This window comes from Zingiber officinale, chromosome 2B (assembly GCF_018446385.1).
Source record: "Zingiber officinale cultivar Zhangliang chromosome 2B, Zo_v1.1, whole genome shotgun sequence".
NCBI lineage: Eukaryota > Viridiplantae > Streptophyta > Magnoliopsida > Zingiberales > Zingiberaceae > Zingiber > Zingiber officinale.
In genome coordinates this window covers 72,285,559-72,357,647 of record NC_055989.1, presented here as the reverse complement: position 1 = coordinate 72,357,647, position 72,089 = coordinate 72,285,559, and the positions used below count along the sequence as shown (strand labels likewise).

The window sequence follows — 72,089 nt, the reverse complement described above, 5'->3', positions numbered from 1 at the left end:
CAGTCGAAGGGGCCCTGCTCGATGAGGGGCCGCAAGGAGTCGATGCGGACGAGATCAATGCCGCGGTCACGAGCTGTGGTCACGAGAGAGGGCCGGATGAAGCTCTGCTCCTTCTCGGGCAAGAGCGCGTAGCCCACCAAGAACCGACGATCGGAAGGCTCCGCCATGGCTAGATCGAGATCCAAAGAAACAGGGAGGCAAACCCCCACCTCGATCCCCGATCGCAAGCGAAGCAATTAATTAGCTGCATTATCGAATTACAAAGAAGAATCAACCACCGCTCGATCCAATGTTGCTCGACGGAAATCACAGATGAAAACTCTTGAAAGCAAGAATCAACCACCGCTCGATCCAATGTTGCTCGACGGAAATCACAGATGAAAACTCTTGAAAGCAAGAAAAGATTCGGGGATTCATACATTTTCCGATTGCTATGCAAACGCAGAGAAGATTCGGACTTCCTCCGTGAACCCTTGGCGCTGTTCTCGTCCGCGGGCGGAGGGATGGGGGGGGGGGAATGCAGGACGGCGGGGGCGGCGGTCGCAGGGGAGGTGGAGGTGGAGGCGGAGGGCAGGCGGTGATCGGGAGGAAGGAGACGGCGGCGGGGGCTGCGGAGGAGATTGCTATGCAAACGCAGAGAAGATGACTGAAAGCGAAGCAAGCTGCATTATCGAAGAATCAACCAACGATCGATCCAATGTTGCTCGACGAAAATCGCAGATGAAAACTCTTGAAAACAAGAAAAGATTCGAGGGTTTATACCTTTTCCGATCGCTATGCAAACGTAGAGAAGACGACTGACACAATCGACGGAGCGTTCGCGAACGGCGACACGAGAGAAGCAATTTATAGCCGAAGCGGAAGGGTGTCGGGAGTGACATCACTTGCGGTCGTCGTTTCACGCGGTGGTAAACACGGCGATCAGTGAAACGAAACCACATGGAGCATGGAGCGGTGACTGGAATAGGAGTTTTTGTGTCCGTTGATCGAGATTCGACAGATATGATCGAGCCACGTTTCCGTGAGAGGGAAAAAAAGCAAAATAATAAAATATTATTTTCTCTTATTTATTTGAAAGAGTAGTTTGTGATTTAATGGAATATGCTAATATTTTTTGCAATTTTCTTAATAAATAAATAGGGGGGGAAAATAATTTTGGACGACAAATAAATTACAAAAAATAAATACAAATTCAACTTTTTAAACGACCATGTTCACTTTTGTGATTAAAGGAAATAATGGAAGAATAATTTAAATAAAATAAGCTCTAAAGCTATACTTACATGGAAAAGTTAAGATGATTTACCAAACCACGTATCTGATCTTGAATATTATCCAAAAGATATCCATTTTGAAATTGATCAAATTAAGTACTCTTCCCAATTTTTTTTCCTCTAATACCCTTCTTACTTTTTATTTTATTTTTTTTTCAAAAAAATCTAATTTCCCAATCCTCCTCTTTCATCTCCGTTTCCTTTATAGTCGGAGCACCAACGGCAGTTGTCGGTCATCGTTGCTTGGCCTTCGCCCAGCAGCATAAATAGACATGGCAAGTCGACGATGATAGTCAACACCGTCGATTTTAAAAGGGGCACTGGAGATGATATTTTCTCATCATTTCATCCCAACTTCATTCACTCTCTTTTCATGATCTCCACGCCGTTGCATAACGTTTTTTATATTTTCAACATTTGGTCTCTTTTTTAAGTTTCTTGTTATTATTAGAGATAAAGCCCAATGAGTTGGAGAAGTTGATCATGAGAGGAGGAAAATTAGCACTTTCGAAAGATGAGACTGACTTTATCGATTCTTCGTTGGAGGGTGACTCTCATCACAAGAGTGTTGGTGCATCCCCGGTGGCGAAGTAAGTTTTTGATTTCGAATTAAAGATCTGAACTTTGTGTGTTTTAAGGTGGTTTTATTTTTTTTATCGGTATTTGTTTGATGAAATGTCAAGGCAGATGACGATGGAAGAAACTCTTCGAATCGGAGATGGAGGAGGATGGATGGGAGATTAGATTTCTTTAGAGAAAAAAATAAGACTATGTATAATGTATATATTTGATCAAGCTTACTTAATATTATGCATACTAAATTTACACTATTAGGTCCATGTCACTAGTTCTTCCTGAGTATGAAATATCGGTAATTTAAGCGATAAAATAATAAATTCCACTTATCTTAAATTTATGTAACTTTACAAAAGTTTATCTATTATGATATTTATAACAAGGAAAACAATTAATTTCTCATAAGCAAATTAACATCTAGCAATAATATGTTGATGATCTTCAGAAGATTAGAAACTCTTCATGTTGTTAATCATAAGAAACCAACAACACATTGTAGTAGCTATGAAATTGTAACTACTACAACTACGAGTTATAATTTTGAGAAGTCATAACTTTTGAATAGGGTTGAACTACAGAACACATAATATATCAAATCAAAGTTCATTCAAAGATCTTCGATTTGATATATTGTGCATCCAATGGTTTAATCTTAATTAAAAGTTATGACCTCTTAAAGTTAAACTTGTAATTGTAAAAACTACAATTTTATAGCTGCAATGTGTATGTTGAATAAATTTTGAAATGTCATAACTTTTGATTTGAATAATCATAGGACGCATAATATATCAAATCGAAGATCTACAAATGAGTTTCGATTTGATATATTGTGCGTCCTGTGGTTCAATCTCAGTTAAAAGTTATGGACTATCAAAATTTAAGTCAATGATATTGTATTACTGATCTTCAGAAGACCATAAACTCTTCGTGTTGCTGATCTTAAGAAACCAGCAATACATAGTAGTATCTACGAAATCATAGCTACTATAATTACAAGTTATAACTTTGAGAGGTCATAACTTTTGATTCAAGTTGAACTACCGGACGCATCAACACATTGTAACAACTACGAAATTGTAGCTACTACAATTACAAGTTATCAGTGTTAAAAAATGTGCTAGGCGGTAGGCGAGCGATTGCCCGCCGCCTAGCGCCTGGGCGCCTAGATGAATTTTTTTTTCGAGAAAACCTTTTCAGATCAATCAGCTGATCGATCAGGTTGGGTTTTCCCGACAAACAGAATCGTGTCGAATAGATCAGCTGATCGATTCAACACTCCGAATCGATCAACTGATCGATTCGGAAGGGTTATGTTTGTTGCAGAATCGCAGAATCCTTCCGAATCAATCGGTTAATCGATTCAACATAACGAATCGATCAACTGATCAATTTGGCAAGGTTTTGTTAGTCGCAGAATCTTGCTGAATCGATTAGTTGATCATTCAGTAGGATTCTGTGACAATGCATATAATCCTGAAACTGATACATAATAATCCCAATAGATAAATGGAAATAGAAATATCAAAATAACAAAGTACAAACTACAAGACCAAAGTATAAACTGAAAGTCTGAAACTATAAGACATACAAAATAGAGAAAGTTTTCTCACAATCCACAAAATAACTTATATCCCTAATTCTTCTTCTAGTTCATCTCCATATTTCTCCAACACTTCCTCTGTATCGGATTCAAACTCAAAATCCATGGCATCATCTTCATCTTCTTCATCCGATACAAATTCTTCTTCGTGAAGTTCTCTGACATTTTTAATATTTGTCTCAACATCTTCATCTCCACCATCAACAATCCATCCTTGTGTCATAGTTGCTTCACTAGCAAGTAGCACATCTACTCTTTTTTCTTCTTGTCTTCCCTTTTTGTTTATAATCTTGGTTTTAAATTGAATATAGACTAAATTGTTCAACCTTTTGGTATCTAGTCTATTTCTTTTCTTTGTATGGATCTACATTAAATAAATATATTAATTATTAAGTCAATAAGCAATTACCAATTAAGTGCTTACCACCTCAAAAGTACTCCAATTTCTCTCATAATCGAAAAAACTTGTAGTTAAAGAAAGGATCTTTTTAGCCATCTTTTGCAATTTAGGTGCACCATATCCAAAAAGTTGCCACATCCAACTAAATAAAAGAAAATCAAATAATAATAATAAGCAAAATCAAGAAACAACAAACAAGTAATAAAATAATGTAAGCACTTAGTTCTTACCCGAATCGTATTTCTCATCATTTTTTGTGCATCCAATTATAGCCAATGGTATTCCAAATCCCCCCGTTTTGTTGATATACTTCAACAACTCCACATTTACTACCTCACTTTGGCTATCAATATCATTGGGAAAGAATGTTTCAATACAAGTGAATAAGTCATTCCTGACCACTTCTTCACTTCCTATGCTCCGGTCATTGAAGGAGTAATAAGGATTCAAGAGGTAGGTCGTCAAATGTAATGGACTATCAACCCGATTATGACTTTTCTCATGAATAATATCAATAACCGGACGATAGTGAAACTCTTGATTTTTGAATGTCACTTTAATCTCCTCTCTCGCTCTAAGAATTCTCCATATACAAAATCCATAGATGGCTTCTTATTCCCATCAACAAGACGAAGCAACTTAACGGAAGGGTCAAACACCTTCAAGCAAAAACTTTTCTTACTCCATTCCAAAAAGAGGCACTCATAATGGTATTATGTGTTGCCTTCCCCTTTACACTTTTTGAATGTTTGCATGCATTCCATTCTTCACTAGCAACCATAGATCTTAGTTCAATTTTCTTCTCTATCAAGCCTTATAAAGTTAGAAAAGCAGTTGCAAATTGTATTACTCCCGACCTCACTATGTCCCTTTTTTGGTAAACTTTCTCATCATTGACAATGTCTTGTGATGTGCATAAATAAAGATTGTCAAGTTCTTTGCCTTCTCAATCACCCCTTTGAATTTTGGTTGACTCCCAATTCCTTGAAGCATAAGATTCATGGTGTGAGTTGCACATGAAGTCCAAAATATATGTGACCTCCTCTCCTTCAATAAATCTTTTGTCGTCATATTATTTGAAACATTGTCCGTTACCACTTGAACTACACTTTGGGGCACAACTTCTTCAATGCACTTGTCCATATATTCAAATATATAATTCCTAGTGTGTGCTTCATCTGATGCCCTAGAAGAAGGAAAATTGTGCCTTCTTTACAATTGACACACAAATTCATGATACTTCTTCTTTTTCGATCAGTCCAAGCATCAGTCAAAATTGAGCAATCATTCAAAGTTCATTATTCTTCTTACTTCTTTAATAGACTTTTAGTTCTATCTACCTCTTCCTTCAATAAGACCTCTCTTAATAGGTATTGAGTTGGAGGATGATAACGCGGGTCAAATTAACCAACCGCTTCCACAAACCTCTTGAAGTTATCATTGTCAATGGAATGAAAAGGAATACCAGACTCGTACACCCATCGAGCTAAATATTGGTGAACACTGTGTGCCCTTTGCTTCACATAGTGCATCAATAATATTTTGTTGTTGTTTTGTCTTCTTACTTCCACTCAATAAAGATTTGGGATCAATGCCAGATGCAAATCGATCTATAGGGCTAAGAGTAAGTGAGTTTCTCGTTATCCCTAGACTCCCTTCCTCATATTCTTCAAAAACAACTTCTTCTCTCACCTCCATTTTATTCATATTCTTTTGTTTCTTTTTTATTCTTTCTTCTACAATGACATTCTTACACTTCACTTTATCCTCATCCGAAGACTTCTTACACGGGGCAACATTTCCCTTAATATGGGCAACATGTTTTTTAATCCTATAAATTCCACCACTAGTAATTTTTCCACACAACTTACATTTCAACTTATCCAAATTATTAGGATTCACCAACTCCGCAAATTCCCATCCAACATCATTTGAATTATGCTTCAAAGGGATATCATTAATCTCCGACATTGAATTAGATGCTTCATGAAGGATCGAGACACGCTAGAGGGGGTGAATAGCGCTCGTGTCTTTCACGGTCGTTTTTCGGAAAACATAGAATAGATGCAGTGGAAAAGAAACAAAACAACAAGCAATCACAAACACACCATGATTTACTTGGTTTGGAGTATGTGGCGACTCCAACTCCAAGGCCTGCACATGAGAGTGCTTTCGCTGGGCAATCACTATAGTTTCATAAATTCGAGTATAGAGATGAAGTACAATGACAATGTAATTAAAGTACTATGAACAATTATACCTACGACGTTGGAGAGTTGGAAATGTGAGCTTTTGGTCGTCGGAGCAGCGTTATGGCTTTATAGACTTATCTTTATAACAGCACGCACATGAGAAGATAGTTCTGAACGATTGTTTTGAAGTGCTGGTCGAGGGCTCCTTTTATAGACGAGTTGAGCCTAATCCAAATCCACTAATCTCGGGATCAAGTTTGAATCGACGCTGACCGGTCAACCGATCCCCTTGATTGGTCGACTTATCCTGCCTGTATCTCCCCAACTTTTCATCCAGATGATGCTGCTCAGATAAGAGTCTTCGTTCGGTCGACCGATCCCAACGTTCGATCGATCGATCCGTCGATGATCCTCGACTTATTTAATCCAATCAACCCGATGTTTATCCATCGTTCGGTCGACTGAACCTCCTTGTTTGATCGACCAATCCCTCGGTCAAAAACCTTGTCACGAGCTGAAACCTGATCCTTTTGTTTGGGGGTTCGGTCGACCGATCAAGGCCGAAAGCTTCAACCTGCAAAATGTTAGTTTCCTACAAAATAAAGTTATAATAATAGGAAGATAACATATGAAGTGAAATCAATTTTGACAGCGTTCAAACTATCCAGTTCTAATTTTCGGATTTCCTGAAAACCCTAGGTCGAACCGACGCCTACTGTTCCCTCTTCGGGGAACGCGTCTCACCTACTCCTCTCAGGAGAAATTATCTTTTGCCAAACTGGTCCTCCAAACTGTCTGGACTTTTGCTCAGCGTCCGAGACTTCAAGACTTCCTACTGAACGTCCGCTCCACGACCCATTCAGTCTTCCACTTGGTGTCCACGACTCCCAGGATTTTCACCTAGAGTTCTCGACTCTAGGATTTTGCCTAAAGTGCTCGACCCACCAAGACTTCGCCCAATCCCCCGGACCAGGACTTCGTTATCTAACCGCAGCTAAAACTTTCCATTACCTAGAGTTACCTCCCACTAGGACTTAGGGTTACCTCCCCTAGGGTTTTTTATCTGCGTAGAATCTACTAGGACTTTTGCCTAAGAATACTTAGGACTTTCCTGCAAGCTCAATCATAAGTAACCTTAACTTTGAACCCCTTTACCATAATCAAAACACAGGTTCAATCATTTGATGCTCCCTGCACCAACACTTCAAAAGATATAGTACTCGATATTTTACTACACAAGTCAAAAATTATCAATATCAAACGATCAATTTTTTTAAAAAAACATTTGAGCAACTTATCAAGCATGAAAAAATTGAGTTAAGGTTGTTAACTGTTAACTGTTAAGCAATGGTTACCACTTATCAAGCTTTCAAAAAATAAAAAATCAATTATCAATTCAAGCTAAGTAATAACATACAAGATTTTATCTAATAACATACAAATAAATATACAATTAAATTTTATTAACCAACTTAAACCCAAGATATTGGTACTAACCTGGAAGAAGAAAAAGCGCTTCGGCCGTGCAGTTAGGGTTGTTTTCCCTTCGTCGTTGGTAGCCTTGGCTAGCTTCAACAAGGTGCTGATAGCTATTAGCTGAGATAAAGGCAATAGCTAGGCCTAGGGCAACAGCTAGGGTTGAATGAGTGAATGGCCAGCCATTGGAGAAGACAATGGTAGTAAAAATGCTACTATTTGACGAAGAACAAGAAGAAGGGGGGAGGGAAAACTGAAAAGAGGAAGCGGTGATGGCTGCTCAAAGAGGAAGAGATGGCTGGAGGAAGAGGCGATTGCTGCTAGGCGAACGAAAACCTAAAATTTAAAGTTTAAAATAGTTCAGAAATCGAAATATACAGTCGATTGATATGAACTCATCAATTAATTCACAATGTTAAATTGATTGACCAATCGATTCGACAGTCTTTTGTTTCTCGCAAAACTCATGTGAATCGATTAGCCAATTGATTGGAGATGTTTAATCAATCGACCAATCAATTCAGAAGGCTTTTGTTTCTCGCGAAATTCATGTGAATCGATTAGAAGTGTTTAATCGATTAGTCAATCGATTCGGCAGACTTTTTTTTTATAAAAAAAAAATCCGATGCTCCGCGCCTAGGCGGCGGTGCCTACTGGCGTCATCTTGGCAAAAGGCGAGGTGGTGGAAGCCGCCCACCGCCTAGGCGGTCCCAAGCAACGCCTTTTAGAACATTGCAAGTTATAACTTTGAGAGGTTATAACTTTTGATTTAGATTAAACTACGTGACGAACAATATATCAAATCGAAGCTCTTCAAAAATTTAACTTGATATAGTGTGTCCAATGGTTTAGTCTAAATCAAAAGTTGTGCTCTCTTAAAGTTAAATTTATAGTTGTAAGAGCTACGGTTTCGTAGCTGATACAACGTATATGCTGGATAAATTTTGAGAGACCATAACTTTTAACTCAGATTAAATCATGGGACGCACAATATAGAAGATCTCTGAATGAGTTTCGATTTAATATATTGTGCGTCTCGTGGTTCAAAATCACATGGAGTCGTGATTGGAATTGGAGTTGGTTGTGTTCGTTGGATCGGGATTTGACGGAGATGATCTAGCCATGTTTACGCGAGTAGGCCAAACAAGTAAAATAATAAAATATTATTTTCTCGGAGGAGTTTGTGATTTAACGGAATATGCTAATATGTTTTGCAATTTTCTTAAACAATAAATAAAAAAAGAAAAGGAAATTTTGAACGACAAATTAATAAATTACAAAAAAAAAAACAAATTCAACTTTTTAAACTATCATTTTCACTTTTGTGATTAGTAGAAGGAAATAATGGTAGAATAAATTAACTAAAATAGACCCTTAAACTATATTTACATGCAAAAATTAATGTTTATAACCCATTCGATTAGTAAGAAGAAAATAATGAAAGAATAATCCATTTATGGCTCTCTATTTTTCTATTTAAGAAAAGTAATTGTATTTTTCTATTTAAGAAAAGTAATTGAAGTACTTTGGATCATGTGCACTATGTGCACTTATTGACTTGATAGACAATATAATCGACCGTTATATGAATTCTTATAGTTTAAAAGGGGTGAATGAAAGTAAATTATTATTATTATTTTTCGAAAAGTAAATTTAAAAAAATAATTCTAAGGGAGTCCCCAATTTTACCATTTTAATCAATTTTTTATTAAAAAAAAAAGAAAATAGAATTATTTTTTTTCTTTAGTCAGTAAAATATATAAGTAAAATGAGTACGAATAAGATTAGTTTAGTTCTAAATTAGAAATTGGTCCAAAATCATAATCGAAACGAAGTATATCTGATTCTTCGAAACTAAATATATTAGTTTAGCAATCTAGCTATAGCAACATCAACCGACAATTTCTTAGGCACTCAAACTCTCATATGCGTGAGAGTTATTCAAAGGAATTTTCTTTAAATAAGTACGTGCCGCCACGAATAGAAACGGTTGATGATCATGCGACTCCAGACTTACTAGTTCTCCACAACCGAAGCTCTCTTCTTCTCTCTATTAGTTCTCCACAACGGTAAATGTAACCTCCAAGCTGACATGTTTTACGACTCAAATATGTCCACTCTCGAGTAGCAATGACCATCCCTTTCCATTGGTCCTCCACTAAGGTAAACAAATTAGGATAAAACTAAACCACTACTTCTCCATTGATTCTCAGATACATTTTATGACAAATCCTTTGGCACTCTGAAAGGAAAGGGTGTCGGCTCTACATCGAAGTACACAAGTTCATGTTATATCACACTCAATATCATGATGTGCTTTCAAAAAGGTTTAGCTGTCTAGCTATAGCAACATCAATCGACAATTTCTTAGGCACTCAAATTAACTCTCATCGTGAGAGGAATTCAAAGAAATTTTCTTCAAATTATTATGTTTCGTTATGAATAGAGACTGTTGATGATCGCGCAGCTCCAGACTCGTTAGTTGCTCAGTTACTAGCACATCTTATGGAATCTTTTCTGATTCTTAATTTTTCACCTTCAGCACAAGAAGTTACAATGCGAACAACAAAGGATCATTCTTTTCTGTAAACCACAGTCGGATAGGCAGGATCCCACATGTTCTTCTTTACGTATGCCATGGTTTCTTCCTAGAGTTTAAATAGCAATAATCAATGGAGATAAGTTCGTGAGTAAGATATAACAAATGACAAAATTGAAGATTGATTCACACCGGTGTGAGCTTTTGAAGTTCCCGAGGGTCCATTTCGCGGTACCCTTCAGCCCGATCTTCTGCTACAGCTTCCCTGACTACAGCAGCTGCTGCTACTTGGTTATGTCCCTTATGCTGCAACCATCATACACGAGCGAAGAGATGAATGCTTGGAGAGAAGAATGGAGAAGAAAGAAAAACTAAAAAAGAAAGTGGGGGAGAAAGATTTATAAATTGTTGTGTGCGTGGAAAGAAAGTGACAGAGGATAGGACGTTCGGAAAATGGAAATGCTTCTTTTCAGAATTGGAAAGAAACTTTCTTCCTCGAAATTATCTACCATTTCTCCTCCTTCAATTACCACTTGTTCATCCTGCCTTCCCTTCCATGAACACACTCAACACAAGCTCATGATGCCAGAGTAGCACCCGAAGGAAATGCTCGCACCAAAGCAGCTTGCAAAGGAGCTGCTCACAGCTCTGCCAGAGTAGCCTGATGTCGAGGGCAACAGGGAGGACTGGGAGCTCGTAGGGTTAAAATATTCTTTCACCAATCTCCCTCTCTCATCCCAAGTAAACAACTTTTTATCTATCCTTCTTCCCTATCTACTTTCAATCTGCCCTAGTAAGCAAGCCAAAGAGTTCGAAATACTAGTCAATATTTGGTACAAACCTGGATATGAAAGGATATATTATTCCGTTCAGAACTTCATCGTCTTTCATGTATCCAGCCAAACTGATCAATGTGTTAGGTAATGGTAAAAAAAACATAATCGATAGAAAGACTGAAATCTCGGGTTATGAAGACTACCGTTCAGCTGCAGCCTGAATCATGCCATCTGAAATAACCCTCGCTCCAGACAAAAGAGTGCCAAGGCCAATCCTGTAAGATAATGTGTTGTGTTAGAAACAGAAAACTAATATAAGATGTTATTTTTCTTTTAAGTAAAAAAGTCAAAACTCAACTGACCCAGGAAAAAGATACATATTGTTTCCCTGGTTACAGTGACCAATACCATTTCCTGCAGAAATAAACAAGTCAAATCTTATGATCATGAGAAGGTATACCAATTAAACAAAATTATAATCTTGTTGAAGAATCTGTCGGTCCCTAGGTACTTAAGCTATTAAACTATGATGAATAAGGGGCATATTTAAGTATAATATGAACATTACAATCAATGAATGAAAACTTTATGAAATTATGACAATGGCATGATGATCCTTGTTGAAAACCCTAAGAATGAACTGATCATGCTTATCGGAGAAGGTATACCAATTGGCCCTTTATTGGTGATATGAGATCTAGGAAACATGAGTTGTCCATGACTGAAACCATAAATTCATCTCCTATCCTGCTCATAAACTAGTGAATCATAAATTACCTGTCACCAGAAACGGCAGTTCCGGGACAAAATCAAGCCTATTTATACTTGTCCCTTTGTCTTTTGATTTCATTTACTTCTCAAGCTATTCACAAAATCAAGCCTATCTTATAAACAGTGAAGGGAATAGAAATATCAACAAGAGTGTGTAAATGCCTATTGGCATATTATCTACTATGCTGTAGCTGACTTTTGTGTTGTCTATACAGTCAGCAACTCGATCATTTGCACATAATGCTTGAAAGAAAACACTAAATGAAAGTTCAAGCAGTTAAAAGAGAAAAATTATAGTCAACTGGTCAAAATTTTCTTCATTTGTCTCAACGCAAGATTCCTTGAACACTTGAATAACAAAATATACAAAATCAGATTGCCTTGGTGCTTTTAGATCTGGAGACTGAAGACAGCAGTGTTAAATGTGAGACTTTCTGAGGAAAACTGGACAACGATCAACCACACTAGAAAAAGATGACTTTAGAGCATGTCCAATTCCCAGTCAGCTGTATCAATTATTTCTCAAAGCAAGGAACAGAACTTAGTTCAGCTATAACTCTAGAAGTGTGAAGCCCCATTTTGCATCTAAATGCACAACCTCAGCTCGAGCTGGATCTAATGCACATTCATGTTTGATTAGAATCAAATTGTTTAAAGCTTGCGCACTTAATTCATAACTTAAACATCAGCCAACATAAAGCACTTAATTCATAACTGATGCGCCTAGGCAGAACATATACGCACCAGGATCAATTGTCCAGTCAACTTAACAGATTGGTTGTTTAGATTGGCTATATATATATATGATAGTTTTTAGTTTAGAAAGTAAACCAAATTGCAATCAAACCCAAATGAAATTTTTGGATTTGACATTGGTTTATAGCACAAATTGGCCATCAGTGAGAAATGATTTCCCTCTAAATATAACCAAAAAAGAAACCAATATCTTCCAACAAATTCAATCTGAAAGACATTCCAGTTCTAGAAATTTAGGTTCAAGTGTGCACCAGAACAGTCTATAGTATACATATTAAAAGAATGAGAAAGAAGTTGTTCCTATTTACTTTTTGTAGGCATGAGTAAAACAGAATGCATATCCACTATTCAAACTTTTTAGCTGTTGAGGTAATAAGCTTGTATCAATTGTATCCATATGCATATCTTTTCTTTTATAAAAAATAAAATAAGTACATATCTAATGAAGGTCACAGGAAGAACTTGAAAACAAGGCATACCAAGATTGATGTCAGGGAACGGGCTTCCACTAGCAAAAACAATATGATCACCGACTATTGAAAAGGCTTCTTCCGGAGTGCATTCAGCTATTGAATTAAACACAATGAAGTCAGATATAAAGTGCTTGCACAAAGAATATACAATATGAACTAATCAACCATTTTTTGTTGGATTGGACATAGCAAAGATTGCAGGCCTAGTGGAGGATGACTCCTTGAAGGATTCTAAAACCTGCGTACAATGTATTATATTAAAATGGGCTTGATAATCTTATACAGATTAGTACTAGTAGAATACTGAAAAATGCATCTGAGCAGAGAACACAAATTTATGCTAAATTATGCTTTGCTATAACAGAACAGAAAAGGCAACATAGATAAGCGCATAGATTTTCCTCCATTCCTCAGGCATCTTCTGAATCATCAAAACGTTGCTAATTACTTAATTAATTTAACCCTTGATCTCCTAGACTTACATAAATAGGAAATACTAATCAAATCTCCATTTCTACAAATATTCATTCTTTAAAACTTTTTAAATTTTCTAAAAAAAAAAATCCACCTTTCATTAACAGCTTTATCATCAAAAAGAATCTTTTTTGTCTACACTTTTATGCTACTCAATATAGGATTTTTTTCTAGTAACATGTATTAGTTTAAAGAATGGACAATGTTAAATGTTGATATCTTATTTAAGTTGTATAACATTACTGTCAAATATATAATGTGTTGTGCCATATATGATCTGCATCTTCAACTAGTTAATAGAGCAATGCGAATTAGGGAATCAGAAAATGTTGGGGCATATTACCGGTTGCTATATAATGACAAAACTTTATTCTTTTACCAAATCTTGTTGTGTTTATTGTAGTGCCATAAACTCATGGGGTTTTATCCATATTGGAGACCAGAGAATTATATATATAGCTAAGGATCTTTGCTTTCAGACAGTGTTCTAAATGGCGCTTGAGGCGGCCGCCTAGGCGGGAGGCGGGCATCAACCGCACCGCCTCAGGCTGAGGCAATGCTTTAGGCGGTAACTCACCTTCTTCCGTCACCGCTGCGCCTGGAGTTGTCGTTGCTGTTGTTTCGCCAATGTGGCATGTTCGGATGCATGGCTTGGGTACGACGAAGAGTTCGGATGTGTCATGCGAGCCCGGATGCATCGTCCGGGCCCTGCGACGCATCCGGAAGAGTCACCCGAGCTCGACGACGTGTCCAGAGGCGTCGCCTGGACCCGGCGATAGGCCTCGACACGTTGCTTAGGCCCAGTGACGCGTCCAAACTCGTCGCGACGCCCAAACTCATCGCACGGTCTCGGCAATGTGTCAAACTCGTTGTCCGACTGAAACGAGGTATGCGGGTAAGTTATAAGTTATGATTTAATTAAATTACTTTGTGTTAATAATTTTAATAAACTCCTAACTATGATTGGGATAATTTAAATAAACTTAATTAAAACCTAATAAAATTATCCTATATATATATATATATATATAATTTTTAATTAATATATTTGATTAAAAGTAAATATTATAAAGAATAATGATTATTTATAATATTATGTATAAAAAAATAAAAAATATTCAACCGCCTAGACACTACCTAGGCAACGCCTAGGCGGCCGAGGCGGTAGGCGATCACTGACGCCCCGCCACCGCCTACCGCCATTTACAACACTGCTTTCAGAAGAAGAAAAAAATCTTTGCTTTCAGAAGAAAAAAAACATCTTTAGTCTTGTTGACAAATAATAAAGCTCTTTATTTGCTAAAAAAGGTTAAACAGATTTCTTATAGAAAGAAGTCACTTAAAATTGAGTTTACAAGAAGCCAGCCAGGGGTTTCTTCATTGAGTTCTAGACAACACTGGTGCAACTCACAGGAGCAGCATATGTAACATGATAAAGGAAAAGAGGGTACATCTGGTTAAAAGCAATGGAAGAAGGTGAGTATCTTCTACTTCCGTTGATGCCATCTTGTTTTCTACTTTTTCATCTGTCACTTTCATCTGTCATCTCCTTTCATTAATTACTAGAATGCCAATAGCGTTGGAGTTCATCTGGCTTTTTTATGATCAAAACAAAAGCCAGATGAGGGTGACACATGATTGGTGTTGGGTGGAATGAATGAAACAAGCATTTTTCATCTGTGGTAGCCTGTATCTGTTTGGTGCTAGCTTGGGAGAGCAGTTAATGTCCCCCTTTCATTCACATTATAATCGAGGATATTCCTTCTTAACTTAGATCACTAGGATACTCATTCGAGTCAACATCAAGAAATGATGAAGGAGACAAAGGAGGAGGAGGTATTGGAGGGGTAGATGCATTGTTTGAAATAGATTCATGTCGCATATTCTTAAAATACCTTAACATTATTATTTTACCTAATTAATCATTAGGATAATATTTTAGAAATATAATTATTTAATTTAATGACTATTTTTTTCTAACAATTTAAAAATAATTAATAAACAAATTGATAGCTAACAAATAACATAACTAACAAATAAAAATATGAATATATAAAAAATTAAAATTATATATTTTTCAACACTTAAATACATAATCAAAAGAGATCAAGTAAAAAATTTTTACCTCAATAAAAGATGTTTGCTATGGAGCGTAAGCAAAGTGATGACGGTGTCGTTGCCAGCAAACTACATTAATAGTGGCATTGGTAGCAATAGCGTGCGGTGATAATGATGTGGGTCGTAGTGATGTGTGGAGAAGGATTTTGAGGATAAATTAGAGTTGAAGAAAAAATAAGGAGGGGATTAAAAGGAAAAAAAAATCTGAGGAAAAAAAAGGGAAGAGAAAGGAAAAAGGAGCGAGAGAGGTGGAAAAGAAAAACGCAAGAGAGAGAAAAAAAATAAAACACGGTGGCGGAGAAAAATAAAACAGGGAGAGGGGGCATGAGAGGGAGAGAAGGGAAAAAAAAGATGAGACGGGAGAGAAAATATAAAGGGGGGGGGGGGGTTTAATGGGATTTTATGAAAAAGTGTAGAAAGTTTAAATTTTATAATTAGATTTTTTTTCTGTGTATGGATTTTTTTCCTCAAATTTTTGGGGGGACGATCACAGCCCTAACCTCATGTAGCTATGCCCCTGGACCTAACTCACCTGGTCTCATGTGCTCATCCCCAAAAAAACTCAGGCTTGATTGAATATTGTTTTTGAATATCATTCTAATACACTCAGTCCCAGATTTCCGCATTCTTGCTCGGCCTCAACTGCCAACATTCTCCATGATTTTATCTCAATCTCATATCCAAATATCCTCCATGATTTAATATCAGTCCCAGATCTCGACATCCTAGTTTGGCATCAGTTGCTGACATGCATCCTTCGTGATTTATCTCAGTTTTAGATCCCGACATTTTGGATCGGTCTCAGCTGTCGATATCTTCCATAATTCTATCTTAGCCTCATATCCCAACATTCTGGCTCGGCTTCAGGTCCCGACTTCATCTACTTTTAAGGCCACTTTGAAATAGCTTCATCTCCTCATCTCCACATCCTCAAATCCAATCTACACCTGGCATGGTTTGCTTAAATCATGTGAAGAGTAGTGCAACACCCTCATCGTTAGGATTATTTCTCTGTGAATATTCCAAGGTACGTGGTGCCGGTTGAATGGAAATGTAATTATTAGGTCATCAAAATTGGTTTTCTAGATGCTCTCCTATGATTACGTATCATTTTGTTAAAGGAAAGACAACTAACATCTGTTAGATCCGATTCCCTCATCGGCTTGTACGAGGACAATTGCAACAGAATATGCAACGTGGAGAGGCTCTCCTAACAACTAAATAGACATTCACAAAAGAAAAAAAACAAGGGATTCTCGATTTTGAAAACCCTAGACTAGGTTCTTTCTTTTCCATCTTTTTCTTGCATATCACCTCAAACAAATCCTAACTTAATGTTGAGTGACCTTGGGATCTATCCTTGAGCTAGTCTAACTCTCTCTTCGAGTGTCTGTCATATTCGTCCTTCCTCTTCATCAAAGGCGTCAGAGGAGATTGGTTTGATTGGTTTGACCATCCACGGTATTTGGCCGAAACACCGACAATGGCTCCAAATGCAATGCAAGCTCAGCTCTCCGATCCAGAGCAGCAGGGTCAACAGGGTCAGCAGGGTTAGGCTATCCCCATAGGAACTCAATCGGTGCAGCACAACTCAAGGGAGATGGTGGAAGTTGGAGGTGGGCTGATTAATTGGCTGTTCTCACAAGACCATGCCTTGCAATTTATCTTGTTAGACTCTGACCATGTTGCATTAGAAGCGGACGATGTGGATTTGATAGTGGATGCCATGAGTAATTGCTTGGTCGGACGATTATATTCGTTGGGCGGTTCCTTGGATGGCCTGCAATCAAAGCAACAGCCAACAAGGTTATGAAAGGAGGAATTTCCAGTAGATCAGCACTGCAACGCCGAGGAGATTGGGCATCAATTTGTCCGTGCTTTTGATCTAAATCTCGAGATCTCCTTCCTCTTGGCGTGTTCAAAGTTCTTCAATCTCCAGTGAGCCTTCTTCTTCATCTTCTCGTCGCTGGATTCCTTGGAAGAACAAATCGCGGAGAAACAGTTTCAGAATGCAGAATCCAGTGGAGTTTGATTGTGATTTACCTTTATTGCAAAGGGAGAGAAATTGGATTGATCTTGAGATTGTTTGATGATCATGGTTCTCTTTCTTCGTTTGATAGAATTAATAGCAGAGCAGAGACACGAAATGACGCCTGATTAAAAAATAAAATAAAATAAAATAAAAATGAATTAATTCTTTTTGGACAATAAATGAAATGGGGCCTATTGAGAAATTAAAAAAGGGCGTCAAAATTAATAATTTTAAATTTAAAAATAATTGATTTTAGGCCGGAGATCCCTCCCGCCTATTACAAAATTAATAATTCTTTTTAAACGGGAAAGGGGGCGGCGGATCCCCGTTCAGTCCAGCGTTAGCCCCCGCCGCCGTCTCCTTCCTCCCGATCACCGCCTGCCCTCCGCCTCCACCTCCCCTGCCATCGCCGCCGCTGCGGTACTGCATTCCTCCCGCCTGCTTGTCTGCCTGCGCTTCTCGAGAGATCTCTCGAATGACCGGCGCAAGCTAAACACAGTTATTGCATACAAAGAGGACAGTGGGATCTCCTCCAACATATCTTTTAATATTGGACGCTCGCCTCAGATTCGCATAAACGCCAGGTGGCGGTACATCAGTAAGCATTTAGTTGCATCTTACTGATTAACGTCTCATTGGAGAGGATCGCTCTTTTATGTTAGCTACTTTTACTAACATTTTTAAATAACAAACATAAAAATATTGAAGAAGAAAATTAAAAAACTCAACGGAAAAGGGCGGTAAAAAGAATGGAATTCTGACTGAAAAATTCAAGTCCAACAATCTGAAACGAAGAATTAGCTAAAAGAAAGAATGTGCATTCTGAAAGGAAGAACATTATTAGAGTTTACGAGAAAAGAAGATTGGAGAAACAAACCACCGTGGATCCATCCCATCAGTCCGTGGCGGAGAAAGAAGAACTGCCAGCATCAGATTCCCCTTTCTCATGAACCATGTCCCATAAAAAGTTGGTTACAAATTCTTCATAACCAGGCATCTTGGAGTAGCCGGGGAAGTAATTGATGTCGATGATGAAGTAATGGTCGCGGGCATCCGCATCCCTTATCATGTCGAAGTTGAAGAGGCGCAAGCCCGTAGCCTGCCGCAAGCCCCTTGCTATCTTCTCGAGAAAGCTCAGTGGAGGCAGCTCTGTTGCTTCTACATCTTCGTCATCGACGTCTTCAGGGTTCTGACAGCTCGATGAAGGAAGCTCTGCCGCTTCAAGATTTTCAGCATATTCGACGTCTTCAGGGTTCTGATAGGGTCCAGGGGGTACACGAGAGTAAGTAAAGGGAAAGAGATCATCGCTGCGTATATCCTTGAGGGACTTTCTTTTCACGCACTGCACGTAATTTCCTGCGACGTAGACTTTGAAAACGACCCCACGGGCTGGATCAACCGGTTATGACATGGTATTCTTGCAACATGGGTCGGGAGGTCGAAGGTCTGCGGCAGCAATTGCGATAACATCAATATCTGTCCGTGCTAAACACCTTCGACCGCCATGTCATCGCCGGGCCCGTATTCACCGTGATTTACTCCCTCTCATACTCGTGGGACAGGGGTGAGGGGGCCGCTGGGCGGCGGGACCCGCCTTTGCAACTTGAGGGACTTTCTTTTCACGCACTGCACGTAATTTCCTGCGACGTAGACTTTGAAAACGACCCCGCCGTGATTGACGAACTGCTGTAGAACCATGGGAAATTGGAGCCATGGCATGGAAAGGATAGTACCAAGGCGAGAGGTCATCCTGTGTGACTTATTGCTTGTGTTGCAGCGGACGGGCTTGACGATGATGGGGAACCCGAGGCAGGACTCGATCTTCTCATAGTAATTGTGCAAGACATTGTTCTGGTGGTAGATCACCATCTGCTTTGGGACCCCGAAGGTCTCTGTTCCAGGATGTATATTGATCTTGGAGACGAACTCCCGCATGGTAATGCGGTTGAGGAGGAGATTGATATTGTGGAGGGTTTGGTCGACGATGGGTACGCTGGGGTTCTTGGCTCTGAAATCGATGAGCTGGAGCCTCCATTTTTCGTCTTGGCGCTTGTGGATCACGCAGTCGAAGGGGCCCTGCTCGATGAGGGGCCGCAAGGAGTCGATGCGGACGAGATCAATGCCGCGGTCACGAGCTGTGGTCACGAGAGAGGGCCGGATGAAGCTCTGCTCCTTCTCGGGCAAGAGCGCGTAGCCCACCAAGAACCGACGATCGGAAGGCTCCGCCATGGCCAGATCGAGATCCAAAGAAACAGGGCCGCAAACCCCCACCTCGATCCCCGATCGCAAGCGAAGCAATTAATTAGCTGCATTATCGAATTACAAAGAAGAATCAACCACCGCTCGATCCAATGTTGCTCGACGGAAATCACAGATGAAAACTCTTGAAAGCAAGAACACCGATCGATCCAATGTTGCTCGACGGAAAACACAGATGAAAACTCTTGAAAGCAAGAAAAGATTCGGGGGTTCATACCTTTTCCGATCGCTATGCAAACGCAAGAAAAGATTCGGACTTCCTCCGTGAACCCTAGACGCTGTTCTCGTCCTCGGACGGAGTGATGGTGGGGGAGGAATGCAGGACGGCAGCGGCGGCGGTCGCAGGGGAGGTGGAGGTGGAGGCGGAGGGCAGGCGGTGATCGGGAGGAAGGAGACGGCGGCGGGGGCTAACGCTGGAGGAGATCGCTATGCAAACGACAGAGAAGATGACTGCTGCATTATCGAACAAAAAGAGGAATACCAATGATCGATCCAATGTTGCTCGACGGATCAAAACTCTTGAAAGTAGGAAAAGATTCGGGGAGGGGGTTCATACCTTTTCCGATCGCTATGCAAACGCAGAGAGAAGGAGACAATCGACGGAGCGTTCGCGAACGGCGACACGAGAGAAGCAATTTATAGCCGAAGCGGAAGGGTGTCGGGAGTGACATCACTTGCGGTCGTCGTTTCACGCGGTGGTAAACACGGCGACCAGTGAAACGAAACCACATAGAGCATGGAGCGGTGACTGGAATAGGAGTTTTTGTGTCCGTTGATCGAGATTCGACGGATATGATCGAGCCATGTTTCCGTGAGAGGAAAAAAAAGCAAAATAATAAAATATTATTTTCTCTTATTTATTTGAAAGAGTAGTTTGTGATTTAATGGAATATGCTAATATTTTTTACAATTTTCTTAAAAAATAAATAAATAAGGGAAAAAATAATTTTGGACGACAAATAAATTACAAAAAATAAATACAAATTCAACTTTTTAAACGACCATTTTCACTTTTGTGATTAAAGGAAATAATGGAAGAATAATTTAAATAAAATAAGCTCTAAAGCTATACTTACATGGAAAAGTTAAGATGATTTACCAAACCACGTATCTGATCTTGAATATTATCCAAAAGATATCCATTTTGAAATTGATCAAATTAAGTACTCTTCCCAATTTTTTTCCTCTAATACCCTTCTTACTTTTTATTTTATTTTTTTTTTTCAAAAAAATCTAATTTCCCAATCCTCCTCTTTCATCTCCGTTTCCTTTATAGTTGGAGCACCAACGGCAACTATCGGTCATCGTTGCTTGACATTCGCCCAGCAACATAAATAGACATGGCAAGTCGACGATGATGGTCAACACCATCGATTTTAAAAGGGACACTGGAGGTGATATTTCCTCATCATTTCATCCCAACTTCATTCACTCTCTTTTCATGATCTCCACGTCGTTGCATAACATTTTTATATTTTCAACATTTGGTCTCTTTTTTAAGTTTCTTGTTATTATTAGAGGTAAAGCCCAATGAGTCGGAGAAGTTGATCATGAGAGGAGGAAAATTAGCACTTTCGAAGGATGAGATTGACTTCGTCGATTCTTCGTCGGAGGGTGACTCCCATCACAAGAGTGTCGGTGCATCCCCGGTGGCGAAGTAAGTTTTTGATTTCGAATTAAAGATCTGAACTTTGTGTGTTTTAAGATGATTTTATTTTTTTTTTACCAATATTTGTTTGATGAAATGTCAAGGCCGATGACGATGGAAGAAATGGAGGAGGATGGATGGGAGATTAGATTTCTTTAGAGAAAAAAATAAGACTATGTATAATGTATATATTTGATCAAGCTTACTTAATATTATGCATACTAAATTTACACTATTAGGTCCATGTCACTAGTTCTTCCTCAGTATGAAGTATCGGTAATTTAAGCAATAAAATAATAAATTCCACTTATCTTAAATTTATGTAGCTTTACAAAAGTTTATCTATTATGATATTTATAACAAAGAAAACAATTAATTTTTCATAAGCGAATTAACATCTAGCAATAATATGTTGATGATCTTCAGAAGATTAGAAACTCTTCATGTTGTTAATCTTAAGAAACCAACAACACATTGTAGTAGCTATGAAATTGTAACTACTATAACTACGAGTTATAATTTTGAGAAGTCATAACTTTTGAATAGGGTTGAACTACAGAACACATAATATATCAAATCAAAGCTCATTCAAAGATCTTCGATTTGATATATTGTGCATCCAATGATTTAATCTTAATTAAAAGTTATGACCTCTTAAAGTTAAACTTGTAATTGTAAAAACTACAATTTTATAGCTGCAACGTGTATGTTGAATAAATTTTGAAATGTCATAACTTTTGATTTGGATTGAATCATAGGACGCACAATATATCAAATCGAAGATCTATAAATGAGTTTCGATTTGATATATTGTGCGTCCTGTGATTCAATCTCAGTTAAAAGTTATGGACTATCAAAATTTAAGTCAATGATATTGTATTACTGATCTTCAGAAGACCATAAACTCTTCGTGTTGCTGATCTTAAGAAACCAGCAACACATAGTAGTAACTACGAAATCATAGCTACTATAATTACAAGTTATAATTTTGAGAGGTCATAACTTTTGATTCAAGTTGAACTACCGGACGCATCAATACGTTGTAGCAACTACGAAATTGTAGCTACTACAATTACAATTTATCAGTGTTAAAAAATGTGCTAGGTGGTAGGCGAGCGATTGCCCGCCGCCTAGCGCCTGGGCGCCTAGATAAATTTTTTTTTTTGAAAACCATTTCAGATCAATCAGCTGATCGATCAGGTTACGTTTTCCCGACAAACAGAATCGTGTCGAATAGATCAGTTGATCGATTCAACACTCCGAATCGATCAACTGATTGATTCGGAAGGGTTATGTTTGTCGCAGAATTGCAGAATCCTTCCAAATCAATTTGTTAATCGATTCAACATAACGAATCGATCAACTGATCAATTCGGTAAGGTTTTGTTAGTCGCAAAATCTTGCTGAATCGATTAGTTGATCATTCAGTAGGATTCTGTGACAATGCATATAATCCTGAAACTGATACATAATAATCCCAATAGATAAATGGAAATAGAAATACCGAAATAACAAAGTACAAACTACAAACCAAAGTATAAACTGAAAGTCTGAAACTACAAGATCTACAAAATAGAGAAAGTTTTCTCACAATCCACAAAATAACTTATATCCCTAATTCTTCTTCTAGTTCATCTCCATATTTCTCCAACACTTCCTCTGTATCGGATTCAAACTCAAAATCCATGGCATCATCTTCCTCTTCTTCATCCGATATAAATTCTTCTTCGTGAAGTTCTCTGACATTTTTAATATTTGTCTCAACATCTTCATCTCCACCATCAACAATCCATCCTTGTGCCATAGTTGCTTCACTAGCAAGTAGCACATCTACTCTTTTTTCTTCTTGTCTTCCCTTTTTGTTTATAATCTTGGTTTTAAATTGAATATAGACTAAATTGTTCAACCTTTTGATATCTAGTCTATTTCTTTTCTTTGTATGGATCTACATTAAATAAATATATTAATTATTAAGTCAATAAGCAATTACCAATTAAGTGCTTACCACCTCAAAAGTACTCCAATTTATCTCATAATCGAAAAAACTTGTAGTTAAAGAAAGGATCCTTTTAGCCATCTTTTGTAATTTAGGTGCACCATATCCAAAAAGTTGCCACATCCAACTAAATAAAAGCAAATCAAATAATAATAATAAGCAAAATCAAGAAACAACAAACAAGTAATAAAATAATAAAATAAAGTAAGCACTTAGTTCTTACCCGAATCGTATTTCTCATCATTTTTTGTGCATCCAATTATAGCCAATGGTATTCCAAATCCCCCCGTTTTGTTGATATACTTCAACAACTCCACATTTACTACCTCACTTTGGCTATCAATATCATTGGGAAAGAATGTTTCAATACAAGTGAATAAGTCATTCCTGACCACTTCTTCACTTCCTATGCTCCGGTCATTGAAGGAGTAATAAGGATTCAAGAGGTAGGCCGTCAAATGTAATGGACTATCAAGCCGATTATGACTTTTCTCATGAATAATATCAATAACCGGACGACAGTGAAACTCTTGATTTTTGAATGTCACTTTAATCTCCTCTCTCGTTCTAAGAATTCTCCATATACAAAATCCATAGATGGCTTCTTATCCCCATCAACAAGACGAAGCAACTTAACTAAAGGGTCAAACACCTTCAAGTAAAAACTTTTCTTACTCCATTCCAAAAAGAGGCACTCATAACGGTATTATGTGTTGCCTTCCCCTTTACACTTTTTGAATGTTTGCATGCATTCCATTCTTCACTAGCAACCATAGATCTTAGTTCAATTTTCTTCTCTATCAAGCCTTACAAAGTTAGAAAAGCAGTTGCAAATTGTATTACTCCCGACCTCACTATGCCCCTTTTTTGGTAAACTTTCTCATCATTGACAATGTCTTGTGATGTGTATAAATAAAGATTGTCAAGTTCTTTGCCTTCTCAATCACCCCTTTGAATTGTGGTTGGCTCCCAATTCCTTGAAGCATAAGATTCACGGTGTGAATTGCACATGAAGTCCAAAATATATGTGACCTCCTCTCCTTCAATAAATCTTTTGTCGTCATATTATTCGAAGCATTGCCCGTTACCACTTGAACTACACTTTGGGGCACAACTTCTTCAATGCACTTGTCCATATATTCAAATATATAATTCCTGGTGTGTGCTTCATCTGATGCGTCCCTAGAAGAAGGAAAGTTGTGCCTTCTTTACAATTGACACACAAATTCATGATACTTCTTCTTTTTCGATCGGTCCAAGCATCAGTCAAAATTGAGCAATCATTCAAAGTTCATTATTCTTCTTACTTCTTTAATAGACTTTTAGTTCTATCTACCTCTTCCTTCAATAAGACCTCTCTTAATAGGTATTGAGTTGGAGGATGATAACGCGGGTCAAATTAACCAACCGCTTCCACAAACCTCTTGAAGTTATCATTGTCAATGGAATGAAAAGGAATTCTAGACTCGTACACCCATCAAGCTAAATATTGGTGAACACTGTGTGTCCTTTGCTTCCAAAGTGCATCAATAATATTTTGTTGTTGTTTTGTCTTCTTACTTCCACTCAATAAAGATTTGGGATCAATGACAGATGCAAATCGATCTATAGGGCTAAGAGTAAGTGGGTTTCTCGTTATCCCTAGACTCCCTTCCTCATATTCTTCAAAAACAACTTCTTCTCTCACCTCCATTTTATTCATATTCTTTTGTTTCTTTTTTATTCTTGCTTCTTCAATGACATTCTTACACTTCACTTTATCCTCATCCGAAGACTTCTTACACGGGGCAACATTTCCCTTAATATGGGCAACATGTTTTTTAATCCTATAAATTCCACCACTAGTAATTTTTCCACACAACTTACATTTCAACTTATCCAAATTATTAGGATTCACCAACTCCGCAAATTCCCATCCAACATCATTTGAATTATGCTTCAAAGGGATATCATTAATCTCCGACATTGAATTAGATGCTTCATGAAGGATCGAGACACGCTAGAGGGGGTGAATAGCGCTCGTGCCTTTCACGGTCGTTTTTCGGAAAACATAGAATAGATGCAGTGGAAAAGAAACAAAACAACAAGCAATCACAAACACACCATGATTTACTTGGTTTGGGATCTGTGACGACTCCTACTCCAAGGCCTGCACGTGAGAGTGCTTTTGCTGGGCAATCACTATAGTTTCATAAATTCGAGTATAGAGATGAAGTACAATGACAATGTAATTAAAGTACTATGAACAAGTATACCTACGACGTTGGAGAGTTGGAGATGTGAGCTTTTGGTCGTCGGAGCAACGTTACGGCTTTGTGGAATTATCTTTATAGCATCACGCACGTGAGAAGATAGTTCTGAACGATTGCTTTGAAGTGCTGGTCGAGGGCTCCTTTTATAGACGAGTTGAGCCTAATCCAAATCTACTAATCTCGGGATCAAGTTTGACTCGACGCTGACCGATCAACCGATCCCCTTGATTGGTCGACTTATCCTGCCTGTATCTCCCCAACTTTTCGTCCAGATGCTGCTGCTCAACGTTCGATCGATCGATCCGTCGATGATCCTCGACTTATTTAATCCAATCAACCCGATATTTATCCATCATTCGGTCGACTGAACCTCCCTGTTCGGTCGACCAATCCCTCGGTCAAAAACCTTGTCACGAGCTGAAACCTGATCCTTTTGTTTGGGGGTTCGGTCGACCGATCAAGGCCGAAAGCTTCAACCTGCAAAATGTTAGTTTCCTACAAAATAAAGTTAAAATAATAGGAAGATAACATATGAAGTGAAATCAATTTTGACAGCGTTCAAACTGTCTGATTCTAATTTTCGGATTTCCTGAAAACCCTAGGTCGAACCGACGCCTACTGTTCCCTCTTCAGGGAACGCGTCTCACCTACTCCTCTCAGGAGAAATTATCTTTTGCCAAACCGGTCCTCCAAACTGTCTGGACTTTTGCTCAGCGTCCGAGACTTCAAGACTTCCTACTGAACGTCCGCTCCACGACCCATTCAGTCTTCCACTTGGTATCCACGACCTCCAGGATTTTCACCTAGAGTTCTCGACTCTAGGATTATGCCTAAAGTGCTCGACCCACCAAGACTTCGCCCAATCCCTCGGACCAGGACTTCGTTATCTAACCGCAGCTAGAACTTTCCATTACCTAGGGTTATCTCCCATTAGGACTTAGGGTTATCTCCCCTAGGGTTTTTCATTTGCGTAGAATCCACTAGGACTTTTGCCTAAGAATACTTAGGACTTTCCTGCAAGCTTAGTCATAAGTAACCTTAACTTTGAACCCCTTTACCATAATCAAAACACATGTTCAATCATTTGGTGCTCCCTGCACCAATACTTCAAAAGATATAGTAGTCGACATTTTACTACACAAGTAAAAAATTATCAATATCAAACGATCAATTTTTTGAAAAAACATTTGAGTAACTTATCAAGCATGAAAAAATTGAGTTAAGGTTGTTAACTGTTAACTGTTAAGCAATGGTTACCACTTATCAAGCTTTCAAAAAATAAAAAATCAATTATCAATTCAAGCTAAGCAATAACATACAAGATTTTATCTAATAACATACAAATAAATATACAATTAAATTTTATTAACCAACTTAAACCCAAGATATTAGTACTAACCTGGAAGAAGAAAAAGCGCTTCGGCCGTGCAGTTAGGGTTGTTTTCCCTTCGTCGTTGGTAGCCTTGGCTAGCTTCAACAAGGTGCTGATAGCTATTAGCTGAGATAAAGGCAATAGCTAGGCCTAGGGCAACAGCTAGGGTTGAATGAGTGAATGGTCAGCCGTTGGAGAAGACAATGGTAGTAAAAATGCTACTGTTTGACGAAGAACAAGAAGAAGGGGGGAGAGAAAACTGAAAAGAGGAAGCGGTGATGGCTGCTCGAAGAGGAAGAGATGGCTAGAGGAAGAGGCGATTGCTGCTAGGCGAACGAAAACCTAAAATTTAAAGTTTAAAATAGTTCAGAAATCGAAATATACAGTCGATTGATATGAACTCATCAATTAATTCACAATGTTAAATCGATTGACCAATCGATTCGGCAGTCTTTTGTTTCTCGCAAAACTCATGTGAATCGATTAGCCAATTGATTGGAGATGTTTAATCGATCGACCAATCAATTCAGAAGGCTTCTGTTTCTCGCAAAATTCATGTGAATCGATTAGAAGTGTTTAATCGATCAGTCAATGGATTCGGCAGACTTTTTTTTTAAAAAAAAAAATCCGATGCTCCGCGCCTAGGCGGCGGTGCCTACTGGCGTCATCTTGGCAAAAGGCGAGGTGGTGGAAGCTGCCCACCGCCTAGGTGGTCCCAAGCAGCGCCTTTTAGAACATTGCAAGTTATAACTTTGAGAGGTTATAACTTTTGATTTAAATTAAACTACGTGACGAACAATATATCAAATCGAAGCTCTTCAAAAATTTAACTTGATATAGTGTGTCCAATGGTTTAGTCTAAATCAAAAGTTGTGCTCTCTTAAAGTTAAACTTATAGTTGTAAGAGCTACGATTTCGTAGCTGATACAACGTATATGCTGGATAAATTTTGAGAGACCATAACTTTTAACTCAGATTAAATCATGGGACGCACAATATAGAAGATCTCTGAATGAGTTTCGATTTAATATATTGTGCGTCTCGTGGTTCAAAATCACATGGAGTCGTGATTGGAATTGGAGTTGGTTGTGTTCGTTGGATCGGGATTTGACGGAGATGATCTAGCCATGTTTCCACGAGTAGGCCAAACAAGTAAAATAATAAAATATTATTTTCTCGGAGGAGTTTGTGATTTAACGGAATATGCTAATATGTTTTGCAATTTTCTTAAACAATAAATAAAAAAGAAAAGGAAATTTTGAACGACAAATTAATAAATTACAAAAAAAACAAATTCAACTTTTTAAACTATCATTTTCACTTTTGTGATTAGTAGAAGGAAATAATGGTAGAATAAATTAACTAAAATAGACCCTTAAACTATATTTACATGCAAAAATTAATGTTTATAACCCATTCGATTAGTAAGAAGAAAATAATGAAAGAATAATCCATTTATGGCTCTCTATTTTTCTATTTAAGAAAAGTAATTGTATTTTTCTATTTAAGAAAAGTAATTGAAGTACTTTGGATCATGTGCACTATGTGCACTTATTGACTTGATAGACAATATAATCGACCGTTATATGAATTCTTATAGTTTAAAAGGGGTGAATGAAAGTAAATTATTATTATTATTTTTCGAAAAGTAAATTTAAAAAAATAATTCTAAGGGAGTCCCCAATTTTACCATTTTAATCAATTTTTTATTAAAAAAAAAAGAAAATAGAATTATTTTTTTTCTTTAGTCAGTAAAATATATAAGTAAAATGAGTACGAATAAGATTAGTTTAGTTCTAAATTAGAAATTGGTCCAAAATCATAATCGAAACCAAGTATATCTGATTCTTCGAAACTAAATATATTAGTTTAGCAATCTAGCTATAGCAACATCAACCGACAATTTCTTAGGCACTCAAACTCTCATATGCGTGAGAGTTATTCAAAGGAGTTTTCTTTAAATAAGTACGTGCCGTCACGAATAGAAACGGTTGATGATCATGCGACTCCAGACTTACTAGTTCTCCACAACTGAAGCTCTCTCCTTCTCTCTATTAGTTCTCCACAACGGTAAATGTAACCTCCAAGCTGACATGTTTTACGACTCAAATATGTCCACTCTCGAGTAGCAATGACCATCCCTCTCCATTGGTCCTCCACTAAGGTAAACAAATTAGGATAAAACTACACCACTACTCCATTGATTCTCAGATACATTTTATGACAAATCCATTGGCACTCTGAAAGGGTGTCGGCTCTACATCTAAGTACACAAGTTCATGCTACATCACACTCAATATCATGATGTACTTTCAAAAAGTTTTAACTGTCTAGCTATAGCAACATCAATCAACAATTTCTTAGGCACTCAAATTAACTCTCATATACGTGAGAAGAATTCAAAGAAATTTTCTTCAAATAATTATGTTTCGTTATGAATAGAAACCGTTGATGATCGCGCAGCTCCAGACTCATTAGTTGCTCAGTTACTAGCACATCTGATGGAATCTTTTCTTATTCTTAATTTTTCACCTTCAGCACAAGAAGTTTCCGTGCGAACAACAATGAGGATCATTCTTTTCTGTAAACTACAGTCGGATAGGCAGGATCCCACATGTTCTTCTTTACGTATGCCATGGTTTCTTCCTAGAGTTAAAATAGCAATAATCAATGGAGATAAGTTCGTGAGTAAGATATAACAAATGACAAAATTGAAGATTGATTCACACCGGTGTGAGCTTTTGAAGTTCCCGAGGGTCCATTTCGCGGTACCCTTCAGCCAGATCTTCTGCTACAGCTTCCCTGACTACAGCAGCTGCTACTTCCTTGGTTATGTCCCTGATGCTGCAACCATCATACACGAGCGAAGAGATGAATGCTTGGAGAGAAGAATGGAGAAGAAAGAAAAACTAAAAAAGAAAGTGGGGGAGAAAGATTTATAAATTGTTGTGCGCGCGGAAAGAAAGTGGCAGAGGATAGGACGTTCGGAAAATGGAAATGCTTCTTTTCAGAATTGGAAAGAAACTTTCTTCCTCGAAATTATCTACCATTTCTCCTCCTTCAATTACCACTTCCTCTAAGAGTTCATCCTGCCTTCCCTTCCATGAGCACAGTCAACACAAGCTCATGATGCCAGAGTAGCACTCGAAGGAAATGCTTGCACCAAAGCAGCTTGCAAAGGAGCTGCTCACAGCTCTGCCAGAGTAGCCTGATGTCGAGGGCAACAGGGAGGACTGGGAGCTAGTAGGGTTAAAATATTCTTTCACCAATCTCCCTCTCTCATCCCAAGTAAACAACTTTTTATCTATCCTTCTTCCCTATCTACTTTCAATCTGCCCTAGTAAACAAGCCAAAGAGTTCGAAATACTAGTCAATATTTGGTACAAACCTGGATATGGAAGGATATATTATTCCGTTCAGAACTTCATCGTCTTTCATGTATACAGCCAAACTGATCCATGTGTCAGGTAATGGTAAAAGAAACATAATCGATAGAAAGACTGAAATCTCGGGTTATGAAGACTACCGTTCAGCTGCAGCCTGAAGCATGCCATCTGAAATAACCCTCGCTCCAGACAAAAGAGTGCCAAGGCCAATCCTGTAAGATAATGTGTTGTGTTAGAAACACAAAACTAATATAAGATGTTATTTTTTTTAAGTAAAAAGGTCAAAACTCAACTGACCCAGGAAAAAGATACATATTGTTTCCCTGGTTACAGTGACCAATACCATTTCCTGCAGAAATAAACAAGCCAAATCTTATGATCATGAGAAGGTATACCAATTAAACAAAATTATAATCTTGTTGAAGAATCTGTTGGTCCCTAGCTACTTAAGCTATTAAACTATGATGAATAAGGGGCATATTTAAGTATAATATGAACATTACAATCAATGAATGAAAACTTTATGAAATTATGACAATGGCATGATGATCCTTGTTGAAAACCCTAAGAATGAACTGATCATGCTTATCGGAGAAGGTACACCAATTGGCCCTTTATTGGTGATATGAGATCTAGGAAACATGAGTCGTCCATGACTGAAACCATAAATTCATCTCCTATCCTGCTCATAAACTAGTGAATCATAAATTACCTGTCACCAGAAACGGCAGTTCCGGGACAAAATCAAGCCTATTTATACTTGTCCCTTTGTCTTTTGATTTCATTTACTTCTCAAGCTATTCACAAAATCAAGCCTATCTTATAAACAGTGAAGGGAATAGAAATATCAACAAGAGTGTAAATGCCTATTGGCATATTATCTACTATGCTGTAGCTGACTATTGTGTTGTCTATACAGTCAGCAACTCGATCATTTGCACATAATGCTTGAAAGAAAACACTAAATGAAAGTTCAAAGCAGTTAAAAGAGAAAAATTATAGTTAACTGGTCAAAATTTTCTTCATTTGTCTCAACGCAAGATTCCTTGAACACTTGAATAACAAAATATACAAAATCAGATTGCCTTGGTGCTTTTAGATCTGGAGACTGAAAACAGCAGTGTTAAATGTGAGACTTTCTGAGGAAAACTGGACAACGATCAACCACCCTAGAAAAAGATGACTTTAGAGCATGTCCAATTCCCAGTCAGCTGTATCAATTATTTCTCAAAGCAAGGTACAGAACTTAGTTCAGCTATAACTCTAGAAGTGTGAAGCCCCATTTTGCATCTAAATGCACAACCTCAGCTCGAGCTGGATCTAATCCACACTCATGTTTGATTAGAATCAAATTGTTTAAAGCTTGCACACTTAATTCATAACTTAAACATCAGCCAACATAAAGCACTTAATTCATAACTGATGCGCCTAGGCAGAACATATACGCACCAGGATCAATTGTCCAGTCAACTTAACAGATTGGTTGTTTAGATTGGCTATATATATATATATATGATAGTCTTTAGTTTAGAAAGTAAATCAAATTGCAATCAAACCCAAATGAAATTTTTGGATTTGATAGTGGTTTATAGCACAAATTGGCCATCAGTGAGAAATGATTTCCCTCTAAATATAACCAAAAAAAGAAACCAATATCTACCAACAAATTCAATCTGAAAGACATTCCAGGTCTAGAAATTTAGGTTCAAGTGTGCACCAGAACAGTCTATAGCATACATATTAAAAGAATGAGAAAGAAGTTGTTCCTATTTACATTTTGTAGGCATGAGTAAAATAGAATGCATATCCACTATTCAAACTTTTTAGCTGTTGAGGTAATAAGCTTGTATCAATTGTATCCATATGCATATCTTTTCTTTTATAAAAAATAAAATAAGTACATATCTAATGAAGGTCACAGGAAGAACTTGAAAACAAGGCATACCAAGATTGACATCAGGGAATGGGCTTCCACTAGCAAAAACAATATGATCACCGACTATTAAAAAGGCTTCTTCCGGAGTGCATTCAGCTATTGAATTAAACACAATGAAGTCAGATATAAAGTGCTTGCACAAAGAATATACAATATGAACTAAGCAACCATTTTTTGTTGGATTGGACATAGCAAAGATTGCAGGCCTAGTGGAGGATGACTCCTTGAAGGATTCTAAAACCTGCGTACAATGTATTATATTAAAATGGGCTTGATAATCTTATACAGATTAGTACTAGTAGAATACTGAAAAATGCATCTGAGCAGAGAACACAAATTTATGCCAAATTATGCTTTGCTATAACAGAACAGAAAAGGCAACATAGATAAGCGCATAGATTTTCCTCCATTCCTCAGGCATCTTCTGAATCATCAAAACGTTGCTAATTACTTAATTAATTTAACCCTTGATCTCCTAAACTTAACATAAATAGGAAATACTAATCAAATCTCCATTTCTGCAAATATTCATTCTTTAAAACTTTTTAAATTTTCTAAAAAAAAATCCACCTTTCATTAACAGCTTTATCATCAAAAAGAATCTTTTTACACTTTTATGCTACTCAATATAGGATTTTTTTCTAGTAACATGTATTAGTTTAAAGAATGGACAATGTTAAATGTTGATATCTTATTTAAGTTGTATAACATTTCTGTCAAATATATAATGTGTTGTGCCATATATGATCTGCATCTTCAACTAGTTAATAGAGCAATGCGAATTAGGGAATCAGAAAATGTTGGGGCATATTACCGGTTGCTATATAATGACAAAACTTTATTCTTTTACCAAATCTTGTTGTGTTTATTGTAGTGCCATAAACTCATGGGGTTTTATCCATATTGGAGACCAGAGAATTATATATATAGCTAAGGATCTTTGCTTTCAGACAGTGTTCTAAATGGCGGTTGAGGCGGCCGCCTAGGCGGGAGGTGGGCATCAACCGCACCGCCTCAAGCTGAGGCGATGCTTTAGGCGGTAACTCACCTTCTTCCGTCACCGCCGCGCCTGGAGTTGTCGTTGCTGCTGTTTCGCCAATGCGACATGTTCGGATGCATGGCTTGGGTACGACGAAGAGTTCGGATGTGTCATGCGAGCCCGGATGCATCGTCCGGGCCCTGCGACGCATCCGAAAGAGTCACCCGAGCTCGACGACGTGTCTAGAGGCGTCGCCTGGACCCGGCGATAGGCCTCGACACGTTGCTCAGGCCCAGTGACGCGTCCAAACTCGTCGCGACGTCCGAACTCATCGCACGGTCCCGGCGATGTGTCAAACTCGTTGTCCGACTGAAACGAGGTATGCGGGTAAGTTATAAGTTATGATTTAATTAAATTACTTTATGTTAATAATTTTAATAAACTCCTAACTATGATTGAGATAATTTAAATAAACTTAATTAAAACCTAATAAAATTATCCTATATATATATATATATAATTTTTAATTAATATATTTGATTAAAAGTAAATATTATAAATAATAATGATTATTTATAATATTATGTATAAAAAAATAAAAAATATTCAACCGCCTAGACACTACCTAGGCAACGCCTAGGCGACCGAGGCGGTAGGCGATCATTGACGCCCCGCCACCGCCTACCGCCATTTACAACACTGCTTTCAGAAGAAGAAAAAATTCTTTGCTTTCAGAAGAAAAAAAACATCTTTAGTCTTGTTGACAAATAATAAAGCTCTTTATTTGCTAAAAAAGGTTAAACAGATTTCTTATAGAAAGAAGTCACTTAAAATTGAGTTTACAAGAAGCCAGGCAGGGGTTTCTTCATTGAGTTCTAGACAACACTGGTGCAACTCACAGGAGCAGCATATGTAACATGATAAAGGAAAAGAGACTACATCTGGTTAAAAGCAATGGAAGAAGGTGAGTATCTTCTACTTCCGTTGATGCCATCTTGTTTTCTACTTTTTCATCTGTCACATTCATCTGTCATCTCCTTTCATTAATTACTAGAATGCCAATAGCGTTGGAGTTCATCTGATTTTTTTATGATCAAAACAAAAGCCAGATGAGGGTGACACATGATTGGTGTTGGGTGGAATGAATGAAACAAGCATTTTTCATCTGTGGTAGCCTGTATCTGTTTGGTGCTAGCTTGGGAGAGCAGTTAATGTCCATATCTGGCAGTGGTTGCCGAGAATTTAATCCTTGAGTCTAATGTGCAATGGGAATAAAAAGGGCAGCTCGACGCACAAAGCTCCCGCCATGCGGGGTCCCGGGGAAGGATCCATTGTACGCAGCCTTACCCTGCTTTTTGCAATGGGAATCATTTCCAAAAAAAAAAGTAATAAACTAAAAGTGCATAGAGCAGCTTACAAACATCTGCCTAACAAGAAAGAAGTTCATGGAAGTTATTAGTAAAGATTAACAAAATTTGTCATAGATGTAATCAAAGTAACAGCTAGAGAAAAGAGAAGCTCAGTTCCTATTTCTACAAAAAAAAATTGTTGAGACTATGAGTGTTCATATTCTATGAAGAACAAGTGATATATGTGGTTATTCAACTGAGCAGAAAGAAAATATTGGTACCACACCATAATACTTCACGTTGTTACTAAAGAATATTGCATAGTTATTGCTACTTTTCCTCATCATCAGGGTTGGAAAGAGATTAAGTACTTCTTTTGCTAACCCATAAATTAAAAGATCAATTGAGTTGAACATTTATCTCTATTCATGTTCTTAACAAATAAGATCAAGCATTCCCTACTTTGCTAGAAAAAACATGAATCGTATTCCACAATTCATTAGTTACCAAGGTCCAAAAGCCAAGCATTCCAATACATTTTGGATGAGTATTCATCATCATGAGAGATGAGAGGATAAGGATAACAAGTTACTCCAACTTTCTAATCATTCAACTGTAAAATGTTCATGCAATTACCTAGTTAAGTGCATTCTAATTGCACATAGTTTTCACATACTTTCTGAGGAGAAAAGTTAGGAACTTCTATAAATTATCACTGCAAATCCAATAAATCTCTACCTCTTTGGAGAAAAGACCACCAACTGCAGATAGTCCAAGTAGAACATCAGGCTTCACTTTCTTAACCTATTTTATGATAACTGGAATTAGCTGAGATGTTGCAAATTTCAAAAATCCTTAAAATACAAAACATGCTGATTTTATTATGTAAACTCAGGTGTCATGAGCTCGAGATGATAAGGAGTTTAATCTACAATTTCTTGTGCTTTTATGCATAAAAGCATAATTTGTCTATAAATCAAAATGGTTGTTTTTTTATAGTTTTCAGACAAAATTGTACCATAAACAAAATGCACTTTTCTGCAAATGAGTCAAATCACATTTGGGAATAAGCTCACATAGATAGCTTTACTTGCCACTGCATCCCACATGTATATCAATTAATGATAACTTGGGGTTTGATGCATGGACCGGTAACTGTGTGCCTTTTGACACACTCATTCTACCACACTTTTGCCTACATGAAAATTCATTGGACTTTTAAGTATTAAATAACACATCTTCTTAATTATGTTTATTTATGTAGGCCATATAGCTTTATCTGTAAAAGGTTATATAACATGTGGAACATGAAAATTTTCAATGTTGTAATATTGTAAATGTATTTTTTCTAAATTTTGAGAAGACCTACTAAACATGAAAAATTCTTTTTTCCCCATATCCTTTTGCTCAACGGATGTTTGATATCCTTCCATTGGCAAAGCTAGCTTAACAGACAGCCTGCTCAAAGTGCTAGCTTATTGACTAAAATAAGTTAGCTTAATGGATGAACTAGTGGCTCCCTCTCTATGTGTCTTTCTTAAAGGGCAATCAAACTTAAGACTGCTTTATGATCAATAGTGAAATATCCACTACTGCTGCAGAAGAGGCATCAAAAGTGCCATGATTAAATCCGATCTTGAAATGGCTCTTGATAGTGTGAATTAATCTTTTCTTGTTTGACTCCTTCAAAGTGAGAGGTTTCCCTTAGTGATTATTATATTGGACTAATTCCATCTATATGATGACATTATTAAAATCCTGAAGTAGTTTTCTCCTTGTGTTGAAGCCCCTGCAGAAAATTTTATTCAACAAAGCTAAGACATGTTCAATCTTCTTAACAGAAAATTAGTTATCAATCAGGTATGAAGTTACTGTGTGAAAAGTCACGTCAAACGAAAGGCAGATGCAATCACAAAGATTGTATAGAGTCAGGTTTCATGTTTCATAGTTCCCATCATGTCCATGGATGGAAGAATGGGTTCAATTTTTAATAAGCAGCTTCATAATGCATCAGAATGGGTTCAATTTTACCACTTCAGCCAAGTTAGAGCCTTCATGAAGGCCTTGACGCTCTAGTTCTTTTAGTTTTCTAGCAAATGGTAAAGCTTCAGGATCAATATTTGCACAGCTTTCTGTTACTAGACCCTAAGATCCCATGTAAATAAGATAAGCATTTCCTCATGTTCAACAGTTAAGAAACATGTATATAAGAAACAAAACTAACATTACAACATAGAATTAGGCATGCACAAAGTCCATTCGTGACTTAACAAAGAGATAGCTACATCATTAACATATATTTGTTTCCTAGAATAAAGCTCAAGCTTCAGTGCAACAAATTAACATGCAAAATTATAGTTTATAATCCCAGTGAACAAACCATTCAAAGTAGAAGTCAGCAAGACAGAATTGCAGTAGGTCAAATTCCTTGTATTTTTAGAAGGATAGATAGCAGTAGCAGTAGCACTAGCAGTAACAGCCCAACACAGGGAAAGAAGTGATAGATAGCAGTAGCACTTAGCTGCCAGACTTGGATGCAGGATCAAAGGTGCAGATGTTGATTTTATTGCTTACTAAGGAGATTGTGTGTGTAGATGATGGCATGGGCCAGGCTGCTTAGTTAAAGTGCAATGCTCTTGAAGATTGGCGAATCTTAGCAGCTAATGGCAGTTGCATGCATGATAGAAGCATAGTTCATCTTACTGGATAGAAGCATAGTTCATCTTACTGGAAATAATACGTAGGATAGACACAAGCACAAAAGCATCACCCTTGGTTGGATGAGGTACGGGCTCACACTCTCAGACTGTTAATAGAGAAGCCTAATTATTAATTCTTCTTTTGAAAATGCTTATTATTAGAAAAATTGAAGTATAACTTGAGGGATGATGGATGGAGAAGGGGAGGAAGGTCATGCCCAGTAATGCACGATGTACCCATTGAATAGGGAATTGAAGTGAAAACCCTAGAAACAACTGAATCTTAGGATTCGGTCCTCTTAGATACCAAGTTAAAAGTAAAACATATTATCATTAAATAGAAAGAGGATATGAAACCAATCTATAATACACAAATATAGTAAATAATGGCTACATTATGTGGGGTCAGTTATATGCTTTAACAAAAGCATTGCAAATCATTAGAGACTAGGTATAATAAGATACAATGATAAACAAAGAAAGAAAGGCAATCTATATCAACAAAGGTGATCACTATGCTAGATTAACATCAAACAAGAAATAACCAGTTACAAAAAAGAAACTCATAGCATGAAATGACAAAGATGATAAGAGACCTTCCAACACCAGCAACAACGATCTTTTGCTTGGGGAAGTCTATCATTGGCCTTCCTTGAGATCTGACAGCTCCTAAGAGACCAGCTATTGCAACCCCAGCAGTTCCCTATGTCATATGTAGGTCAAACCGGATTGCAAGTTCCCCAAATTCAACATGAAATAAATATCGATGTGCGATAAAAAGCATTGGCATCCGAGCAATGAAATGTCTAGCCTTTCATGTATTCCTTTTAGAAATTTCAAAGTACAAAGGATCCCATGCTAACAGATCAAAACTTAAAGGCACAAGTATGGTAAATCTCCTATTATGTGATGTTGATGCTAAAGTTATAAGAACTGAGTAATAATGTAATTAGTGTGATATAAGGAAATGCATTTGTGAGCTTAAAGAATGCATCTATACCACAAAATCACTTTTCTGGAACAATATAAATGCACATCAAGATCTGAACAAAAGGAGGTCAAAACACACAAAAAAAAAAATAGTGATCTGCCTTTGAGGATAAGCTCTCAGTCTGAACAAAAATGAGGTCATTTCTATCCGAATGAATGGAGTATGGTAGTAAAATTTCCCTGGACGAAATGATGTCAACTCATGGTGAGTCAAATTAATACACATTATGGAGGTGGTATTGAGACTGCTCCCTCAATTTAGTCTACTATCAAGGCAAGGAAACAGTCGGTAGCTGAAGCCCTAATTCTCTTGGGCCTTAACATCGCTCAGGTAGGCTCACTCATGGCTACAACATCAGATCCATAACTTGTATAGGACTATGCCAAATCAAGCCTATGGATTAGTAGATCTAAGTTGAACAGTCATCTAATCGCAAAGCAACAATCTCTCCTAAGGTGCCTCATAGTTCTACCTGAATTAGAAATACTTATTTCCATTTACTTATATCAATAATTTAAGTGGGCTAACAATTTCCTAGGACGACTTGTATTTAGAGAGTTGTTTGAAAGAAACTTGCAGGATGGTAGCTACATGAATGTACAAGGACAAACTTTGACAAGGAAAAGAAAGTGGTAGAATTACTAACAAAAAGAAATTACAAGGGGCATCTGTTCAGTCGAATAGAACACCTCAGAAACAACACAGACCTAACGCTCTATTAGGCCAAAATCATTATTTGATCACTTGATAAGATTGGACAACATGCTTTGCTCACACACAGAAGGTTAGTGCAGGTTATCATTTGCATTTAATAGAAGGCAAAGAGGATGAGAACTTCAAGACATTTGATCTAGATTTTCTGCAATATGGAGTGGGATATAACTACAGAAGGTAGGGTGACTAGCTGTGAAGGCAAGTGAAATCATGATATATGAAAAAGACGGTGATGAACAGTTATTAATTTTTAAAAACATATATAATATCCATTAACTTAGGATCAAGATTTGAAATGTTGAGCCAAGATGACGTTTAGGTCCATGGCCCGCTCAAGACAGAGGTGTGTCAAACACAAGAAGAGGTAGAAATGGGGGAAGGAGAGGAGGAAGAAGAGAAATACTTGCTCCATTTCAGGAATTGATGACGAAGCTGAGAGATACACATACAAAGAAGGGGGGAGGAGTGAGACATCATGAAAGTCATCAGAGCTTTCACGAACTCACTACCTCACTAAGAAGCCCTCACCACAAAGTTGTGAAGTCACAAAACACTTGACTTGAAGTTGTGAAGCCACGATGCTCTCACCATGAAGTTGCATAGATACAAAGTCCTCGTGAAGCCACAAAGCCCTCACTGTTGGATCATGCTCAATCAGGACCTTGACATTATTGGACTTGTGTGGAAGACCTCGCCACCACATGAAAATTTTGTAGATCTTACTGGGAGTCATCATTGACCTCACACCGTGTTGCTAGAAAAATTGTGTGCCTTAGTGGAAGTCCCTGGTGTGTTGTTGTCATCGCGGAAGGATAGCAAAAGTGTTACAGGTGTTTTCCGTTTTCCATATGCTGGTCGGCCAACAAAACAAAATGTCTGGCCCATGTCTCCTCATTTTCTTCCTTTTATGGTTAACTGTGTTCTTCTTTCATGCTAACCACTATTAATCCATAGCAAATGTGGTATGCAGGTAACTACTGGTGCACCACAGTTGAAGCACCAACTAATTGAAAGCATCAAAAGGCAATTAACTTTTTATACTACCTAAATGTTAGAGAAGCAATCTTCAGCAGATTTCAAAAACAAGAATGCTTGAAGTGGTGTACTTGTTTTATATTTACCTGAACATCATCATTGAACATTCTATAATTGTTCCTATAACGCTGCAATAATTTGAATGCCCACTTGCTTTGGAAGTCTTCAAACTAAAAATAAGAGGAAATAGGAATGTTAAAGACATTTGACCAGAATAGATATTGTCACAATAGTAGTTACTCCAATATTACCATTTACCTGCACAATTACATGTGGCCACCGGGTGAAGACAGCTTCCATAAATTCATCAATGACTGAAATGTAATCCTCACCATCAAGATGATGCTCTTGAAGTCCTAAATCTATATGATGATCCATTATGCACATAGAACAGCAATTAAACTATGAAACCTTTATTAAATATTCAAACAATGTTAACAATGAAAAATCAAATCATCTCAAATATTTAAGGAGAAAAAAGTCCAACTGTAAAGTACATGATTTGATTTTTATTAGATACAATAATCAAAGACCATTCTAATTATCTAAAAATACAGACTGTTGTAAATATCCACCATTTGATTCATTTGTAGGTAATGGAGGTTGGATAGGGTAAGATGATTTCCCCTATTTATACAAAAATCTGTTAAAAAATTAAGGGTGTGTTTGGTTCGTGCGTTTTTCGTTTTCATTTTCTGAAAAACGCGCATTTTCTGAAAAATGATGTTTGGTTTGCATTTTTCGTGTCTGTTTTCTAAAAAAATAGAGAGTATTTTCTAAAAAAACAGAGAATGACAAAAAGTCATTTTCTGTTTTTTAGAAAACGCGCATTTTCCAGAAAATGAAAATGAAAAACGTGCAAACCAAACGCACCCTAAATATTTTTCAATGGACCTTCTGAGTGAAATTTTGTTAAATTGTTTTCATTCTTTACTATAAATTTAAAGCTTAGATGATTCTCCTCAAGAAGCAAAATAACATCAATATTACTAAAATATTGAATAAATATTCAAAGAATGTGAAGGGTTTATACAAAATAATACATATACTAAAATATTATCTTAATATTATGAAATTTAGATTTATGCAGCCAACATTAAATAGTTGGTATAAACACAACTTTATAATGATGATCATGAATATTATAATATTACATTATTTTTGCAATATAAATAACAAATATTTAGGATTAAAATATATTGCAGTAAATTATTTAATATATCAATGTTTTGTTAAATATAATACATTTCAGTGTTTCTCGCCCTTGGTGCACTTATATTCAACTATCTCTTTTATCAAATGCCTTGGCTGTAAAAATTATTTTTTATCATGAGTTTGGTAAAATCATTATAGATCTTATTGCACCATTTAGCTCAATGGAAGGCAATATCATTAGAAATACTAATATTTGCTCCATTAGCAATACTAATATCATTATAAAACTTAATATACAGAATTTTCTTTAGTCTTCCTTCACACCTAACATGATAACACCTTTCGCTGGGAGAAAAAAAGTTGAAAGATTACACGACTTCAGGTGTTACTTTCAGATACCAGATAGACTTCAATCGATGGCATGGATATGCCAGAATGATTTAGAAGTTGATATATCTGTTCCCACTAATAATTTTTATTTCTATAACAATGGATTATAGATCTTTACACGGCTCAGAGTTCCAGGTAGACTTCAATCGATGGCATGGATATGCCAGAATGATTTAGAAGTTGATATATCTGTTCCCACTAATAATTTTTATTTCTATAACAATGGATTATAGATCTTTACAAAGCTCAGAGTTCACCTACATATAGGTCTCCTCTAACAAGTTTTTTTTTTTAATGTAGAGTATGATATAAGATTCTTACAAAGTGGGTCACAAAGGAGCTTCTCATTATTAGTTCCAACATCAATCATCACAGGAAGAACCTACAGTGAAAGAAAAACACTGAATGGAGAAAAGAGGCTGCTGCTGAAGATTTGTTGAAATCATATTTTAAATGAGGCAATAAAGAAAACTATCATAAGGAACTATGCGAATATGTTGGAATAGGGAGTGAAATCATTCAAATAAGCAAATGTGAGAGATGCCACCCTCTGATCAAAGTTTTGACTAAAACATATCCCATATTTTCTGCCTATATTGCAGACAAGAAACCGATGCTAAGACTGACCATCTTAACCAAATGCTACATGTCAGATGCAAAAGCTTCAGAAATCAAACTATGCCAATAAGCACTTACAAACTGTACACCACAGTTCTTCCCACATAAGAATATTTGGGACTGAAGTATTACAGATAAAGAATGTAGCAACTTGACATGAAAGCACATTGCTGATATTTTGTCCAAAATAAGGCAGTTAGATCATACAAGGGCTTATGCTGTTAAAATTTGAACTACAGTGTTTAGTGCACAAGGTGATTTAGGTTGTATTGGCTACCATAGCACCCATATAATATGCTATGTGAGTTTGTAGTGTATATATGAATAAATGGTTTCATGTGAATTCAATATTTTCCATTTCTATGGATGCAAGGATGAAATTCTACCTTCATTAGATCAGATAAGAATAGGCTTCTACAAGAAAAGTTTTAGCTTTTAACCAGGCAACCTTACACCAATTACAATGATATGATTTTTCAACTTTACTGCTAAAGAAAAGCTGATGAACAGAGACAATGGATCATCCTTCACATTCACCAAAATCTTACATAAAGCTTAGCATACTAGTGGTATCCAATGATTTTAATACTCAATTAAGTTTCCACATTAAATTCAGTGGGTATAGTTTTCCTCTTTGCATCGTCAAACTAGAATCTACCTCATACAAGCTAATATAGTTATGTGAGATAAGGTGAAAGAATTAGTGGTGTAATGATAAAGCAATCATTTAATCAGGGGTTTCTTTCTTATTTCTGAATCATAGTTTGTTCAAGGGATAATAGACTAGCAATTTTTCAACACTACTTGAGCCTGTTGATGAATAGACAATCTACCATTATCTTTATTATATCTTTCGTTATGAAAAATAAAACCCAGTTTTAAATTGTTAAGAAAATTATATAGAATTTAGCATGGCCACTATGCCTTATGCGGTAAAGAATTAAATATATTAAAATATTTTAAGTTGTTAAGGAAACTATGTAGAAAATTTTCACGGGCACTATGCTTTATATGGTACATAATAGAATGTGAATTAGAATATTCAGAACCACCACCACCATTAATCCATATTAAAATATTTGGACCACCACCATCATTATCATCAAACTGCATTAGAATATTTGGACCATTGTTGCCACACTATATTCATGATCACCTTTTTGGAGCCCAAGCCATACTTAGGAATTAGCAAAATCAAAACTCATAAAGACATTTGTCACAGAATAAGTAGAAAGGGAAATGAAAGAATTGTGAAGTAAACTGAAGCAATGACAAATTTACCCGCTGAGGATTTATTCCAGCAGTCGCAACATACAAATCCAACTTCCCAATTGCGATGCCAATACCCTGAACTCCAAGATCACCAAGGCCCAAAAGTCTACTGCCATCAGTTACCACGATCATATCAACCTAGAATATACAAGTTAAAATATCAACAGAAATCCATTGGACATGCCACTGCATATTATTGGAACCAGAAACAAGCTCTCAACAATTAAGTGATGAGATAGAAATGTCACTGAGAAGTGAGCTCAGAAATATATGATTAGATAGCAAATAGATAATTAATTATGAATCAAGAATAAACTCCCTTTTCTATGGCAACCAGAAGCACATTGGGTAACACTTCTATTGCAGAGATAATACAATCAACTTCTCCAGTCCACGTGTTTGAAAAAAAAAGTCTAAAATAAGAAAATATGGATGATAATTACCTAATCCTGACACAAAATAAAGGTTGAAGGTTTTCAAAACCTATAATAATGTACTAAAACACTGGTACAATATAAGAACAATTTATTTTTTGATAATTATTGTTTCCCTTTGATTTAAGCCTCTTTCATATGTATGCAGAGAGAAATTAATCATGGTAAAAAGAAATCAGCAACTAAAAGATAAGGGCAGATGCAAGAAACACCAATTGCGTCTAATTTTTTGCAGCAAAGCAGTGTTGTTACTGTTGGACCCCGTGGTTATTTTGATGTGATCAACCAAGTTAGGTTAGGTCCTGTTGTTATTTGATCCCTGTGTCTAAGTGTGCAGGAACTTAGGAGCGCAGCAAATCGAGCGGAAGACGCAGCTAGCGAGAAGGACGACACGGGAAGGAAGCCGACGGGCTCGGTGCATCCGAAGGACGAGAGAGCTACGAAAGAGTACACCGGTGGGCGAGAAGAACGTGCGCGACGTTTGAGGGACGTAAAGCCGGGACGGAAGTCTGCTCGAGGAAAAGCCGGGAATTGGGTTTGGTGAGCCCTATTTCGATTGGCCGAAATCACCCAAGTGATCGGAGCTTCGGAAGAAGAAAAGAAGACGAAGTGAGCTGACCTCACTGCTCAAGGCGCCTCCAACAAGTCTTGAAGGCGGCTTCAACACTGCTTGAGGCACCTCCAAGCTGGTCAACTCGACTGTTTGTGCGCAGATAGAGTTTTATCCCCTTGACTTGGTTGGAGGCGCCTTGAACCTTGTTGGAGGCGCCTTGGACCCTCGGGATAGACTTTCCAAGAGCTATATAAAGGCCCCTGGAGCTAGGAAATATTCATTGATTCAAACAATCAACTCTGTAATCATTCCTAACAACCTCTGAGCGTTCTAAGTGTATAAAAAGGCTTCTCTGCCTACAGTGAAGGAGATACTCTAGTAGAGCTGTTCAACCGCCTTGGATTAACAACCGTCTTGGTTGTAACCAAGTTAATTTCTGGTCTCCTTTTTATTTCTGCTTATTTTACTTTTTATTAGTGTTGCATTTTTGAGTTGAAAGTCTTGAGGAGGGTATAATCTTATTTTGCAGGTAATTCACCCCCCTCTTGTCGGCCCCACTGCACCAACAAGTGGTATCAGAGCCCAACAGTCTCAGAAGGACTAACCGCCGACTGAAGCACAAAGATCAAGACGATGGCCGGAGCGAACATTCATCCCCCGAAGTTCAACGGAGACTTCACTACGTAGAAGCGCAAAATGGAGGTCTTCTTCAAGACAGACTTCGACATCATGTTGAGTATAAAGAGGGGTTTCAAAGTACCTAAAACAACAAACAGAAAAGTACTTGAGGAATACCGATGGAACGAACAACAAAGAATCGAATTCATGGCAAATGGTAAGGTTGAATTTCATTTACTTACTGTTCTACCTGTGCAGGAACTCGAAAAGATCGGTGACTATACATGTGCGAAAGAACTTTGGGAAAAGTTCTTAGAACATCACGAAACGTCAAGAAAAGAAGAATCTGACCCTTCAATGGACATCGCTTCGTCATCAGAGGAATCTGAGATCGAGGAGATCCACAACATAGCACTAATAGCCGAACACCGACCTAAAGATGACGATGAAAACTGCTCCGAGATGAGCATCGATGAAGGGGGAGGAACATTAGAAGAGGAAAGCTACGATGAAGGGGGAACATCACAAAGTAAGGTAAGTAAGGTACGTGCTTTGAACGCTAAACAATCGTTTCAATTTATTAAAGCTCTTTCTAAAGACTTAGCTGAATCAGAAAAAGAAATTGCCAACTTAAATAAAATGTTAGATAATGTGAAATCTGAAAATGATAAATTGAAATTCCAAATTGAAAAGTTAAAATCTTATGCATGCTTAAATAAATTTCCAAAATCGAAACTAAGGATTTATGGAAAATTAAATTGGTACATTAGAAAACATCAGGGACAACTTAGGAAAGTAATCCAGTAGGAAGGAACCTTTACTGGTTCCAAAATCATTGCTAGATTAAATTAAAAAGGTTAAAGGCTTTCAGAAAAAAAATAAAAAATAAAAAATGCTTTGACTAGAAAGTAGTTGTTACTCCAATAATCAAGAAGACCTAGTGCCTCGCCACTGCCTGGAAGCCAAATATAGAAATGAAGTGTTTAATTAACTTTCTAGTAAAAGCGTTAAAGTTAGAATTGAAAAATGCTTTGAAAAGTTTTTTAAACATTTTCTTGAAATTAAAAAGACTAAGTTTTTAAAGATATCTTCTTAAAAAAAAATTGTCTTAAACTAAGTGTTTTAAATTTTTTAAATATTAAACTTTGACTTAGAAATTTTTCAAAAGACTTAGAAATTTTTCACATCTCTACTAAATAACTTAGAATTTATTTTGAAAATATTTTGTACCCCGGTTTTTGCTGTGATCAAAGGGAAAGAGTTAGATACAAGCCTAGGAGGAGTTAAGAAAATTGAGAAATTTTGAGAATTTTAAAATTTCTTTTGTGTTGCAACTTAGGAAAGAGAATTTTAAAAAAAAAATTGTGTTGCAAATTTTTATTGCAATTCTTATGCTTAAACTGTTAGTTAGTAATTTCCTTAAAATTACTATTTGTTTTTATACCCTAACTTGAACTTGGGTTGATGCACATCAAAAAGGGGAGATTGTTGGACCCCGTGGTTATTTTGATGTGATTAACAAAGTTAGGTTAGGTCCTGTTGTTATTTGATCCCTGTGTCTAAGTGTGCAGGAACTTAGGAGCGCAGGAAGTCGAGCGGAAGACGCAGCTAGCGAGAAGGACGGCACGGGAAGGGAGTCGACGGGCTCGGTGCGTCCGAAGGACGAGAGAGCTGCGGAAGAGTACACCGGTGGGCGAGAAGAACGTGCGCGACGTTCGAAGGACGTAAAGCCAGGACGGAAGCCTGCTCAAGGAAAAGGTCGGGAATTGGGTTCAGGTGAGCCCTATTTCGGTTGGCCGAAATCACCCAAGCGATCGGAGCTTCAGAAGAAGAAAAGAAGACGAAGTGAGCTGACCTCACTGCTCAAGGCGCCTCCAACAAGTGTTGAAGGCGCCTTCAACACTGCTTGAGGCACCTCCAAGTTGGTCAACTCGACTGTTTGTGCACAAATAGAGTTTTATCCGCTTGACTTGGTTGGAGGCGCCTTGAACCTTGTTGGAGGCGCCTTGGACCCTCGGGATAGACTTTCCAAGAGCTATATAAAGGCCCCTAGAGTTAGGAAATATTCATTGATTCAAACAATCAACTCTGTAACCATTCCTAGCAACCTCTGAGCGTTCTAAGTGTGTAAAAAGGCTTCTCCGCCTACAGTGAAGGAGATACTCTAGTAGAGCTGTTCAACCGCCTTGGATTAACAACCGTCTTGGTTGTAACTAAGTTAATTTCTGGTCTCCTTTTTATTTCTGCTCATTTTACTTTTTATTAGTGTTGCATTTTTGAGTTGAAAGCCTTGAGGAGGGTATAATCTTATTTTGCAGGCAATTCACCCCCCTCTTGCCAGCCCCGTTGCACCAACAGTTACAAGGTGCAACAACCACCAAATTGTGAAGTCAAACTACTGACCAAGATACCTAAGCACTTGCCCAACTACACAAGATGCTTAAAAAAGAGTAGCAGTGCATGAAACTCTCACCAATGTGAGGTCCCAGGTGAACGCAAGGTGCTTAAATCTTACAAAAATATTTAGAACAAATATAATCACTTAATTAGGGAAATTTCAACTGCATAAATAACTACAAATTCATGTGGGATTGTCTATTATTCAATTAAAATAAACATAAATGCAAACATGGGAACAGCTAAACAGCCAAAACTTGAAGTAGCAAAACCTCATAGATAAGATGCTCTAATTGAGGGCATCCAAATACTTGTTCAGAAAGTTAATAGACCAAGAATCAAGTTGCAATTGTAAGTGGATTCATGCATTTTTCCTATGCATGTTTGTATATTGGTCACTCCACTGTAATAGCCAAATATCAGGATTTTCATAAAATTGGAGTTTATAGCCAAAGATTAGGGACCTGCGGGCTAGGAGCTGAAATGTAGAGTTCAAACATTGTGGCTGAGAGTGTAACTCCTGTTCTCCCACACCCTGCCTGCACTTGTACAAGCAGATGTGTTTCTAGGGAACTCAAACTGTGATCCTTATCACCGCAACAACAACAACCAAGTCTTATTTAACTAGGTGGGGTAGGCTATATGAATCCTTTTATGTCATTGAGCTCTATCTCATAATATATCATCATCTATACTTAAATAAATTTTATCTTGTTTTATTGTTGTTAACCAAATCTTTTTTGGTCTTCCTCTTCCTCGTTTGATATGCATGTTTGTCATAGTTGCACATCGCCTAACTGGAGCATTTATTGGTCGTTTAAGTATATGTCCGTATCATCTTAAACGTGTTTCTCAGAGTTTTCCCTCCCTCAATAGATGCAACTCCGACTTTCTCTCTAATGGTCTCATTTCTTATTTTATTCATCCTCACACATTCACCTTAATATCCTCATCTCTGCAACTGTCATCTTCTGCTCATGTGCTCGAGTCATAGCCCAATATTTAACTTCATATAACATAGCAGATCTAACTGCGGTTTTGTAGAACTTTTTATTAAGTTTTAGAAGTACTTTACGGTCACATAAAACACCCGACGCTCTCCTCCATTTCAATTATTCTGTTTGTATTCTATGTAAGACATCTCTCTCAATCCCTCCATCGTTTTATAAAAATAATCCTAAATATTTAAACCTCTTGGTTCTCGACAACTCGTCATATCCTATTTTAACAATTGTCTCATTACGTCTAATATTGCTAAACTTAAATTTCATATATTCTGTCTTTATTATACTAAACCTAAAATCTTTCCTGTCAAGATTGTAGTTTAGCATTTACTCCTTCACGTGTTTCATCTATCAAAGCAATATCATCTGCAAACAATATACACCACGGTACTGTGTCTTGAATATGTATAGTGAGTTCGTCCATAATTAGTGTAAAAATATAGGGACTTAGAGCTGATCCTTGATGCAACCCTATCTTTATTGAAAATGTTTAAGTTACTCTGCTAAAGTCTTTACTCTAGTTGTTATATTCTCGTGCATATTCTTAATTAGTTCAATATATGTTACGTAAACACCTCTCTTTTCTAGAATTCTCCATATAATTTTTCGTGTGACTCTATCATAAGCTCTTTCTAAGTCAATGAATACCATATGTAGATCTTATTTTTGCTCCCGATATTTTTTAAATTAATTGTTGAAGAAGATGTCTAGCTTCTATTGTTGCCCTTCCAGGCATGAACCCAAATTGATTTCCAGTCACTATGGTCTCCTTTCTTAATCTTTTTTCTATTAACTTTTTCCAAAGTTTCATGGTATGACTCATTAGTTTAATACCCCAACAGTTTGCACAATTTTGTATGTCTCCCCTGTTCTTATATAAGGGAACTAGAGTACTTATCCTTCATTGATCATACATTTTTTTCATTTTCAATGTCATGTTAAATAATTTTGTAAGTCATTCAATACATTATTTCACTAGGCACTTCCATACCTCTATTGGAATGTCATTTGGTCCAACGACTTTTCCATTGTTCATCTCATTTAAAGTTTGTTCTACTTCTGAAGTTTGAATTCTACGAAATTTAAATTTCTATGCTCATCTGACCTACTAAAATTACCTAAGTTAAGTTAGTCACCTAAACCTTCATTAAAAAATTTATGAAAATATCTCTTTCACCGCTCTTTTATCTCTCCATTATTTACTAGTACCCTATTACATTTATCTTTAATACATTTTATTTGAATAAGATCTCTTGTCTTCCTTTTTCTCACTTTAGCTGTTATATAAATGTCTCTTTCCCCTTCTTTTGTATCCAATTTTTTATATAATCATTCAAAATTTTCATTTTTTGCTTCATTCACTACTTTTTTAGCTTTTTCTTGGCTATTATATATTTTTTTAAGTTTTCCTCGTTCTTACAAATATGTAATTCTTTATAAGCTATTCGTTTTTCCTTCACCTTCTCTTGTACTTTCTCATTCCACCACCAAGATTCCTTACTTAGTGTGCATGTCCTTTGACTCACGAAGTACACTCTTAGCTACTATTTTCAACTTTGATACCATCTTATCCCATGTCGTATTAGAGTCACCGTATATTTCACCTAATGTTTGTACTCCTACCTTCTCCTTAAATATATTTTGCTTTCCATCCTTTAACTTCCACCACTTAATTCTAGGAGTTGTATATATTTTCTTTCTATTGATACTATGTTTGAGACATATATCCAACACTACTAATCTATGTTGGGTAGTTAAGCTTTCTCCAAGGATGATTTTGCAATTTTTACAAATCTTTCTATCCTTCTTCCTAATTATAAGAAAGTCAATTTGCGATTTATTATTCCCATTTTTGAACGTGACTAAGTGTTCTTCTCTTTTCTTATAAAACGTATTAGCTAATATAAAGTCATATGCTATCACAAAATCTAATATAGTTTTCCCTTCCTCATTTCTCGTTCCAAACCCATAGCTTTCATGTACCCTCTCATATTCCTCATTTCATTTGGCGGAATGTTTTATAATATTTCATCTAAGTCGTCCCAAAACCTTGATTTGATAGCTTCATCTAATCCTACTTGAGGTGTATATATGCTAATTATGTTCATAGTTTCTTTCGCCACTATTATCTTAAGGGCTATAATTCTATCCCCTTTTCTAACTACTACAACTTTATCCTTTAATGAACTATCTACAACAATACCCACTCTATTTCTTACTTTACTATTTCTAGTGTACCATAACTTAAAACCCGAGTTTTCTATCATTTTTGCCTTTTTGCCTACCCATTTTATCTTTTGTACACAAAATACTAATTCTTCTCCTAATCATCGTATTTACTACCTCCATTGATTTACCAATAAGGGTTTCTATGTTAATGTTCCAAATCATAGATTATTAATTTTCCTATCATATTTGTTCTTATCCAACCTATTGTGTGAGAACTTTTGTCTATTTAACATTACACCCAAATTCTCATAGAGAAGTAGCGGTCCTTGCCGATATGTTACAGTCAGACTCTGCAATGCAAACTATTGCATATTTAGTACTACACCCGAGTTTTGGAGATGTAGCGATCCTTGCCAAGACATTACAGTCAGATCCTGCAACGCGTTACTTCCGGAGAACAACCTAGCATTAGCACAATAGTTTAATGGATTCATTCATTGAATATTTGTCATAGTTTTAACGCTAGGTGGCAACCTAACGCAACCCTCTTCTTTTATCTGGGCTTGGGACCGGCCATGACCGGTCATCATCCATTTGGCCAACAAAAAGTTTAAAGCATATGATTTGGATTTTGGCATAAGAGATCACCGCAGAACCAAAAGAATCAACCAATTCAAAAAAAAATGTCTAGATTTATTTTCCTAAATCAGATAAAAGAAGTAAATTTAGTATGTTTGTCAAAAGAGCAAGTTATTAGGAAACAAAAGCAGAAATAATTACTGCACTTAAAAAAAGTTTAGGTTATGGCAACTATCACAGCAATGATACAAAAAAATAAAAATAAACACCTGATCAGCTGGCCAGTTATAAACCATAGACATCATCTCTCCACGATGAGCTACACTGAAGTACATACCATGGGGTTTTCTAAAAAGACCACTATAGTTCTGACACACAAGACCCACCGTGGGTGTATAAACTTTTGGTGCATACTCTTCGATATTTTCAACTAAAACCTGCACATATTAACAAGTGCACAAATCAAAACACCGCCCGGAGCAAAAGATTAAAATAAATGAAGATTTGGGCAATAGTAGAAAGTGCTTCCACATCAATTAACTGTACATTAAACAGAAATAAATTTAAGCAAAGTAATGGGATAAAGAAACAAGTGCCATATATGAACATGTTGACAGACCCTAAATTAGCACCGTAATGAAGGGTTACTTTGATAATTCTACATAAATTTTGAAAATACATGATAGCGCATTTCTCTACATTGTGTAGAAACTGCTCTCAACAATGGAGTGTCTGGTCAAACTATAGTGAATATGAATGAAGCTAAAGAACATGAGTATGTAATATGTTAAGCTCATACCATCCAAGCTTACAATAAGCAAGTTGATTTTGATAATAGTTAAAAAGGGTAATAACAGAAGAAAAGAAAGGTGGAAGTCAATGCAGTAGAAAGCAAAAGGCAGTGGGGCTTAGACACTCATGGGTATATGGTGGAACTTCTGCAATAATCAAAAAATAATAATTAAAAAAAAAAAGGTAACATGCAAATTCTAAAAGCTAAATTTCTTCTAATTCTCACATGAATAGTTAGTTACGCAAAACAAATTTAAAAAATATAAAAAATTGTAAAACAATCAACTTCTCCTGCGAGAAAGCAGATAATTCTTTCAAACAAAGAGTGCAAATGTAACTTATGATGCACTTGAAAACTCTTAACAACAATGTGTGAACTATCTAGAATAGAATGTCTTGTCAAATATCTAAAACTCACTTTGTAGTACATAGTTTCATTTCGGTCATGCAATCTATTAAGAATTCGTCATTTGGCCAAAGCATTGGTGTCTGATGGTCCATCCCAGGCATTTACTTGGAATCTTTTTAAATCAACCACTGTCAAAAAGGAAACTATGACTTAGAGACTATGGAAATATAATAATGCGATAGGATACAAATAGAAATATAAAACATGTTAGGAAAGTTTTTATAATAATGTCCTTTCCCTCTTCCTCCCCCTCCATTTTGTCTCCCTCCCCTCCAAGTAGCAATTACCTTAACACTAAAATTGAATTGACGCAATGCTTTGACGATCAAATGCAAAGAAACAAACAACAAGTGCCATCAATTTGAGTAATTAGGCCAAAAATCAAAGCCTACATCAACAGAGAGAAGAACTCATCTTTTGTTTTCTCGCCAACTCTCCTAAGACTTCCAGAGCACACCGCTACCACTCACACCCAACCCACAAGCATAAAAAAGGCCTTCTATTTGTATAAAAGAGAGGCAACATTTACTAGCACAATGTAACCAGTTCAAGAATGAGGGGAATGGCTAGCTGAGACAACACAACTAACTTAGTAGATATCTATAGAAGTTTAAACAGTACACCGGATGAACACTCGTGTTATCAAAGTTGTAGAATATGGAAATTATAGTAATCAGTAAACCAATCGCAACAGAACAAAAAGACCCCAAAAAAAAAAAATACAACTATTTCGTGAATGATGCGTGAGTCTACTCCCAACGAACTAAAGAACTGACTTCCGACTAGAACACAAAACGTAGAAAAACGTGTCAAAAGGCATACTGAAGCGCTCAATTTGCTGCTGCGGTGTCATATGATTTGGAGGAAGAAGCCCGCGAAGATCCAGGCGATCCCTCTCAGTCATCGAGAAAGCCGTGCCCTGACGAGTATCAAATAAACCAACAACCAACTCAATCCAATCAAACCACAGGAAATTCAAACAACCACTTGAAGGGCCTGATGCGCGATTGAGTACCTTGTTGAACCAGGGATCGTGAAGGATGTCGAGGCTCCGCTTATGGACGATGGTGGGGCGCGATCCCTCACAGGTGGTGAAGGATCTCGATGGATCACCCGCAGCTAGAAGCTTCATCCGCTGAAGGATCTGAGAGGAGGACGAGGGCTTCTGGAGGAGCCACGGCAGAGAGGAGGAGAGGGCCATCACCGACGAGATCTCCCGAAGGAAAGCGGACTATTGCTCGGCGAAGAAGCGCTGTGATCTTTCGCTAGATATTTAAAACAAATAATTAAAGAGGAAATTATATTTTTATTTTATAAAGCGAAAAAATAATTATTTAATATTTCATCATTAAAAAAATTGGACAGATATATATTTTACTATTTTATTAAGCAATCAAAGAGGGTAAACTTAAAATTACGAAATTCTCAAATATTACATTTAATTTTTAGATTTTCTAAAAAACATATTTTTTTATTTAATACTGTATTCAATAAAATACTACTGGTATATAAACATTTGATTTTCAAAAATAAACGCTACACTAATTTTGATTTTAAGATTTATACAGTATTAAAGTGGTATTAATTTTTAAAGTATAATATTAATATGGTGTTGTTAGTGGGCGAAATAAAATGAAAAATAAATGCTCCTTCGAGCTAGACCTGACCACGGTTCGGAACCGACGGTTCGACGGTTCCAGGCAGGTCGACCCTTAACCTTAACTGCCCAAGACGGTTACGGTTCACGGTTCAGAACCGCCGGTTCACGGTTCGGTTCACGGTTCGTCACGGTTCGAAAACGGTTCAAGATTAATATGTTAATAAAAATTAAAAATTAAAAATTAAACATTAAACATTAAAAATTAGAAATTAAAATTTATTAAAAAAAAGGCTTGCACTTATTTAAGTTGCCTACGTATCCCTTTAGGGGAATCAAAGCCCACGTAGTTCTTTTACATTTTTATCCTTTTACATTTTCATTCACTTCCATTTCCTGTTCCTGTCGTATTTGTTCCTTCAGTATCAAAATCTTCAACTTCGTCATCTGAAAGTTGCAATCTTTGGATTCTTTTCTCCGCTCTGGTCCAATCGTCCAGTAATGCTTGGGCTTCCAATGAGTCAGGAGACAAAGTTGATCGTCGTTCATCTAATATGTTGTTGTCAGCACTAATCATCTGCTTCATAGCAATAGTTGACATTGGACAAGCTAAAATTTCTTTTGCGATCACGAGAAGGATGGGAAAGCTTTGAGCCTTCTGTGACCACCACTTTAAGATATCAAAATTTTTGCTATCTGCTTCATTAAAATCAAAAGAAGTCGTAAAATAATTCTCAAGTTCCTTGTGGAACTTGAGGATCCCGTGACGTTTTGGTCATTCTTTTAATAAGAGTTGTGCTTTTGTAAGTTTTAAATTACTACTAGTAGTTTGTTGAATTTCGAAATATTAATTTGTGTTCCATATTTTGCATAATATTGATTATAAATATCATATAAATAAATTCTAACATTATATATAATATTAATTGGATCGGGAAGAAGAATCTTTAATTGGAATTAAAGCATCATAATATAAAGTTAACATTTCTTGTAAAACTTCTAATTTAAATCTAGGATCTAAAGCAAATGCAATTAAATAAATTTCAGGAATTAAATAAAAATATTTTTCCCATTTAGTTTTCATAGCTAAGATGCAAGGAGATAAAGATTCATTATTAATATGTTTATTTAAAACTAATACTATATTAGAAAAATTTTCTAAAACTAATTGAGCAGTGGGATAATAAACACCGGAAAGTTGTTCGGTTGCATCATTAAATACTTTTAAAATTTCACAAATACTACTACAAATATTCCATTGTTGTGAAAATAAATATATATTAGCATTAGTGTTTTGTGCAAAAAATGAACATAATAATTCTTTATATTGAAATGAATCTTGTAATAATTGGTATGTTGAATTCCAACGTGTTGGTACATCACGTGGAAATTTTTTAGGTCTCATTCCATTAATGTTACAAAACCTACCCCATTGTTTCATTATAGATGGATGAGACCATAAATAAGAAATTACAATTCTAATTGGTTTAATATAACTTTCTAAAATTTTTAAACCATCTTGAACACATAAATTTAAAACATGGCATACACAACGAATATGAAAAAATAAACTATCAATAATAGGATGATAAACAAATTTTAGATCATCTATACAAGCGGTATTAGAACTAGCATTATCTAATGATATTGAAAATATTTTATGAGTTAAACCATATTCTTCTAAAATTAAACATAATAATTGTGCGATATTATGAGCATTATGTGATTCATCAAAAACTCTATAAGCTAATAATCTTTTTTGGAGATTCCAAGAGTTATCGATCCAATGGCAAGTCACACCCATATACGAATGTGTTTGCCAATGATCACTCCAAATATCGGAACATAAAGAAACTTTATTATCTAATTTACTAAATTCATCAATTAAATTTTTTTTCCTTGTTTTACTAATTTTTTAATTGTACGAGTAAGTGTAGTCCTAGGAACACGTTTAGCACATGGATTAAGAGATTCTTTACAAAAATCTTCAAATGTGCATTTAGATCCAAAACTAAAAGAAAGATGTTCTATGGAAACAAATTTAGCTAATGATTCTCTTAATTTATTATCCGAATATAAAAATAAACCGGAATCGGTACTACCGCTAGTTGAAGAAAATCTTGTTTGAGAACGGTCGAGTCCATATTCCGTCGGGTGCTTCGTTTCTACATGTCGTTTCAACGACCCATAGTCACGCCGGCTTGGAATTTGTAGGAAGCATTGCAGTGCTTACATTTTGCACGCATTTCTCCCAACGAAAGAGTGACCTTCTCAAAATGTTTAGTGAAAATAGAAGACTTTAGAGGAGGAAGTTCCCGAACCTTAGAAATAATTGCATCGGTACTTCCTTGTGTTTCGAATGTCAGATTCAGAAGATGCTCAATCTCATCATCGGTGGATTGAATGTTGGAGTCCTCCTCCCGAGGATTCATTATTTCCTTTTCCTTCCGAGCTCGAGATGATGCACCTCCGCGGCCTCCTTCCATTGTAATTGAAAATTGAAAACGAAAGCATGTAGAGAATACGAAATTGAGATTAAGAGTAGAGAAGATGTGTGTGAAAATGATGAAATAAGCTCTCTATTTATAGAGTTTTGATAGTAACGGACACTAAATCATAGCCATTGATCAAAACGGTCAAATGATCCTAACCGTTGAAAAAAATACCTAAACCCCACCCTCCCTAACGGCTAGGAATTACTGATTAACTGGCGGTTCCAATGGCTAGGAATCGCCGGTTAATTGACGGTTCAAACCGGCAACTTGCCGGGCCGGTTCCGGTTCGACCCGGCGAACCGGGTCAACGGGCAACCGGCCCGTTGACCCGGTTACGGGCCCGGGCCGGGTCCGGGCCAGACCCGGCCCGGGGTCGGGTCTACCCGTAAGGGATCATATCCTCAAAATGATGGCTTACTTGAACGAAATACAAGTCCTTGGAGGTGATATCGATGGGGAAACCCAGGTCGATATAATTCTCCAAACGCTACCCAGAAGTTTTGAGCAGTTTCGCCTGTACTATAACATGAATAAAAGGGAGTATACATTGGCGGAACTTCTGACAGAACTACAGGCAGCAGAAGGAATATTTTGTCATAATTCTCAGATTTACTATGCTGAAAATGGTTCTACTTCTAAGTCGAAAGGCAAGAAGAAGGAGAAACAGGTCTTTTCAGCAAAGAAGATGAATAAACCTCAGGGTACAAGATAAAAAGCTGGAATGAAAAAGCCGAAGGGCAAGTGCTTCATCTGCAAGCAGTCAGGACATTGGAAGGCGGACAGTCCTCATAGGAATAAGAACAATAAAGGTATATCTCATGCTCTAGTAGTTGAAACATGTTTAGCGGTGTTATCTACTAGCACCTGGTGTGTAGATACGGGAGTCACTGATCATATCTGCAATTCTTTGCAGGGGTTCCAGGAAACCCGACGACTATTTGAATGAGAGACGTCTGTGGCGATACTACTAAGGTGGCGGCTGTTGCAGTGAGAGATGTCTACTTATCTTTTGATGGGAATAGAAGTTTGATTTTAAGAAATTATCTTTATGTACCCAGTTTTAGAAAGAATTTAGTTTCAGTTTTTAAACTGTATTTGGATGGATATTCTGTTTCTTTTAGTAACAATGTGGTTATAAAGAGAAATAAGGTTATTATCTGTTCTAGTGCATTAGTTGACAATTTATATGTTTTAAATCCAATTTCTCCCACAATGCAAAATATGGAAATTAATAACACATCTTCTAACTCTAATAAGAGAAAAGAACCTTCGGAAATGAACCAAACATATCTTTGACATCTAAGGCTTGGTCATATTAACTTAAGTAGGATTCAAAGGCTTGTAGCCGATGGACTCTTGGGTTCATTAGAGTTGGAAAACTTTCCAACATGTGAATCCTGCTTGGAAGGTAAAATGGCCAAGAGACCTTTTAAGGTCAAGGGGTATAGAGCTAAAGATGTGTTAGAACTGGTGCATTCTGATTTGTGTGGTCCTATATCTATCCAAGCAAGAGGTGGTTATGAATATTTCGTCTCCTTTATAAACGATTATTTAAGATATGGATACATTTACTTGATGCGCCGCAAGTCTGAATGCTTTGATAAGTTTAAAGAATATAGGGCTGATGTGGAGAAACATCTTGGTAAAAGTATCAAGACACTACGGTATGACCATAGTGGCAAATACCTCTTTGAAGAGTTTAGGAATTACTTATCAGAAGTCGGGATTCAATCCCAATTGTCTGCACCTGGTACACCCCAACAGAATGGTGTGGCAGAATGAAGGAATATGACTCTTGTGGAAATGGTTAGAACGATGATGAGTTATTCAGAATTACCAAATTCGTTTTGGGGATATGCTCTGGAAACAGCAGTGTACATTCTGAATATGGTACCTTCTAAAACAGTTCCTTCTACTTCCATGGAATTATGGAATGGGCATAAGCCTAGTCTGAATCATATATGGATATGGGGTAGTCCAGCACATGTGCTGAAGGGAGATACTGACAAGTTGGAATCACGTACAAAAGTTTGTCTGTTTGTGGGATATCCTAAGGGAACGAAAGGTGGTTTGTTTTATAATCCTAAAAATCAGAAGATCATTGTTAGCACCAATGCTCGATTTTTAGAGGAAGATTATGTAATGAGCCATAAGCCCATGAGTGAAATTATTCTAGAAGAAATAAGAGAGGACATGTCTACTTTAGTACCAACAGTACAAGATGAAGTACCACAAGAAACTGCAATACGTGTCACACATGATACACAACCAGAGACAGTGCCTCGTCGTAGTGGGAGGGTTGTAAGGCAACCTGAGAGATTCATGTTTTTGGGAGAGTCTTCGGACTTGATCCCGGGTAAACATGAACCTGATCCCCGAACATATGACGAAGCACTCCAAGATATAGATGCAGTATCTTGGCAAAAGGCAATGAATTCTGAAATAGAGTCTATGTATTCTAATAAGGTCTGGGAGCTTGTAGAACCACCAGATGGTGTAAAAGTCGTTGGATGCAAATGGATCTACAAAAGGAAAAGAGGGACAGACGGGAAGGTAGAAACCTTCAAAGCAAGGCTTGTTGCGAAAGGGTATACTCAGAAAGAGGGAATCGATTATGAGAAGACTTTTTCGTCGGTAGCTATGCTAAAATCTATCCGGATACTCTTATCCATTGCTGCTCATATGGATTATGAGATTTGGCAAATGGATGTCAAGACAGCATTCCTTAACGGAAGTCTTGAAGAAAACATCCATATGAAGCAACCAGAAGGGTTCATTGAAAAAGGCAAAGAGCATCTAGTGTGCAAGCTCAATTGGTCCATTTATGAACTAAAGCAAACTTCAAGATCTTGGAACATCCGGTTTAATGAAGTAATCCAGTCATATGGATTTATTCAGTATCCGGATGAGTCTTGTGTATACAAGAAGTGTAACGGAAACGTGGTAGTATTTCTTGTACTATACGTAGATGATATTTTGTTAATTGACAATAATGTCAAGGTATTATCGGACGTAAGAGTATGGTTGTCCAAACAATTTGATATGAAGGATTTAGGAGAATGTGCACACATTCTTGGGATCAAAGTTATAAGGGATCGCAAGAAAAAAAATGTTGTGTCTATCTCAAGATTCATATATAGATACAATCTTTGCTCATTTTAGCATACAGAACTCCAAGAAAGGTTTCTTAGCTTTTAGGCATGGAGTAGTCTTATCTAAAAAGATGTCTCCGAAGATATCAAAGGAGAGAGAGGAAATGAAGGTAGTTCCTTATGCTTCGGCTGTAGGAAGCCTTATGTATGCAATGCTGTGTACGAGACATGATATCTATTTTACCGTGGGCATGGTTAGTAGATATCAAAGTAACCCTGGACAAGGATATTGGACTGCTGTAAAGCATATATTAAAGTACCTTAGAAGGACTAGAGATTATATGCTAGTTTACCAAGCAGACGATTTGCTCCCTGTGGGTTACACGGATTTAGATTTTCAATCAGATAGGGACAACAGTAAGTCTACATCAGGCTACGTGTTTACTTTAGGAGGTGGAGTCATTGCATAGAGGAGTATTAAGCAGAAATGTGTTTTAGACTCAACCATAGAAGCTGAGTATGTGGCAGCCTCTGAGGCAGCCAAAGAAGCTGTATGGCTCAGGAACTTCCTAATGGACTTAGATGTGATTCCTGGTTTGCCCAAAATCATCACTATTTATTGTGATAATAGTGGTGCAGTTGCAAACTCGAAAGAACCATGAGCTCATAAGGCGAGTAAACATATAGAGGGCAAGTATCACCTGATACGAGACATCGTCAAGCGAGGAGAAGTTGTCGTCGCCAAGATTGCATCAGCAGATAACTTGGCAGATCCTTTCACTAAAACCCTTCCGGCGAAAGCTTTTGATCGGCATGTGGAAGGGATGGGAATCAGATGTATGGCAGAAGATATGACAGCTTAGTCTTTTAGTATAAGTGGGAGATTGTTAGAGTGTATACTAAAACCCTAGCTTTTGTAAATATTTATTTTTGAAATAAAAGAATCACATTGGTCAAATGTCTACATTTTATTTGTTAAATGTAATTGTTCAATTAATTTATATTATAGATAACATGGTGTATGGTGTCACACTCAAAAGATTATGTTATCATTTCTTTATAAATTATAAACAGTTGCTCACGACTAAGATGGAAAGGAACAAACCATTGGAATAGTCGTAGTGTAATTAGGTATTAGTTTATCTTGACTAATAAATTACACTAGTACACTCTAAGTATATTGAGTAGGACCATTTTAGGTAAGTTCTTTTATACTGACTTAATAAAAGAACTATACCTTAGTTATTATGGAAGTGTGTGCTCTTAATCCTAATATAATAACAAGCGCATATATTTAGTATTTATTTCTTTAACTTATCAAAGGTGAGATTTAACTCGATAAATCAATAAGCCCGATAAGTTGGGAAATGATATTACTTATAGTGTGTGTTGTTGATTATAGAAGGAATCTGTGTCTTAATTATCTAGGTTGAGAATGTCCCCAAGAGGAGCTCATAAGGATTGTCATGTTAAACCCTGCAGGTGGACTTAGTCCGACATGACAATGAGGTTAAGTGATACTACTCTTGGAGCTAGATATTAATTAAGTGAGTTATCAGTAACTTAATTAGTGAACATTCGTTATCTTAAACACAGGGAGACTAACACACTCATGATAAGAAGGAGCTCATAATGTAATTTGGGATTAGTGCGGTAGTGCAATAATAATTCTTTAATGAAATGAGTTATTATTGATAAACTTCAGTTGTGTGTTCGGGGTGAACACGGATACTCAAGCTCATCGGAAGGCCAAAACCAATTTCTACTCTAGGTCCCTATCGTAGCCTCATTAAAGTCTCAAGTCCATCCAAATAAAAGCCCTTTTTGGTGTCCAAGAAGGAGGTCGGCCCATTGCTTGGTGACCAAGCAATGGCCGGCCACCATCTCCTTAAGAGGGTCGACCCTCTTGCTTGGTCACCTCTTGCTTGGTGACCAAGCAAGTAGGGGCCGACCATAATTAATTCAAATAAGAGGAGTGTTTTGAATTTTTAAAATATTTTTTTTTTAGAAAACTACAAGTTTTAAAAGAGATATTTTAATTTTAAAAACTTTCATTATTTGAATTAGACCACATGGTTTAATAAAGAGTTTTAAAAGTTTTAAAAATTTCCTTTTTTAACCATCTTCATGGTTTTAGAAAAAAGGAAGAGAAGTTTTAAAATTAAAATTTTCTATTTTTGTAAGCATGTTAAAAAAGGAAATTTTTTGAAGAGAAGTTTTAAATTTTAAAACATGGTTTTAATTTTTAAAACTTTCATTTTTTAACATCCACTTTTAGAAAGAGAGCTTGTAAAATTTTATAAGAGGTTTTCTTCTTTTATAAAAAATATTTTTATTCCTCTTTAAGGGGCCGACCACCCTTGCTTGGTGCCCAAACAAGGGGTCGGCCAATTAAAATCAAACCAATTAATGATTGGTGATTGATTCAATCAAGAGGAAAGAAAAGGAAAAATAAAAAGGAAAAAGGAAAAACAAGAGGAAGATTTTAATTTTTGTAAAAAAATTTCCCTTATTTGCCTTGGGCAAGTAATATAAAAGAAGGGGAGGGGAGACCTCATGGGAGAACAACTCTTATTCTCTTGGTGGAGATTCTTTTGGTGGCCGACCCTCTTCTCCCTTTTGGTGGTCGAATACTAGAAGGAGGAGAAGCTCTTTTGGGTGGTGTTCATCTTGGAGGGTCGTCGCCCACACGACGTCCAAGGCGAGGTGAGGAATACGGCAGAAGATCTCGAGGTTATTAGCATACAAAGAGAAGATATAACTAGTAATTTTCTTCCGCATCATACTAGTTATTTTTCTTTGTATGAATTCCAAATACAAGAGGCAATAGATTCTAGTTTTTCGGATTTGTTATTCGAATTTGTGTTTTTTGTTTTTCAAATTTGTGATTCGATTGTTCCTTTTGGTTAAACCTAGAGTTATATAAGGAAGTTAAATATTAGCTTTCCTTAAAAGGCTTTGTCTAGGAAGTGGTGGTTGCTCCCATATCCAAGAAGGTCTTGTGCCTCGCCATGTTTAACTTGGAAGCCAATTTTGGAAATTAATATTTAATTGAATTTATAACGTAGGTGGATTTGGATCAATAGTGTTAAGTTCCGCTTGCGATCCAAATCTAAACCATTAAGAACAGATAAGTTAAATTTGGAATCAATAATGTTAAGTTCCGTTTGTGTTTCCTAATTTAACTTCTAAAAAACACAATAGGTTATTTAGGAAAGGTTTGACACTTGTACAAAATTTTTGTACAGTGGAACCGATACGATCTTTCTAGGACTAACCAACACATTGATACAGGTAACTCGGTCAACATTATTTTTAAGAAGGCGTTCGAACAACTGCAAATTGACCGAGTCGAGTTGCTGCCTATGATAACCCCGCTATATGGATTTACTGGCAATGAGGTTCTGCCGGTCGCGCAAACCAAGTTAGCCATCTCGCTCGGGGAGGAGCCTCTGCGGAGAACGCGGACCACTAACTTCATCGTGGTCGACGCCCCCTCCGCCTACAACGTGATATTGGGGCGACAAGCTCTCAACAAGTTTCGAGCAGTCGTCTCAACCTTCTGTCAAAAGATCAAATTTCCTGTCGAGGACAAAGTGGGAGAAGTCCGCAGCGATCAACTGGTCGCCCGGCGATGTTATGTGGAGATGATCTAAGCTGAATCGAGGTCTACTCGGAAAGCACCACGCCTTGAGGTAAACTCCATAACCGAGAAGCCTCTGTCCTTAGTTTATAAAGAAAAGGAAGAGGTGCAAATCCAGGATGGCAGACCAGGAGCCACCACATTCATTGCATCCGACCTGGAGATGAACCAGAAGGAAGAGCTAATCAGTTGCCTGCGGTGCAACCACGATGTCTTTGCATGGTCAACTCACGAGCTACCCGGTGTCCGGCCGAGCGTCGTGCAGCATGAGCTCCATGTCCGACCTGACGCTCGGCCCATCAAGCAAAGGAAGTGGGACTTCAGTGCGGAACAGAATGTCATCATCCGGTCGGAAGTCGAGAAACTCCTGGAGGCCGACCACATAAGGGAAGTACAGTTCCCGAGCTAGCTTGCGAATGTGGTGTTGGTCTCCAAGTCAGGCAATAAGTTGAGGGTCTGCATCGACTTCCGGGATCTGAATAAGGCGTGCCCAAATGAATTTTACCCTCTGCCCCGAATTGACCAGATGGTGGATTCGACCACTGGATGCGAGCTGATATGCATGTTGGATGCCTATCAGGGTTACCACCAAGTACCGCTCGCTCGAGAAGATCAGGATAAGGTGAGCTTCATTACGACGAACGACACCTACTGTTACAACGTAATGTCGTTCGGACTGAAGAACAGCGGTGCCACATATCAACGGCTCATGAACAAGGTGTTCCGGAAGCAGATCGGGCGAAACTTAGAGGTATATGTTGACGACATACTTATTAAATCAATCCGAGCGGTCAACCTATATGCAGATATAGAGGAGACATTCCATACATTGAGGATGTACGGAGTCAAGCTAAATCCTCAGAAGTGTCTCTTCGGAGTAAAGAGCGGCCGCTTTTTGGGCTATATCGTCACCGTGTGGGGTATAGAGGCGAACCCCAGCAAGATAAAGGCATTGCAGGACATGCCACCTCCCAGAAATTTGAAGGAAGTCCAAGCCTTACCGGTCGGATAACGGCTCTCTCGTGGTTCATCTCCAAAACGGCAGACCGGAGCATGCCCTTTTTCAAGATACTCCATCGAGCCACCAAATTCCGGTGGGATGAAGAATATGACAGGGTGTTCGAAGCTTTGAAGGTTTATCTGAACACTTTACCTGTATTAGCCAAGCCAGCTATCGGCGAGCCACTCCGCATATACTTATCCTTGACCGAGCATGTTGTTGGCTCGACATTGGTAAGGTCGGACGGTGAAGAACAGCCTGTGTATTTTCTGAGTCACATCTTAAAAGACGCTGAATCTCGCTACACTGGTCTCGAGAAGCTTGCCTTCACGTTAGTCCTCGCCTCTCGGAGACTCCGACCCTACTTTCTCGCGCACATGATCATCGTCATGACGAACATCCCTTTGGGAAGAGTGCTTCTTAATCCTGAGGCGTCTGGACGATTGATCAAATGGACAACTGAGCTCAGTGAGTTCGACATACAGTACCAGCCCCGGACGGTAATTAAGGCGCAATCCTTGGTGGATTTCCTCATTGAATTGCAAAACCCCGAGCCCGAAGTCACTTGGAGGGTGTACGTGGACGGGTCGACCATGCGGCAGGGAAGCGACATCGGTCTTCTGTTGATTTCACCACAAGAAGAGCGGATGCATCTGTCCATTCGGCTGGATTACCACGCAACCAACAACGAGGCAGAGTATGAGGTCCTCATAGTCGGATTGCAGGCCGCTCGACATATGGGAGCTAGCAGGGTCTTGATTCATTCAGATTCGCAATTGGCTGCTCAGCAACTTTCAGGAGCATTTGAGATAAGCAACGCTAGGCTCAAGCTTTATGTGGAGGCCTTCGAAAAACTGAAGGCCAGTTTTCGAGAGGTGCTCATCCAGAAGATCCCCCGAGCGAAAAATCAGGCTGCAGACGAGCTGGCAAAGCTAGCCAGCTCGATATCACCGATCATCATTCAACAGCCGATCGAGCAGGTATCTCTGGTTGCCCACATCGACCGGATGGAGGGACTCACATTTTCAAATGACTGGTGGACAGCTATAGCAGAATTTCTGAAGTCCGGAGCAACACCCTCCGATCGGGAGGGAGCGCATCTGCTTAGGAGGAGATCTGGTTGGTTCGTCCTCATTGGCGACCAGCTCTACAAAAAAGTGTTCTCCAGGCCTCTGCTCAAATGTGTTGGTCCGTAGGATGTGGACTATATTCTGCAAGAAGAACATCAAGGGTCTTATGGAGGACACACGGGCGGTCGCTCGTTGGCGAGGAAGATTCTGCTAGCCGGCTACTTCTGGCCGACCCTCCAGGAAGATGCCGCTCGGACCGTCACCACCTGCCTTGCCTGTCAGAAATATCACAACTTCACCCACTGACCCACTAAGGAGATGAAGGCGTCTACAGTGTCCTGCCCGTTCGACCAGTGGGGCATGAATATGTTGGGACATTTCCTGATAGCGACCGAGCAGCGGAAGTTTTTACTTGTGGCCGTGGATTACTTCTCCAAATGGGTCGAGGCCGAGCCATTGGCGAAAATAACCGAGCAGATGGTTAAGAAGTTCATCTAGCAGCACATAATATGTCGGTTCGGCTTTCCGCGTTGACTCGTGTTTGATAATGGATGGCAGTTCGTCGGACAGCAGCTCCGAGAATGGTGCAAGGGATATGACATTTAGTAATACTTCACCTCCGTGGCCTATCCGTAAAGAAACGGGCAGGCCGAGTTCGCCAATCGGGAGATCCTCCGAATTCTTCGGGTTCGGCTCAACCATGTCGGTGGCAGCTGGGTAGATGAGCTTCCAGGTGTGTTATGGGCGATTCACACTACCCTTAAGGAGGGAACAGGGGGTCATGCCTTTCCACTTGGTGTACGGAGGAGAGGCTTTCATTCCCGTAGAGGGTGGAGTAGAATCTGATCGGGTGCAACAATATGACGCGAGTAACGCCGATCGGAGGAAGCTGGAGCTGGACTTGATAGACGAGGCGCGGGCCAAAGCAGTCGTCCGGTTAATGGCGTACCGGCAGAGAATGAAGCATAATTACAACAGACGAGTAATTCCCAGGGCATTCCAGGTCGACGACCTTGTATAGAAGAAGGTAAAGTCGGTCAGTGATGTAAGCAAGTTGGAGGCTCCCTGGGTCGGGCCCTTCAAGGTCATAGAGAAGCTCCGATTGGGTGCCTATTACCTCGAATATGAAGATGGATGGCAGCTAGAATGACCCTGGAGCGCTAACCTGTTGGAGTGTATACTGAAAGCCTAAGCTTTTGTAAACATTTGTTTTGAATAAAGAATCACATTTGGTCAAATTATCTACATTTGTTTGTAGTTGTTCAATTAATTTATATTGTAGATAACATAGTATGTGGTGTCACATGCAGAAGATGATGTTATCAGTACCTTATAAATTATAAACAGTAGCTTACGACCAAAATGAAAAGGAACAAACCATTAGAAGGTCGTAGTGTAATTAGGTATTAGTTTATCTTGACTATATAATTACACTAGTACACTCAGAGTGTATTGAGTAGGACCATTTGAGGTCGTTTCTTTTATACTGACTTTATAAAGGAACAAAGATCTCAGTTATTATGGAAGTGTGTGCTCTTAATCCTAATATAATAACAAGCACATATATTTGATATTTATTTCTTTAATTTATCAATGGGTGAGATTTAGTTCGATGAATCAATAAGCCCGATAAGTTGGGAAATGATATCACTTATAGTGTGTGTTGTTGATTATAGAAGGAAACTGTGTCCTAGAGATACTAGGTTGATAATGTCCCCAAGAGGAGCTCATAAGGATTGTCATGTTAAACCCTGCAGGTGGACTTAGTCCGACATGACGATAAGGTTGAGTGGTACTATTCTTGGATGAAGATATTAATTAAATGTGTTGTCAGTAACTCACTTAATTAGTGGACATTTGACATCTTAAACACAGGGAGACTAACACACTCATAATAAGAAGGAGCCCAAAAATGTAATTTGAGATTGGTGCGGTAGTTCAATAATAGTTCTCTAGTGGAATGAATTATTATTGATAAAATTAAGTTGTGTGTTCGGGGCGAACACGGGATGCTTAATTTTATCGGGAGACCAAAACCAATTCCTCCTCTCGGTCCCTATCGTAGCCTCTTATTTATAGAGTACTATACCCACCTATACCCACCTTCTATACCCACCTAAAGGGGGCCGGCCAAGCTAGCTTGGGAATCAAGCTAGGGCCGGCCTAAGCTTGGTTTATGGGTGGCCGGCCCTAGCTTGAACCCAAGCTAGAGGGGGCTGGCCATAATAAAATTAAAAAGATTTTTAATTTTAATTTTTATTATGTGGAAGATATAATTTATTAAAGAGAATTAAAATTAAAATATCTCTCTTAAAAATATCTACAAAAGATTAAAAAAAGAGATTAGATCTCTTTCCTTATTTGTAGATTGGAAAGATATTTTATTTTCTCTTTGAAAATTATTCACATGTTGAAAAATTAAAATTATAGAAATTTCTTTTTATCAACCATGAAGGGATTTTAAAGGGAAATTTTATTTTTTAAAAATTTTCAAAGACAAATAAGGAAGTTTTTATTGTTGATTGAAACTCTCCTAATTTGTCTATTTGAGGTGGTCGGCCATGATTAATTGATTAAGAAATTTTATTTAATTTTTCTTAATTAATTGTTGTCAAGGAAAGTTAAGAAAATTTTATTATAAATAAATTTCCTTATTTGCCAAAGCCAAGGAATATAAAAGAAGGGGTAGGGGTGCCTTCATGGGTTACAACTTCTATTGTTCTCTCCCTTTTTTTCTTGGTGTTGTGGCCGGCCATCCTCTCTTTCTCTCTTCATCTTTGTGGTGGCCGAATTCTTCATCTCCCTTGAAGCTCTTGTGGTGGTCGAATACTACTTGGAGAAGAAGAAGAAGAAGGAGAGAAAGCTTGCATCCCTTGGAGCTTGGTTGGTGGTTTTCTTCATCCTTGGTGAAGCTCTTGTTTTGGCCGAATCTAGCAAGGAGAAGAAGAAGGTGTGTTGGTGATTTCTCATCTTGGAAGATCGTTGCCCACACAACGTCCGAGGTTAGAAGAGGAATACGGTAGAAGATCAAGAGGTCTTTCTAAAAGGTATAACTAGTAATTTTTCCTTTCCGCATCATACTAGTTATTTTTGGAAATAAATACCAAATACAAGAGGCTTACGATTCTAGTATTTCGAATATATTTTTCGATGTTGTGTTCTTTTGTTTTTTTTTTCCCTGTAATTTGATTGTTCTTTTCGGTTAACCTAAAGTTATTTTAGGAAATTAAATATTAGCTTTCCTTAAAAGGTTTTGTCTAGTTGGTGGTGGTTGTTCTTCTATCCAAGAAAGCCATATGCCTCGCCACGTCAGTACTGGGAACCAATTATGGAAATTAATATTTAATGGAATTAATAACTTAGGTGATTTGGATCAAACGTGTAAAGTTCCGCAGGAGATCCAAGTCAAAACCTAAAAGAATAAATAGATTAAGTTTTGGATCAAACGTGTTAAGTTCCGCAGGCGATCCAAAATTTAATTTAAAAGAACACATGGTAGCTAGGAAAAGGTTCAGACCTTTGTACAAAATTTTTGTACAGTGGAACCTCTAGGTTTTCCGAGTAGCAACCAACATAACCATCTCCAGCCGTACCGAGCTCGGTGAAAGGTGTGCCAATGGAATTCGTTATATGTGTTGGACCCCATGGTGTTTTGATGTGATCAACCAAGTTGGTCAGGTCCTACTGTGTGTTTGATCCCTGTGTCTGAGTGTGCAGGAGCTTAGGAGCGCAGGAAGTCGAGCGGAAGATGCAGCTAGCGAGAAGGACGACACGGGAAGGGAGCCGACGGGCTCGGTGCGTCCGAAGGATGAGAGAGCTGCGGAAGAGTACACCGGTGGGCGAGAAGAACGTGCACGACGTTCGAGGGATGTTAAGTCTGGGAGGAAGACTGCTTGAGGAGAAGGCCGAGAATTGGGTTCGGGTGAGCCCTATTCCGATTGGTCGTAATCACCCAAAAGATCGGAGCGTCGGAAGTCAAAGCAAAGGCGAAAGTGGACTGAAAATAAAGCTCAAGGCGCCTTAAACCAGTGCTGGAGGTGCCTCCACCTTGGAGGTGCCTCAAACAACATTGGAGGCACCTCCACATTGGAGGTGCCTTCAATCTGGTTTGAGGCGCCTCCGACAGGTCAAAATGATCGTTTTCGTTGCAGATAAAGTTTTATCTGCTGACTGAGCTGGAGGCGCCTTGAACCTTGTTAGAGGCGTCTTGGACCCTCGGGATAGACTTTCCAGGAGCTATATAAAGGCCCCTAGAGGTAAGAAATAAACAACAACTCAAGCAATCAACTGTGTAGTCTTTCCTAGCAATAGTTCTAAGCTTCCAAAGTGTAAAAGGCTTCTCCGCCTTCAGAGAAGGAGATTTTTCTAGTGTGCGCTTTTCATCGCCCTGCATTAACAACCTTCTTGGTTGTAACCAGGTTAACTCCCGAGTCTCTAGCTTTATTGTTTTAGTTCTTTTATTATTATTGCTATTACTTTTATTTTGAGTTGAAAAGATCCGAGAAGGGTATACTTTTTTTTAGAAGCAATTCACCCCCCTCTTGCTGGCCTCCGCTGCACCTACAATATGTACTTTCCGTTCTTCTGCTCCCCTTGAATGCAGGAATGATATCAAAAAACAAAGAATACACCGAACGGCTAAATCTCCACGAAGACCATCGAGCGGCGACGTTAAACTCTAGAGTCGAACCGGCGACTATAAACCCCCCGGCCTGAAGACCGTCAAGCGGCGACGTTAAACTCTAGAGTCAAACCGGCGACTATAAACCCCCCGGCCTGAAAACCGTCGAGCAGCGACGTTAAACTCTAAAGTCGAACCGTCGACTATAAACCCCCGGCCTGAAGACCGTCGAGCGGCGACGTTAAACTCTAGAGTCGAACTGGCGACTATAAACCCCCCGGCCTGAAGACCGTCAAGCGGCGACGTTAAACTCTAGAATCGAACTAGCGACTATTAAAAATTTGGTTTGCATATCGCCGACCGGTAACTATAAAGTTCAGCCTCGATATCGCTTAAACTTAACAGGACTTGGCCTTGCACTCGATTGCCGGGCAGTAGCTCAGAGATCAAAGGATGAAGGCTCTCACGAATTCAGTAACGATCAAGGAAACAGATAGCTCTCTCGAATACACACAGCAATAGAACAAACAGACAAGGAAAATTCACTAAGCAAAGTAAGCCGAACGGCGAGTACACAAAATGAAATAGACCGAACGGCCAGTACACAACCACGACTTCACTCTAGATAATTAAAAATCTCATTCGAAATCGTGGTTAGAAGATCAGCATGATCACGGACGGGAATAGTGAAATCTTCAGGAAGCCGACCCTTGGTCTTTAGATAGTCAGCCGTGGCAGTAATGGCCAGCTTGGACGCATGGACGAGCCGAGCGCAGGTTTTCTCTACGAATTTCTCCGAGCGGATGTACTTCTACTGCATGACAGTGACTCAGCCAGTTTCGGCCTCCTGATATTCTTTGAAGGCGGCTCAGGAGGTCTCCAATGCGTCTTGAAAGGTCTTCAGATCACTCTCAAGAGCGGCCACCTCCGCCGAATGTCCATTCTTCTCGGTAGTGAGCAGGTCGGTCAACTCCTTGACTTTCAGCTCAAGCGCCGGGCCTCGGCATTCTTCGTCTCCAAGTCGGTGATGGCCTGATTCTTCCTATTGGTGGCTAAAGTGATCTTCTTGTCGTACGTTTTGACCTGGGTCTTGTGCCAATCCACCATAGTTTGAAGGTCCGAAGATTTGTGCTGCTCGACCTCTAGCAGCTTACTGGTCTTATCCAGGTCGGCCTTCAGCTCGGTATAAGAAGAGCCTTGAGAGGGAGTCCCACCAGAGACCTTGAGCTTTTTAAACTCCTCTTCAAGGAAAGCTAAGCGGTGGCATACCGCTACACTTTCCACCCAATACTGCAATCAGGTCAAACGGAAAATAGTCAGTACCGAACGGAGGGAAAGAAATAAAGGCTTGTGATAAAAGTTACCCTGGTGGTTTGTTGCAGATAGTTGTTGTCGAGCAGCCCCGGGGGCATAAGAGCCACGCACGCTCAGGCGTCCTCCCAGACTTTCGCGAGGGGTCCCCGGATGGTTATTAAGTGTTCGGGGCTCGTCGGCTGTTCGATCATCTGCAAATATTCCTCTGTCGGTAGGTGGAGTAAGACCTTGATCGTCCTACGTCCGCTCAGGCTCAGATTGAGCGGACGCTGAAGGGGCAGAAGACTGGCCAACCGACTCAGAGCGAATAAGAGATCGCCTGATCGCCCATGGAGCCGGAGGGAGCGAGCTGAGAGGCTGAGCCGCGACAGGGTCGGAAGGCTAATCTCCTTGAGATGGGGTCCGGTCAAAAGACAACGCTTCCACAGTCGCTGGAGCCAGGGAGGGAGGATCGTCCATCGGCTCGGACACATGAACGACTGAGGTAGACGAGCAGGTTGATGTGCTCGTTTGGTGGCGTTTGCGCCCAATCAATGGAAGTTCGTCACCAGAGGACTCAGCTTCTTCGGCCTGAATGGTCGGTTGAGTACCCGGCGGAGCAATCTCTTCTGCCACATCAGTAGTGACGGTCCGAGCGGCAGACACATCGCCCGTCGTCTGTGCCTCTTCGCTCTCGCCTTCATTAGAGTCGACTGGGGCGATGCCGAGCCTCTCTGCCTCCTGCGCTGCAGCCGCCTCTATCTCGGTAGCCTTGCGTTTTAGCATGTCAAGCACCACCGATTTCATCATGGTTG

General features: G+C 38.1%; 3 protein-coding genes and 1 pseudogene across 3 annotated transcripts in view; all 4 read right to left on the bottom strand.

The window, feature by feature from the left end:
- Positions 1-167, bottom strand: part of LOC122048341 (inositol-tetrakisphosphate 1-kinase 1-like) — a 1,334-nt gene extending 1,167 nt beyond the window's left edge. Inside the window, exon 1 of the mRNA XM_042609923.1 lies at positions 1-167. This exon is cut by the window's left edge and continues 472 nt beyond it. Coding sequence (XP_042465857.1) covers positions 1-167 — 167 coding nt within the window.
- A 9,645-nt stretch (positions 168-9,812) lies between these two features.
- Positions 9,813-14,086, bottom strand: LOC122045860 (NAD-dependent malic enzyme 65 kDa isoform, mitochondrial-like). Its single transcript, XM_042606258.1, has 7 exons — positions 12,999-14,086; positions 12,840-12,926; positions 11,196-11,247; positions 11,037-11,108; positions 10,899-10,961; positions 10,250-10,363; positions 9,813-10,166 (listed from the first exon to the last, which is right to left on the bottom strand). Exons 1-6 carry the CDS (start codon positions 13,018-13,020, stop codon positions 10,342-10,344), a joined length of 318 nt encoding a protein of 105 aa, XP_042462192.1. The 5' UTR covers positions 13,021-14,086; the 3' UTR covers positions 9,813-10,166; positions 10,250-10,341.
- Positions 14,087-18,345: 4,259 nt separating this feature from the next.
- On the bottom strand, positions 18,346-19,736 carry LOC122048340 (inositol-tetrakisphosphate 1-kinase 1-like). The gene is made up of 2 exons (XM_042609922.1): positions 19,048-19,736; positions 18,346-18,856 (listed from the first exon to the last, which is right to left on the bottom strand). The coding sequence occupies exons 1-2, from the start codon at positions 19,684-19,686 to the stop codon at positions 18,353-18,355; spliced, it is 1,143 nt and encodes a 380-aa protein (XP_042465856.1). The 5' UTR covers positions 19,687-19,736; the 3' UTR covers positions 18,346-18,352.
- A 9,541-nt stretch (positions 19,737-29,277) lies between these two features.
- On the bottom strand, positions 29,278-53,741 carry LOC122048339 (annotated as a pseudogene).
- Between the last annotated feature and the right edge of the window lie 18,348 nt (positions 53,742-72,089).

Coding starts and splice junctions, on each gene's coding strand:
- LOC122045860 (XM_042606258.1), bottom strand. CDS start 13,020: ATGTCCAATCCAACAAAAAATG. Junction 12,927..12,998: donor GTCCAATCCAACAAAAAATG/GTTGATTAGTTC, acceptor TTAATTCAATAG/CTGAATGCACTCCGGAAGAA. Junction 10,364..10,898: donor ATATATCCTTTCATATCCAG/GTTTGTACCAAA, acceptor TGATGGTTGCAG/CATAAGGGACATAACCAAGT.
- LOC122048340 (XM_042609922.1), bottom strand. CDS start 19,686: ATGGCGGAGCCTTCCGATCGTCGGTTCTTGGTGGGCTACGCGCTCTTG. Junction 18,857..19,047: donor CCCTCAAGTTGCAAAGGCGG/GTCCCGCCGCCC, acceptor ATGTCATAACCG/GTTGATCCAGCCCGTGGGGT.